Source organism: Mobula birostris, chromosome 30 (assembly GCF_030028105.1).
Source record: "Mobula birostris isolate sMobBir1 chromosome 30, sMobBir1.hap1, whole genome shotgun sequence".
Taxonomy (NCBI): Eukaryota; Metazoa; Chordata; class Chondrichthyes; order Myliobatiformes; family Myliobatidae; genus Mobula; species Mobula birostris.
In genome coordinates, this window is record NC_092399.1 from 18,077,828 (window position 1) to 18,149,916 (window position 72,089).

The window sequence follows — 72,089 nt, forward strand, 5'->3', positions numbered from 1 at the left end:
CCCGCAAAGAAAGAATGTGATTGCAGTGGGGAGGATGCAGAAGAGACTCGCAAGGACATTGCCTTGAATGGAATATTTCATTATGAAGAAAGACCACAAAGGCCAGGTTCAAAGTTTAAAGCATAATTTATGATTAGGATATATACATGTCACCACATACAACCCTAAGATTCTTTTTCCTGCAGGCATACTTTTCAAATCTATAGAGCAGCAGCTATAAACAGGATCAATAAACAACAAACTGTGCAAATGCAAATATAAATAAATAGCAATAAATAACAAAATAATAAGTTAAAGAGACCTAAAAGTAAGACCACTGGTTGTGGGAACACCAGAAATAGGAAGAGTATAGCTATCCCCTTTTGTTCAAGAGCCTGATCAGATCGTTGAAGAGTAGTAACTGTTCTTGAACCTGGTGGTGCAAGTCCTGGCACTTGTACCTCCTACCTTATGGCAGCCACAAGTAAAGAGAATGGCCTGTGTGGTGAGGATCTTTGATGATTGATTCTTTCCTTGGCAACATTTCATGTAGATGTGCTCTATGTTTACTCAGGATGTTCTGGGCCAGATCCACTAACTCCTGTAAGATTTTCTGCTCAAAGGCATTGGTGTTCCCTTACCAGGCCATAATGCAGCTTGTCAGTACACTTTCCACCACACATCTATAGAAGTTTGTCAAGGTTTTCAATGACATGCTTGTAGACTCCCAAGAAAGTTGAGGTACTGTCGTGCTTTCTCTTCAACATTATTTATGTGATGTGTCCAGAACAGGTTGTCTGAGATAGTGACACCCAGGAATTTAAAATTACTGACCATCTCCATCTCTCATCCTCCAATGATTACCAGCTCATGGACCTCTGGTTTCCCTCTCCTGAAGTCTACATTCAGTCTCTTGTTTTTGTTGACATTGAGTGAGAGGTTGTTGCTATTACACCACTCAACCAAATTTTCAATCTCCCTCCTGTATGCTGATTCATCACCACTTTTGATATGACCCACAACAAGCAAATTTGTATATGGTGTTGGAGCTGTGCTTAGCCACACTGTCATAGGTGTAAAGCGAATTTAGCCCAGGCTAAGCACACATCTCTATGGTGCACCTGTGCTGATGGACATTGTGGAGGTGATGTTTTTGCCAATCCGAACTGACTGGGATCTGCAAGTGAGGAAATCCAAGATCCAACTGCACAAGGATGAATTACAGCCCAGGTCTTGGAGTTTACTGATTAGTCTTGAGGGATGATGGTATTAAATGCTGAGCTGTAATCGATAAAGAGCATCCTGATGTATGCATCTTTGCTGTCCAGATGTTTCAGGGTTGTGAAGTGCCCAATGAGATAGCATCTGCTACGGATCTGTTGCTTTGGTAGCAAATTGGAAAGGATCCAAGTTGTCACTTAGATAGGAGTTGATATGTTTCAACACCAGCCTCTCAGAACACTTCATCGCAGTGGAAGTAAATGCCACTGGACAACAGTCATTGAGGTAGATTACCATGCTCTACTTGGGCACCGGCATGACTGAAGTCTGCTCTAAGCAGGTGGGTACCTGTGGAAGAACTTAAAACTCTTTGGATATGTAGGGGTTAACCTAATGGCTTGTGAGTGTTCCTGAAATTTATCTAAAGTCCTTGCAAGGAGGAGGATTGTGGCGCCAGCTGGAACACGACCAACATCATGCAATGTTCTTGTTTGTTGCAATTTAGTTCTAAGTTCAAAGTCAATTTTGGTTGTTCTTGTTTGTTGCATTCTAGTTTAAGTTCAAAGTCACATTGTTTGTCGCGATCTAGTTCTAAGTTCACAGTCAAGCAATGTTATTGTTAAGTGCTTTTAGTTAGTAATGCTGCGTCTATATAATGAAGCGTGTCTGAGAGCTAACAGGGCCCCCAAGCACCGCTTTTGGGTACAGAGGCTGTCCGTGATATCACGTATAAATAAAGTCCTTTAGTCTGAGATAATTCTCTGAGTCGGCCTGATACGTTCCGTCTGCCGCTCCTGGCATTTATCCGCAACAGTACCATGCACTGCTGGAGTGTGATGTTGAAGATATCCACGAACACTCCAGCCAGCTGGTTGGCACAGGTCTTCAGCACTCAGACAGGCACTCCATCCAGACCAGATGCTTTCTTTGAAGTCACTCTCTTGAAAGTGGCCTGCACATCATCCTCAGATACTGAGACCAAAGGATCATTTGGAGACATGGGGGTGGGTGATGGTTCTTCCCTGCTAAGAGCTAGAAGGTATTGAGCTGGAAACGAAACTCTCCTGTCCTTTATGTCTCTAGATTTAACTTTGTGGGAGCTTATGGCACTCAAACCCTGACACAGTGGTCGAGCATCCCTCGTTGATTTCAGTCCAGTCCGGAATTTCCACTTCAGCCGAGAGATGGCTTTCTGGAGATCATACCTGCACCTCTTGTAGCATTCTTGATCTCCAGACTTGAATGCTTCTGATCTGGCCGTCAGCAAATTCCAGACTTCATGGTTCATTGAGGGCTTCTGATGGTGGTAAACCTTGAATGATTTTGTGAGGACACACTCATCTACAGCTGTTTTAATAAGGTTTGTTATGACCCTGCTGTAGTTACTCAGATCCTCAGGTGAGTGCGTAAAACTCCTGTAACCGTTCCTCTGCCTGCCGGGATCAGCTCTTAGTTGTCTTGATTGCCGGAGCCTTGCTTTTCAGGCTCTGTCTGTATGCGGGTAGAACGACAGCTAAGTGGTCCGATTTGCCACAATGCTGACTAGGAAAGGGCCAATAGGCATTCCTTATCATAGTCTAGCAGTGGTCTAGTGTGTTGGGACCTCTGGTGCAACAGTTTACGTGCTGATGACAATTGGGCAGGGTTTTCTTCAAGGAGGCCTGGTCTCTTTGAAATGCATTGGGATAGGCTGTTTCTTGCCTGCGGAAGACTTCAGGCAAGTGCTTGCTTACTATCAGCCACTGGTGGTACATAAACTGTGGTCAGGATCATGGAAAAGAACTCTCAAGGCAAACCATTTATGGTTTAACCATTTAATGCGTTTAACCATTAGGTGTTCTAAGTCAGGGGAACAAGAGGTCCACATAACCCCTACATCTGACCACCAAGGAGAATTGACTAAAAAGTACACGCCACCACAACTGATCAACAGATGACACAATAGCCACTGCTCTGCATACCGTCCTTACGTATCCGGAGAAGAAGGATGCTTATGTGAGAATGCTGTTCTTTGACTACAGTTCAGCATCCAAGACCAGAGCTCCATCCAGGCTCGACAAGAAGCTCAGGGACCTCGGCCTTGACCCTGCCTTGTGCAGCTGGATCCTGGACTGCCTGTCAGATTGCCAGCAGGTGGTAAGAATATGCTCCCTCACCTCCAACCCTCTGACTCTCAACACAGGAGCCCCTCAGGGCTGTGTACTGAGTCCCCTCCTTTACTCCCTGTATACCCATGACTGCGTCGCCACCCACAGCGTTCATCTGTTAATTAAATCTGCCGAGGGCACTACATTGATTGGCCTTATCTCAAACAAGGGAAGAGAAGGGAACAGGAAAACACTGTATCTCTCTGATACAGTGGTGTCAAGAAAACAAACTCTCCCTCAAAGTCACAAAAACAAAGGAGCTGGTTGTGGATTACAGGAGGGATGGAGATGGGCTAACTCCTATTGACATCAATGGATCTGGGGTTCAGAGGGTAAACAGCTTTAAGTTCCTCAGCATCCACACCACCGAGGTCTGTACACACGTGGTCTGTACACACCAGCAGTGTGGTGAAAAAAGCACAACAGCGCCTCTTTCACCTCAGACAGTTGAGAAAGTTTGGTACGGGCCCCCAAGTCATAAGAACTTTCTACAGGGGCACAGCTGAGAGCATCCTGACTGGCTGCATCACTGCCTGGTATGGGAACTGTGCCTCCCTTAGTCACAGTGGTGTGGACCGCCTAGCGCATCTGTAGTTGTGAACTTCCCACGATTCAGGACATTTCCAAAGACAGGTGTGTAAAAAGGGCCCGTAGGATCATTGGGGACCTGAATTACCCCAACCACAATCTATTCCAGCTGCTACCATCTGGAAAACGGTACAGCAGCATAAAAGCCAGGACCAACAGGCTCCGGGACAGCTTCTTCCACCAGGCCATCAGACTGATTAATTCATACTGATTTGAGTGTACTCTATATTACATTGACTGTTCTATTTATTATAAATTGCTATGATTGCACATTGCGCATTTAGACAGAGACGTAACATAAAGATTTTTACTCTTCGTGTATGTGAAGGATGTAAGAAATAAAGTCAATTCAATTCTTTTTCCTTCCCAGAGTTCGTGGTTCGTTCCATTCTGAAAATGGAAAAACCCTTCTGGTTGGATAGCTGCATCTGGCTTGTTCACTGTTAATGAAGTCTTGATGCAACAAACAATTGAGGTCAGCCTCATCTGCCTCTGATTCAGCAGCCTTGCCCTGAGAATTCCAATGTCATTCTCCAGCGACTGCACATTCGCCAACAAGATGCTGGGTAGAGGAGGCCTCATTCCTCAAGTTTTCAGCCTGGTTTGAATTCCACCTCTCCTGCTGCATTTCTGCCCACGGCATTGACCCTTAAAGGTGCTGCCGGAGCTCTTTATTGGAACAGAGGAAGAAACCTTTCACCATTTCAGAAGTATCCAAAAACAGAGATAATAAGTGAGGGGTAAGAGATCTAGAAGGGCTCTGAGGAAGAATAGATGGTGACTGGAATCTGGAACACAACCAGAGTGAATAATGGAGGCAGGCACCACATTTGAGAAGCATCTAGGCAGGCACTTGGATCTCCAAGGCAGAGAAGACAACAGGCCAAATGCTGGTAAAGGGAATTGGTTTATAGAGGTACTTGATAGTCAACTGGGACATGGTGGGTCGTATGTTTTTGTGGTTCTGTAACTCTGAGCACATAAAGACATTGTGCTTTGCACCAGCATTTCTCAACCATTACAGTCTGAGATTCTGCTTTTTGGGCCTGAAAGTTCTCTGTGAATAATATACTCAAAGTGCTGAAGGAGCACAGCTATTCGGGCAGCATCTATAGAGGGACATAAATAGTTGATGTTTCGGTCCGAGAACCTTCATCTGGACGAGAGAGGAAGGAAACAGCAGCCAGAAGTCAGGTGCTCCTCCTTCCCTTCCTTCGGTGGTCTATTACGCTCACCTATCAGATACCTTCTTCTTCAGCCCTTTACCTCTTCCACCTATCACCTCCCAGCTTCTTACTTCATCCCCACTCACCCACCCACCTTCCCCCTCACCTGATTTCACCTATCACCTGCCTGTTTGTACACCATCCTGTCCACCCTTCCCCCCCGCCTTTCTTATACCAGTGTCTTCCCCCGTTTTTTGCCAGTTTACTCCCTCCTTAAATGCTGCCTGACCAGCTGAATTCCTCCAGCATTGTGTGTGTGTTGCTCAAGAAATCCACCATCCGCAGAATCTCTTGTGCTCATGATCTCTGTCAACAATTCTGTCTCAGCAGATTGTTAAAAGTTCAGTTAAAGCTCATGTAACAAATCATGAATTTTTAATGATGCTTCACTGTGAAATAAACTGTAAATGCCTGATTTCTCATCAATTCACTGATCTCTGAAGACTAGGGTGGAAAAGATGGCAAAACAACTCCACCAGGAGGGGAACATCGTGTAACATATGGGTTACATGTAATATTAGCCCTTAGTCAATAATTGCTCCTTTGATGGCATCTTTCAATAGTTTCATGTGACTACTTCCAATGCTTGGAGTCAGGCGGTTCCAGAAGGATCAGTGAAAGATCAACCAGAATGCCGAAGACAACAAACTGTGCAAATGCAAATATAAATATATAGTAAGAACATATTTTGATAATAAATGTACTTTGAACTTTGACCTTTGAAACCCACGCAGTCATAGTGAGAATATACAAAATTCTTACAGACAGCAGTGAAAATCAGTGCATTGCCTTGGCAGTTCGCTCTTCTTTTCTTTTTCAATCTTTTTATTAGTTTCATAAAATAAACATAACATGGTAATGGTACAAAGTTATTGGGAATACATTGTTATAATTAGCATAAGTGATTTTAAAGCCAGTTAACACTAAAATGATAAAACTCCTAATCATATAAGATAAAAAATGAATGGTAGTTCACTCCTCAACAAGCTGTATAATGATGAGATCACTGGTTATTGCTGTTACATTGTATTCTGGAGATATGCAATACAGCAAATATTAATTTCAATAGCAATCAGTCTTCAGATCTGAATACAAATTGTAGATTAAATTCAAAATGCAGCCCAGAACAATAGTCATTCTGAAGCTGCATTTTAGAGTAAACTGCAGATGAGGAAACACCCAATTGACCTGAGGTGTCTGCATAGGCATGAATACAACTCAGAGACCACAGGAATTAACACTCATTTTGGGTGTGTTGGTGGGAAGATCCACACCCTCTCCAAAGTCCAACATCCTTTCTATAATGGGGCACCAGAACTGAATGCAAAACCTACTCCAAACTTTATCTGGTACCCAACAACTCTTTCTTTGCTATATCAGTAACTGCATTGGCACTGCTTCCTGCACACAAACAATACCTAACACTTTTATCACTCTCTAGTTCATTTGGGTCAGATTTAACACTTCTCTCTCTCCACCTCAGGAGACAAACTATTTAACAATATTTATTATAATTCCATTGACTCCCTCAGCAAGCCCCCCCCCCCCACCTTGTCCCCTGTAGGGATGCCATCCCATTTTCACTGTTTCTGTGTCTTTGCCTCATTTGTTGTCAAGATGAGGCCTTCCATTCCAATATTTTTGAAATGCCCTCCATTTACAGGAAGCACTGCTTACCAACACACACAATGCTGGAGGAACTCAGCAGGCCAGACAGGAACTCCAGCCTCTGCATATTTCCTTTAGTTTCCTTCTACCATAATTTATGGAACTCTCACCCCTTTCTTTCATTCCCTGGACATCTCCTTTTACCCCACTTCCCCATAGACAATCAAGGTAGAATTCCCTTGATTTTCACCTTTCACCCCAGCAGCCTCCACATTCAGCATATCATCATTTGCCACTTCCACTAGCTGCAACAGGAATCCAACATCAGTCACATCCTCTGCGCTCTTCCCTCCCCACTTCTGCTCTCTGCAGGGACCACTCTCTCTCTCTCTGTGACTCCTGGCCTGCTCTTCCCTCCCCACCTGCACTTTTTCCTGCTGGAACTGTGACGAGTACAGCGCTTGTCTTTTCACCTCCTCTCTTACCACCAACCAAGGACCGAAACAGCCTTGCAGGTGTGGCAGAGATTCACGTGCACCTCCTTCGCCCTCACCAATTGCATTCATTGCACAGTCTAAACGGAGAGACCAACAGTGGACCAGGCCACTGTCGTGTGCAGTCCCGACACCAGTAGCCATCTTGAGCTTCTGACTGGATGTCATTTCAGCTGCCTTCCCCATTCTCACACTGACCTGCCCGGCCTCATCCTTCTCCATTACTGCAGCGAGGCCAAGCGCACACCAGGTGAGCATCTCCTCATACTCCACGTGGGTAGCCAACAACCCAGTGGCTTGAACATTGAAGGTTCCAATTTCAGGTAACTTGCACCCTTGAGGTCCCCTTCCCACTCCTGTATTTTTTCGGGATTTTCCTTTACTTAGTTTTTCCATCCACCCCCAACCCCCTCCCCACAGGTGATGGGTAGGTGGAACTAAGTGGGGGAAGGGTACCTGGATTGCTAAACCATCCACCTTCTCCCTTGGCCTACCCTTCCTATCTCCCTGTCCCTCATCAGGTTTCATCTGCCAATCATTCCCTTTTCATCAAAATCAAATCAAGTTAATTATCATTCAAACCCTACATGGATACAGCTGAAATAGCCAGCGTTCCTCCGGGGCCAAGGCACAAAATCATATATGTGCACTCAATACAGGAAGGATGTGGAAACCATAGAAAGGGTGCAGAGGAGATTTACAAGGATGTTGCCTGGATTAGGGAGCATGCCTTATGAGAATAGGTTGAGTGATTCAGCCTTTTCTCCTTGGAGTGACGGAGGATGAGAGGTGACCTGATAGAGGTGTACAAGATACTGAGAGCCATTGATCGCGTGGAAAGTCAGAGGCTTATTCCCAGGGCTGAAATGGCTAGCATGAGTGGGCACAGTTTTAAGGTGCTTGGAAGTAGGTACAGATGAGCTGTCAGGGGAAAGCTTTTTTTAACACAGAGAGTGGAGAGTGCATGGAATGGGCTGTCAAAGTAATCCCAAAGAATTCTCACTGAAAACGGAACCAAAAATGAAAGAAAAATATGTGGAGCAACTGCGCCTATCAAGCGGCGGCGTTTTAGTTCTCATCACAAACAGGAGAAAATCTGCAGATGCTGGAAATCCAAGCAACACACAGACAATGGTCGAGGAACAGCATTTATTAGAAAGAGTACAGTCGACGATTCCGGACGAAACGCTGCCTGACCGGCTGTGTTACTGACGCCGACAGGTAACAAGCCTCTCCCACCCATTTCGCTTAAAACGAAACTTAAATTAATGACGTCTTTCAAGTGTTGGGGCGGGGGACGAGCCAGCTCTTAAAAGGCTCCGACTCCCGAGCGTTCTCAGACAGAACACTGAGGTTCGCAGCATACGTTGGGTGAGTGTTATGCTATTTTGTGCCGGAGTCCGATTTTGCGGTGGGTACATTCCAGAAAGAAACATTTATTGAAGAAAATGTTGATGTAGTTATTCTATGCAGAATACTCCTTCTGCAAGTATCATTGGGAAAATGCGAATAGTTTTCGGCTATAGTTTTATCTGAAATTGAGAGCGGGTGCACCATTATATTCATAATATACAATTTTATTGCCACGCTTTATCATTGGTGTTGGGCTAAAACTGACGGCTGGTAGGATTCTCTGCTGCAAAGTTTACCTGGGGAACATATGAAGTAAAAGTTCTATCAGAAATGTATTACCAAGGATACAGAAATTTAACAGTAGTAAGAAAGTAAAATCCATAAAACAGAATTCAGAATTGGGGCACAATTCAACCATTCGGCCTGTCGAGTCTGCTCCTCCATTGTGCAGACATCCCACCCCGCAAAAACTCATTTCAGGGAGATAATACCACCGCCCCCACCCCCCCCCCCACCCCCATCGACCTCCAACGGTGTATGTAATACTTGTGATTTTGTCTAATCTGTAATCCAAGTTGGCATATGCAGAAAATGTGACATTAAAATGTATACTTATATTATCATGGAGCCTTTTTTAATTCTATTACAACCTTAAGCAAGTCTAATGAGTGAGTGGGCCAGTGAAGGAGTGGAGCTTTTGAGACTTTGACTGGAGAGCTCCTGGCAGTTTTGGCAGTTGGACTGTGCAAACAAGTCAATCAAGATTTGAATGGCTCAGCAGAAAGCAGTTGATTAGACAATCAAGATTTGGATAGCTCAGACACAGCAGAAAGCAGCTGATTGGGCAAACGAGGTCAGGTGACCAAGCAGTTTGAAAAGCCCAAACAAATAAATAGAGGGCTACCTCCGTGGAGTGGCCAGAGGAAAGTGGCCAGTGAAGGAGTGGAGCTTTGAGGCTTTGACTCGAGAGGCTTTGACGAGAAGAGGCGGAGGATGAGCTTGCTCCCAGTTAGGCTTTAGAATGCCTCCTGAGATGGTGATGTGCCTCTCGTGAGATGTGGCAGTCTTGGGGGAACTACCCTCTCCCACAGAGTCACGTCTGCCAGAAGTGCATGCGGCTGGGCGATATGGAAAACCTTGTAAGGAATCTGGAGCAGCAGCTGGATGACCTTCGACTCTTAAGGGAGAATGAGGCAGTCATAGATGAGAGCTACAGGGAGGTAGTCACACCTAGGCTGCTGGAAGCAGGTCGTTCGGTGTCAGTGAGAGGGGGAAAGCGAAGGTGAGTAGACAGGTAGTGCAGAACACCCCTGTAGCCATTCCCCTGAATAATAAGTATACCGTCCTGGGTACTTTTGGCGGGGACGACCGACCAGGGGTGAGCCACGGTGGCAGGGCCTCTGGCACTGAGTCTGACCCTGTGGTGCAGAAGGGTGGGATGGAGAAGAGGAGCGCTGTCATCACTGGGGACTCTATAGTCAGGGGAGCAGACGAGATTTTGTGGACGTGATGGGTTGTTGCCTCCTGGGTGCCAGGGTCCAGGATATCTCTGACTGGGTGCACGACATCCTGGTATGAGAGGGAAAGCAACCAGAAGTCATGATACATGTTGGTACCAATAACATAGGCAGGAAAGAGGGATGAGGTCCTGAATTGTGAGTTTCAGGAACTAGGCAGAAGGCTGAAGAACAGGACCTCAAGGGTGGGGTTCTCAGGGTTGCTGCCAGTGCTACGTGACAGTGATGGTAAGAATTGAAGGAGATGGCAGTTGAATGTGTGGCTGAGGAGTTGGGGCAGGGTTTTAGATTCTTGGATCATTGGGATCTCTTCTGGGGAAGGTGGGACCTGTACAGATTGGGTGGGTTGCACCTGAAATTGAGGGGGAGCAACATCCTTGCAGGTAGGTTTGCTAGCATGGTTCAGGGGGGTTTTCAACTAATTATCAAGGGGGATGGGATCCAGAGGATAGAGCAGTGGAAGAAGTGCATGGAGTCAGGCCAGTTCTAACATACAGAGAGGCTTTGAAGAAAGAGAAGCGGAATAAAGGGTGCAAAGGTAGTAAGGTAGAAGGGCTAAAGTGTGTGTACCTCAATGCAAGAAGCATCAGGAACACAGGTGATGAACTGCGAGCTTGGATACATACATGGAATTATGATGTAGTGGCCATTACAGAGACTTGGCTGGCACCAGGGCAGGAATAGATTCTCAATATTCCTGGATTTCAGTGCTTTAAAAGGGATAGGTGGGGAGGGGAGGAGGTGTGGCATTACTGGTCAGGGATACTATTACAGCTACAGAAAGGGTGGGTAATGTAGCAAGATCCTCTTTTGAGTCGGTATGGGTGGAAGTCAGGAACAGGAAGGGAGCAGTTACTCTATTGGGAGTATTCTATAGGCCCCCTGCTCGTAGCAGAGATGCAGAGGAGCAGATTGGGAGGCAGATTTTGGAAAGGTGCAAAAATAACAGTGTTGTTATCATGGGTGACTTTAACTTCCCTAATATTGATTGGCACCTGATTAGTTCCAAGGGTTTAGATGGGGCAGAGTTTGTTAAGTGTGTCCAGGACGGATTCCTGTCACAGTATGTTGACAGGCCGACTAAAAGGAATGTCATACTAGATCTAGTACTAGGTAATGAACCAGGTCAGGACACAGATCTCTCAGTGGATGAGCATCTGGGGGACAGTGACCACCGCTCTCTGGCCTTTAGCATTATCATGGAAAAGGATGGAATCAGAGAGAACAGGAAAATTTTTAGTTGGGGAAGAGCAAATTATGAGGCTATAAGGCTAGAACTTGCGGGTGTGAATTGGGATGATGTTGGTGAGAAAGATAAAGAATGGTAGGGTGAAGGAACCATGGGTGACAAGTGAGGTGGAAAATCTAGTCAGGTGGAAGAAGGCAGCATACATGAGGTTTAGGAAGCAAGAATCAAATGGGTCTATTGAGGAATATGGGGTAGCAAGAAAGTAGCTTAAGGGGTTGAGGAGAGCAAGAAGGGGGCATGAGAAGGCCTTGGCGAGTAGGGTAAAGGAAAACCCCAAGGCATTTTTCAATTATGTGAAGAACAAAAGGATGACAGGAGTGAAGGTAGAACCAATTAGAGATAAAGGTGGGAAGATGTGCCGTGGTGTTGGGAGTACATTCAGATTGGAAGGTTGTGACCAGTGGTATCCCACAAGGATCGGTTCTGGGATCTCTACTTTTCGTGATTTTTATTAACGACCTCGATGTGGGGGTAGAAGGGTGGGTTGGCAAGTTTGCAGATGTCACAAAGATTGGTGGTGGTGTAGATAGTACAGAGGATTGTCGAAGATTGCCGAGAGGCATTGGATGCAGAAGTGGGCTGGGAAGTGGCAGATGGAGTTCAACCCGGAGAAGTGTGAGGTGGTACACTTTGGAAGGACAAACTCCAAGGCAGAGTATAAAGTAAATGGCAGGATACTTGGTAGTGTGAAGGAGCAGAAGGATCTGGGGGTACATGTCCACAGATGCCTGAAAGTTGCCTCACAGGTAGATAGGGTAGTTAAGAAAGCTTATGGGGTGTTAACTTTCATAAATTGAGGGATAGAGTTTAAGAGTCACGAGGTAATGATGCAGCTCTATAAAACTCTGGTTAGGCCACACTTGGAGTACTGTGTCCAGTTCTGGTCGCCTCACTATAGGAAGGATGTGGAAGCATTGGAAAGGGTACAGAGGAGGTTTACCAGGATGCTGCCTGGTTTAGAGAGTATGGATTATGATCAGAGATTAAGGGAGCTAGGGCTTTACTCTTTGGAGAGAAGGAGGATGAGAGAAGACATGATAGAGGTGTACAAGATAATAAGAGGAATAGAGTGGATAGCCAGCGCCTCTTCCCCAGGGCACCACTGCTCAATACAAGAGGACATGGCTTTAAAGTAAGGGGTGGGAAGTTCAAGGGGCATACTACAGGAAGGATTTTTACTCAGTGGTTGGTGTGTGGAATGCACTGCCGGAGTCAGTGGTGGAGGCAGATACACTAGTGAAATTTAAGAGACTACTAGACGGCTGTATGGAGGAATTTAAGGTGGGGGTTTCCATGGGAGGTTGGGTTTGAGGATCGGCACAACATTGTGGGCTGAAGGGGCCTGTACTGTGCTGTACTCTTCTATGTTCTACATACAGGGAGTTTGGCCTCATCACGTAGGACATCAATAGAGTAGCTCCTTAGCAGCTAGCCAGCTAGTTTAAATAATGTTAGCTATACTAATGACATCTGTTAAACTCACCTCAACATGTCTTTTACATTTTAACTCACCATGGGCAACAGAAAAGTCACTGTTGCAATAGTGCACCAAGCAACACTCTCATTATTTTTGAGGTTGACTGTAAAGCCCGCCCACAGAGAAAACTGATAGGTCTACTTAGCATGAAGAGAGACCAATCAGGTTGCTCGCTCTCACTCTGCCTCTGCCTCTGCCTCTCAAAAAAAAAAAAAAAAAAAAAAAAAAAAAAAAAAAAAAAAAAATTGATTTCCGGAATATTTTATATAATCTCCCTGCATCAGGAAGCCGCTATCAATATGAGGGAGACTCCCGGAGCTTCTGGGAGAGGTGGGATGCCTGCATTGTGTCATGGCTAATTATTATCCCTCTCAGCTCCATTGTTCTCTCGGCCTTCTCCTCGTGACCTTTGATGCCTTGACTAATCAAGATCCTATCAATATCGGTTTCAAGTATACGCAACAGCTTGGCCTCCAGAACCATCATTTCCTTAAATGAGTGCAGCTATCCCCATTTGTTCAAGAGCCAGATGGTTGAGGGGTAGTTACTGCTCTTGACCCTGGTGGTGTGAGTCCTGAGGCTCCTGTACCTTCTACCTGAGAAGAGAGGTTGGCCTGGGGGGGGAGGCGGGTGAGGATCTTTGAGGGCTGCTGCTTTTCTACAGCAACCTTTCATGTAGATGTGTTCAATGGATGGGAGGGGTTTTACCCATGATGTACTGGGCAGAATCCACTATCTTTTGTACGATTTTCCACACCGAAACATCGGTGTTCCCATCCCTGGCCGTAATGCAGCCAGTCAGCACACTTTGCACCACACATCCAAGGAAGTTTGTCAAGGTTATTGATGGCATGTCAAACCTCTGCAGACTCCTGAGGAGGCAGAGGAGTTGTTGTGCTTTCTTCCCAATAATTTTTTTATATGATGGGTTGAGGATAGGTCCTCTGAGATAGTGACACCCAGGAATTTAAAATTACTGACCCTGTCCACCCTTGATCCACCAAGGATTACTGGCTGATGGACCTCTGGTTTCCATCTCCTGAAGCCTACAATGGGTCACTGAGTGAGGTTGCTATTACACCACTCAGGCAAGTTTTCAATCTCCCTCCTGTGTGTTGTTTCATCACCCCCTTTGATACATCCCACAACAGTGGTGTCATCAGCAAATTTGTATGTGGTGTCAGAGCTGTACTTGGCCACACAATCATAGGTGTAAAGTGAGTAGAGCAGGGGGCTAAGCACACATCCCTGCGGTGCTACTGTGCTGATGGAGATTGCAGAGGAGATGTGTTTGCCGAACTGAACTAATGGGTGTCTACAAGTGAGGAAATCCAGGATCCAATTGCAAAAGTGGGTATTGAGGTCCAGGTCTTCGAGTTTGCTGATTAGTTTTGAGGAGATGATGGTGTGAAGCAACACCAATTTATGACAGCTCTCACCAGTGTAGAGGAGGCGGTATCAGGAGCTCTGGACACAGTAGACAACCCCAGTTGACTTGTAGGTGAAGTGTTGCCTGACTCGGAAGGACTGTTAGGGGCCCTGAATGGAGGTGAAGTTGAGATGAATTGGCACATTTACGTGTGTGGGGTGGGGGGGAAGAATTAGTGGGGAGGGGTGAGTGGATAAGGGAATCATGGTGGTAGCGAGCACGATGGAAAGCGGTGGGGAGGGCAGGTAAAGATATGTTTATTGGTAGGATCCCTTTGAAGTTCAATGAATTTTATTATCAAAGTACATATATGCCGTTATCTACAACCCTGAGATTCATTTTCCTGTGTGCAGAACTCAGCAAAGCTATAGAATAATAACTATAACAGAATCAATGAATGATTAACCAGAGTGCAGACGACAACAAACTGCGCAAATGCAAATATAAATAAATAGCAATAAATAACAAGAACATGAGATAAAGAGTCCTTGAAAGTGAGATCATTAGTTGTAGGAACATTTCAATGATGGGGTAAGGTAGTGTCGTTATCCCCTTCTTTTCAAGAGCCTGATAGCTTGAGCGGTAGTAACTATTCTTGAATCCACTGGCACAAGTCCTGAGGCCATTGTACCTTCTAACTGATGGCAGCAGCGAGAAAATAGTGTGACCAGGAGGTACTCAGCAGGTCAGGTATTTCTATGTTAAAATAACTGTGCCACAGTAAAAGTGTAAATGCATGTTGCAAAGTATAATTTTCATACGTACCCGATGAGGGAGATTTTTGGGGTCCTGAGGTTATGACTGGGAGGTGTTAGTCAAAGCTGAGACAGTAAGTTATAGATTTTTATCCCGCTCCAGCTCCCGTCCGAGAACCCGGTGCAGTATTAGAGATTCACTACTGATCCACTGCTGGACACATCGCCTTTCAAATTTGAAATTGAACGTGAGTTCTCTCAACTTTTGAATTCTCTCATTGCTTTCTATCAAAGAGAATGTCAGTACAGGATGACACAAAATGCTGGAGGAACTGAGTAGTTCTTGTTGGAGGGGGAGGGATGGAGCCAAGAGCTGGAAAGTTGATTGGCAAAAGGGATACAAGGCTGGAGAAGGGAGAGGATCATGGGATGGGAAGCGTAGGGAGAAAGAAAGGGGAAGGGGAGCCCAGAGGATGGCAAGCAGGCAAGGAATTGTAGTGAGAGGGATAGAGGGAGAAAAAGGTGGGGGGGGGGGGGGGAGAGAGGAATAATAAATAAATAAGGGATGGGGTACGAAGGGGAGGAGGGGCATTAACAGACGTTAGAGAAGTCAATATTCATGCCATCAGGTTGGAGGTTACCCAGACGGAATATAAGGTGTTGTTCCTCCAACCTGAGTGTGGCTTCATCTTGACAGTAGAGGCGGCCGTGGATAGACATGTCAGAATGGGAATGGGACGTGGAATTAAAATGTGTAGCCTCTGGGAGATCCTGCTTTCTCTGGTGGACAGAGCGTAGGTGTTCAGCAAAACGGTCTCCCAGCCTGCGTTGGTGTCATCGCAGAACAATGTGTGGTTAAGTGCCTTGCTCAAGGACACAACACGCTGCCTCAGCTGAGGCTCAAACTAGCGACCTTCAGATCACTAGACCAATGCCTTATCCACTTGGCCTCACCCCAACACGTGGTGGACTTTAAGGTTGGAGGTTACCCAGACAGAACATGAGGTGTTGCTCCCCCAACGCGAGAATGGCCTCATTGTGGCAGTAGAGGAGTCCATGGGCCGACATGTTGGAAAGGAAGTGAGGATTGGAATTAAAAGGGTTGGCCACCAGGAAATGCTGCTGGTTACAGATGGAGTGAAGCTGCTCGTCAAAGATGACCCCCAAGCCAAAGGGTTCACAGGTGAAGTGTTGCCTCACCTAGATGGACTGTGGGTGGCAGAGGAGAGGAATGGGGTGAATGGACATGTATAGCACTTACACTGCTTGCGGGGATAACTGTAAGGGGAGAGTTAGTGGGGAGGAACGAATGGACAAAGAGAATCAGAGAGAGAGAGAGAGCGATTCCTGAGGAAAGCAAAAAGTTGGGGTGGGGTATTGAAGAAATGTGCTCAGTGGTCGGATCCTGTGAAGATGGCGGGAGTTGTGGAGAATGATGTGCTGGATGCAGGGGCTCATGGGGTGGTAGGTACGTGTATGTGTGCCTTTACAGGGCCTGTGTCTCAGTGTCATGCTGAACGTACACACTCCTTATCTAATGGTGTTATAAATCTTGTTTTGGTGAGCACATCGCTGTTTGTGGTAGGCCCATGTGTGTCATAACATGGTAATGCCACAACACTTCAATGTATGTATCGTGTTATTTGTAGAAACTCTCTGTAAATGCAACTCAAAACAAAATATTTGTTGTAAAACATGTCATATTTCTATTTACAGAATGGGCTTCCTGCTACTGTTGGGGGCAGGAACTGGAGCCGGTGAGTGAAATCAGTGTGCTAATAGTGTGGGAGTGGTCATTGTTGAGTTGGATCAGCTAAATTGCACTGAGCAGTGACACAGGACAGCATGGAGACTCTCTTATTTCTAGTTGGAGCTTGAGTAGATGGGCAGAGTCCTTCATAATTACTGAACCACGGCTGTTCCTTCACTGGTTGCTCGGAGTTGAAACTCCTTAACCAATGTTGGCAGATGCAGCTTCTCACAGCAGTCAAGTCAAATTTATTGACGTTTGACTGCACCACCAAATGAGACAATCTTTCTCCGGACCAGGGTTTAAAGCACAGTAGTGCACCTTACAATAACTAAGGAAAGTAAGAACTAAATCTACAAATGAATTGCGCACAGATAAACCAAGTAAAGTGCATAATTTAAGCAACACACATAAAGGTTGCTGGTGAACACAGCAGGCCAGGCAGCATCTCTAGGAAGAAGTATAATCGACGTTTTGGGCCGAGACCCTTTGTCCTGACTTTTATGTGTGTGGCTTGAAATTCCAGCATCTGCAGATTTCCTCGTGTTTGCATGCATAATTTAAGTACTGTAGAGTAGAGTACAAAACCAAGATCAGGCACAATTTCTGGGGCTCCTGGATCTCCAAGTGACAAGAGGCTACTGGCTGAGTGAGGGCCCAGGAAGTTACAATTTCTCAGTCTCATTTTGGGACTGTGGCTAGGAGAGAGCATGAGGAGTTTCGGACGCCACAACGGGTTATAGTTGGGCAATAATGAAAGGTGTTGAGGGATGTTCTGTTGGTCATGATAAAAAAGAAATGTGGAAGAGATAACAAAACTCAACCTAACCTGCATGAAAAATTCTTTTAGAAGAGTTGGCATATTAATCAAGTATTGTTTGTCACATAAACATCGAAACATACAGAGAAATGTGCCATTCTGTGTCAAATAAAATCAGTGAGAATCGTGCTGGGCAGCCTGTAAGATTTGCCACGCTTCCAAAGCCAACATGCTATGCCCACAAATTAGTAACTGTAACTGTACAATTCTGGAATGTGGGCAGAAACTGGAGAACACAGAATAAACCTACACGGTCATGGGGTGAACGCACAAACACCTGACTTACAGTAGCAGGAATCGAGCCCCCATCTTACAGGTGGCAATGTAAAGCAATTGGGGTAACCACCACCCGACTATGCCACCCTCAAAATAGTTAGCAAGAGCAGTCTAAAAGTTTGGGCACCACAGTGAGTGGAGATGCTGCCTCACAGCTGCAGCAATGTGGGGTTCAAGTCCTGAACTCCGAACTGCGGTTTGCATGTTGTCCTTCTGTTGGCGTGGATTTCCTCTGGATGCAACTGTAGCTTCCAAAATCACCGAGGTCACAGAAGTTGGTTGATTAATTGGTTGCTATCGATTTCCCCTAGTGTGTGGGTGAGTGGTAAAATCTAGGAGGAGACTAGGGTCATGTGACAAAAATAAAAAGGGATTAATGTTAAGTGGGTGCGTGATGGTCAGCATGGACTCATTGGGACAAAGAGGTTGTGTATGACTCTGTGACACTAATTTGATTTTGTTTCCCCAGCTGTTGCTCGGGGAGTGTGTCAGTGTCTCCTCAGTATCTCCACACTACACAGTCTCTCAGTACTTATCTGAACACATCCCATTGAGGGGAGTACAGAGTCCAGGGAGAGAGTCCTTCAAGTAGTGAGCTGAGGTATTGGATGCTCTTTGTAGTGTACCCCTCAGCTTTATGCCATCCACATTGTGGATCTAACCACATTCAAATAACACCCAGGTGAATAATGAAGTGCTGTCTGATCCAGTGTTAAATTGCCTGTCTATACCTTTCATAGAAATAATGTTGTACAGGTGCCTGTATGTTTTTTGTTTAGTGTATTAAAGTTCCTGTTTGGATGCACTCTGTTCAAATGGAGCTGTTTCCTCTTTTAGTGGCTGCAGTTGCTGCACTTCCTGTGGTTCTGGGGGCAGTGGGCTTCACAAGTACTGGAATAGCGGCTGGTACCATGGCAGCAAAAATGATGAGTACAGCAGCTGTGGCCAATGGAGGAGGTGTTGCAGCTGGAAGTACCGTGGCTGTCCTTCAATCCATTGGTAATGTTGACTGATAAACCAATGAGAATTTCTCAAACTTCCTTAAATCTTTCATATTGACATTTTGCCTCGAGGGGCATAGAATACTACACAAAAACATGCTCTTCAACCCATCTAGTCCATGTGAAACTGGTTTTCTGCTAATCCAATCAAACCACACCAAGACCACAGGCCTCCATACCCTTCTCATCTATGTACCTATCCAAACTTCTCTTAAATGTTAGAATTGAACTAGCATCTACCATTTTACCGACAGCTTGTTCCACACGTACATCATCCTCAGAGTGAAGAAGTTCCTCCTCCGATTACCCTTTTAAATAGTTCACCTTTTACCCTGTCACGTCTAGTTCTAGTCTCACAGAACCAGCAGGGAAAAGTCATGCAAACATTCTCCCTATCTATACCCTCATAATTTTGTATACGGCTATAAGTCTCCCCTTGCTCTCCTGTGTTCTACATTGGGTCGGATCAGGTGATTCGCACAGATCAGCGACAGATATAACTGAACGTAGATGATCTTTTATTGGTTGGAGCTTGAGAAGATAAGCTGAATCGTTTGTGTCTATGGAACAACTGCTACTCCTTCATTGGTTGGAAACTGGAATTCCTCAAGCAATGTTGGCAGATGCCCTCTTGTTCTTCTAGTGATCCAGGATAAAGCCAGAAATTTGAGGACATCTGGATCAGTGAGTGATGAGGCCACTGGCTAAGTGAGAGCCCTGCAGGGAACAGATCTCAGTCTCAATTTGGGACTGTGGATGGGACAGAGAATGAGGGGTTTAGGACAGCACAAGGGGGTGAATTTGAGAGATAGTGAAAAGCTATGTGTTAGGGGCAGTGACGCTGTCATCATAAAAAGATGTGGAAGAAATAACACAACTCAATCCGACCAGAATGTAAAGCCATACACCTGTTCGTAAATGCAAATATGTAATCAGCCAATCCTGTGGCCGCAACTCTATGCATTGGAGCACGTAGACATGTCCAAGAGAATCAGTGGATGTTCAGACCAAACATCAGAATGGAGAAGAAATGTTATCTAATTAACTTTGACTGTGGAATGATTGTTGGTGCCAGACAGGGTGGTTTGAGTGTTTCAGAAACTGCTGATTTTTTAGGACTTTCACGCACCTGTGTTTACAGAGAATGGTCCAGGAAAGAACAAATAGATCCAGCAAGCAGCTGTTCTGTAGGTGAAAACACCTTATTTGTGTAAAAGTTCACACTAGACTGGTTCAAGCTGACAGGAAATTGACAGTAACTCAAATAACCAGACATTACAACTATGATGTGCAGAGAGCATGTCTGAATGCACAACATGTCAAACATTGACGCGGATGGGCTGCAGCAGCAGAAGACCATGAACATACACTGTAGCCACTTAGGCACAGGAGGTATCTAATAAAGTGGCCACTTAGTGTATGTACAGGATCCTGCTAAAGACAGATCAGTATTTGTCCTTTTCATGGGAAATGAAACTAGGCAGATGATGGACATGTTAACGGGGAAACACTTTGGGAACATGACTATAACTCTAAGTCTCAAGGTCTCTATGGGAGGGATTAAAGTTGGGTTTTGATTTTGAATTGGGAGAAGAATGTTTATTCCCCATCTCCACTAATCCCATTTGCCCACATTATTGAGCATTATCCTGAGGGACAATGAGCAGTGAAGCATCCATTACATCCTTGTTTTCCATCACTGGTTCATTGAGTTGTAATTCATAACCTTTTAACATCTGGTTGGAATTTTCTTTACCTGTCCATCTGAATGTCTCTTAACATAGTGATTGATTCTTACTGCAACACCTCTTCTAGCAGTAAGTTGTAGATATCAAACACTCTCAAACTTTACCTGCAAATCCACTTTAAAAACTCCACCCTCTCTTCCTAAAGCTACGCCTTATTTTTGATAGCCCTACCATGTTCCATGAATTGTACCTAAGCAGCTCGGAATAAGGTGTTGATTGTTAATAATTTCAGAGTGTCTCAGTTTGTTTATCATTTATTAATAATTGTGTTTTTTTTTTTCCTTTATAGGAGCAGCAGGACTGTCTACTGCTGCTAATGCAGCCTTGGGAACTGCAGGTGCTGTGGTTGGTGCAATCTTAGGGCGCTGAAGAAAAAAATAACCTTGAAAAAATTTAAAACAAATGACAATCCTTCCTAGATTTTGAACCTGTGGAAAAAACTGTAATTGAAAATTCATTAAACTTGTATTATCAGTAATTGGTTATTATTGTCCTATGTACTGTAATATAGTAAGAACCTTTCTGTAGAACATGGTGGACTTTAGGGTTATAGGAAAAAGTTGGGAAGGTGGATTCCACTGATTTCAGTGATGATGACACATGATTTGGGGAACCACGTGGCCTTTACCAACTCTCATTGCTTCTACTTTTTATCATACAGGAGGTTAGCCCCAGCAATAGGATAATATTTTCCCTGCAATCTATCACAATGAGCTGACTGTAAAGCATTCAGTGCTATTCTCCTGGCTAAGTATCTTGGTACAGAGGAGATTTACTAAAATGTTGCCTGGGTTTCATGCCCTAAGTTACAGAGAAATGTTGAACAAGTTAGGTCTTTATTCTTTGGATTGTAGAAGGTTGAAGGGGGGGACTTGATAGAGGTATTCAAAATTATGAGGGGGATAGATAGAGTTGATGTGGATTGGCTTTTTCCATTGAGAGTGGGGGAGATTCAAACAAGAGGACATAAGTTGAGAGTTAAAGGGCAAAAGTTTAGGGGTAACATGAGGAACTTCTTTACTCAGCGAGTGGTAGCTGTGTGGAACGAGCTTCCAGCAGAAGTGGTTGAGGCAGGTTTGATGTTGTCATTTAAAGTTAAATTGGATAGATATATGGACAGGAAAGGAATGGAGGGTTATGGGCTGAATGCAGGTCGGTGGGACCAGGAGAGAGTAAGAGTTCGGCACAGACTAGAAGGGCCGAGATGACCTGTTTCCATGCTGTAATTGTTATATGATTATTATTTTAAATAAAATTTTAGATATTATTGGTCATATTTCTTTGAATGCCTTAGAAACATATGGAAAAAAACTTTAGATTTGTAGCTTTTGTATAAAGCTGTATTACCATTGCTTGAACTAAAGATTTGAGAACAATCAGAAATATTTTTTAAAAGACATTTAATTTTCTTTATCAGAGATTAGATCCTAAATGCCCAGACTTTGGGATTTAAGGCACCCCTTTGCCTTAAATATCCAGTCATCTGCATTATACCTGTGCTGGTTTCTTTCCAGTCATTTGCTCTCCTTAGTCAATCTCAGCAGAATGCTGGTATACATTTTATTCCAAAAATATATTTTATGCATTAAATGTCCACTAATACAATTGGGACATGTTATTATCTACATTTACTTTACCAACTTATTCCCCAACTCAAGCCCTTCAACCTTATGGGCGTAGGCCGCCAACAGCAGCTCACCAGAGTCCTCTATCCTGAACCAAACTTTCAAAATCTTTCCAGGTGTAGCCCAGCTTCAAACATCCTTCCTCTGCCAAGGATGGGGTTTTTGGAGATTATGTTGCCATTTTAGTAGATCTGGGTTTTCACAGAATGGGGTTGCTAGCCCCATACTCGATTCTCATCCTTTCACAACCAGGCCTGGGACCATCCATGGCAGAGTTCACTTTATCAAGCAATTCTATATTTCTGCCATCTCTGGGCCAAATCACAAAACTTTTCGTCATCAAGTATCGTTGAAGCTTTTGAGAGACTGTTAACCATGATCCAGCCTATCAGAAATCAGTGGAGACAGGACACTAGACTTAATCGTAACAAAGACCACTGTATCCCTTCCTAGATAAACACAGTCTTTAAGAAGGTGGACAATTACCTCGTCCACACCGGTCAGCTCTAGGGCAGCTTGCAGTGCGACTGACACTCCAGCTGAGTATGAGGGATCTGCTATGGAGTGTCCTCACCACCAGCAAAGCAAGTTTTCAGTGCTTGTATGTGAGTTCTTGTACACTTCATATTCTGCGAAATGTCTCTTGGAAACAAATCATTTTATTAACTTGTGATCAAATGTGTTTACCTGCAGAGACTTTCCTATGGGGGGCAGATGGTGTGGCAAAATACAACTGGATTGGACATTCTGCTGCACCATCAGTCAATCTTTACAACATCAGGGCAACAACATTTTTAAAATAGATGATTTATGTTTCAAAAATCTACATTATTCATTAAAAATTAATACAATCAGGACATGACTTTATGTTCATTCTGTGAAAAATCAAACTGCACACACTGCATGAGCAAGTGAGGTTTTACTTGCCCCACGTTGCAAACAATGGGCCTGAACCTAGTTTCTTATTATACTGCCTGTTCTCCTTAAACAATGCATCAGTAACATTCTTGAGAGAATGTAACACAGAGTCCAACCCCTCAATGGCCAATGGAGGTAGAATGCTGTTGGGTGGTCTTTCCCCAGAGTCACGGCTGCACCAAGTTTCAGTGTGTCCCCTTGCATTCCCTCATGTACATCTCCTTACACAGGGCAAACAACAAGTCTCGGCATGACTGAAGGCCATCATTCACCCAAGCGATTGACCTGCAGGAGCAGTCGATGTTTAGGAGCAGCAGGTAACCCATTCCAGGTATCAACCATTTTCTGTATAAAGAAACTTGCTTCACCCCATATTCTCTTAAAACCTCCCCCATTTTACCTTGAAAGCATAACCTCAAATATTTGAACTTGACTTCCTATCCATTTACTCTAGAGTCTCCAATGCAATATTTGAAAACTATGTAGCATCTTATAAGAAAATCCTCTGCCATTTCCTCCACTTTTGAACACACCATCTTATTCCACTCATTTTTCCCCTTATTTAAAATCATCTCTATCAGATGTCTTCATTGCTTTTTCCTTCAGGTTCTTCATGAAATCACAAAATGGAACAACAAAGAAATGGGTAATGTAGGTCATCAGGCACCAATTTACATTAATCCTACACTAATCTCATTTATTCTGTTCATATTCTCTCAGCTCCCCTCCCCTTAGATTTTACTGCCCAGGGTCTATTTACAGTAGCCAGTTAGAGTAAAGAACCCACACAGCTTTTGGATTTGACATGTCTCGGGCCAGACTTGATGGAACTCTGAAGGATGATGGGGGAGGGAGGTGGAGGATCTCATTGAAACCTATCAGAGACTGAAGGGACTAGACAGGATGCGGAGAGGTTGTTTCCATTCGTAGAAGAGCTTACAATCCATGCACACGACCTCAGAATGAAGGAATATCCTTTTAAATCTCAGATGAAAAGGTATTTTTTCAGCAAGAGGGTGAGGAATCTGTGGAATTTGTTGCCGCAGAGGTTGGTGGAGCTAAGCCATTGGGCATATTTAAGGGAGAGACTGACAGGTTCTTGATTGGTATGGGTGGTAAGAATTTTGGGAAGAATGGGTTTCAAATGAAAATCAGCCATGATTAAATGGCAGACAGACCAAATGACTTAATCTGTACCTATATCTTATGGGATATGTGAGTAAACCAGAGCACCTGAAGGAAGCCCATGCAGTCGTAGGCAGGAGGGCAGTGTCAGAACTAATTTATTGCAGTTTTGAGGTAGTTGCTCTACCAGTTACTGCACCCTGACAATTCATCTGTCCCTTCAACAACTGTGCATCTTCCTCTTTGAGTTCATTGACTTCCAACCTTGATATTTTTCTTCATGTAAGTAAATAAAATCACCAGACTGAATTGTGCAAAAGGGAGGATAGGCAGGTGATAGAGAAGAGATGCACTCAGACCGATGGTTTGAGATGTGTTTATTTTAATGCGAGGAGTATTATGAATAAAGTGGATGAGCTTAGAGCGTGGATCAGGACTTGGAGCTATGATTTTGTGGCCATTACAGAGACTTGGATGGTGCAGGGGTAGGAATGGCCTCTTCAAGTACCAGGCTTTAGATGCTTCAGAAAGGACAGGGAGGGAGGCAAAAGAGATGGGGGCGTAGCACTGTTGATCAGACATAGTGTCACGGCTGCAGAAAAGGAGGAAGTCATGAAGGGTTGTCTACAGAGTCTCTGTGGGTGGAAGTTAGGAATAGGAAGGGGTCAATATCCACAGTATAAGTATACTGCCATTAAGCTTCCATCTCCCCTGCCTGTGAACTGTTGGATCCTCCATTCAGCGTTTCTTTGACTTCTTCCCACCTAATCCCTTTAATACCAAGATACTTTTCTGCAGATTTGAGGATTATTTTAATTTTCTCAGTTCTTTTGCTTATTTGCGCTGAACAATTAATTGCATCCACCATAAAAAGCACAAAATCCTTTCTACTCATTAATAGTGTATCCTTATTTTTCATATTATAGCTCTCACAATTCACCAGTTTATTATTCCCTGTATTTGTTTGCTTGACAGCCTTTTTTCCATCAACTTCTTTCACTGCCTCTGCATAACTGATTCCTTGAGTTACTTTTACGTATTGTATCTGAGCTGCCTTCTTGCTATAAATGCACCCTCGATAAGCTGCGCTGTGTTCCTTGCCACAATTGCAGCATTTCAGCCTAGCGCCCGTTCCTCATTTCCCATATTCATGTATTCCAGCGTATCGCTCACATCTTTGTTTTCCTCTGCAGACCGCCGCAATGTGCCCGAATTTTTGACATTTATAGCATCTTAACGGCAGTGGTATATATATTTTAACCGTATAACACCTATACCCCAAGTAAGTGTTAGTCGGCAATCTCTCTTCATCAAAGTTAATCATTACCGATAAACTATCACACTTTTTCCCCTTTCTTGTAACTTTCAAACGTTTGGCCTCAATAATTTTTGCTCCTTTTATGTTCTGTTTAATCTCATCCATAGTAACTTTTGTTGATATCCCCGAAATAACTCCTCTCGTCCACTTTCTATTGTTGGGTATTGAGCATTGTACTTCTTTGCTGTCTATTTTACATAATCTTATCACTTTACCTTGCTGAGAACTATCCTGACAAATCACTAATAGTGATCCATTTCGTAAAATCTTTGCTCCTTTAATCTCGCCTAGAATTTTCTTGAGCATCTTCGTCAAACGAATCGGGTTCCAATCACCAAAAGACACCCCATCTTCACTTAGTTTTATAATTGCTTTAATTTCATCTTCTTTCCATTGTTTTGCTGTCCTGCTTTGATCATCCGCAGATTCCTCAGAGTTTAATATCCCGTACCTCTGCTTTCTTTTCTTCCTCTTTCCATTCCGTTCCTCTTTCCCGCCGACCTCCATCTCTAGTTCACTTCCACTCTCACCAAAAAATTCCTTCAACAGCTTGGCTCTTTTCTTGATGTTCTCTCTCTCCGCCATTTTCCAGTCACAACTCAACTCAACCACCGTTCACCACTCACCACCAGACTCAGCACAGCCCCCAATATCCACAGAAAGCAGTTGATTAGACAATCAAGATTTGGATAGCTTAGACTCAGCAGAAAGCAGATGATTGGGCAAACGAGGTCAGGTGACCAAGCAGTTTGAAAAGCCCAAACAAATAAATAGAGGGCTACCTCCGTGGAGTGGCCAGAGAAAAGCGGCCAGTGAAGGAGTGGAGTTTTGAGGCTTTGACTCGAGAGGCTTTGACGAGAAGAGGTGGAGGATGAGCTTGCTCCCAGTTAGGCTTTACAATGCCTCCTGAGATGGTGATGTGCCTCTCATGAGATGTGGCAGTCTTGGGGGAACTACCCTCTCCCGCAGAGTCACATCTACCAGAAGTGCATGCGGCTGGGCGATATGGAAGACCGTGTAAGGAATCTGGAGCAGCAGCTGGATGACCTTCGACTCATAAGGGAGAATGAGGCAGTCATAGATGAGAGCTACAGGGAGGTAGTCACACCTAGGCTGCTGGAAGCAGGTCGTTCGGTGTCAGTGAGAGGGGGAAAGCGAAGGTGAGTAGACAGGTAGTGCAAAACACCCCTGTAGCCATTCCCCTGAATAATAAGTATACCATCCTGGGTACTTTTGGCGGGGACGACCGACCAGGGGTGAGCCACGGTGGCAGGGCCTCTGGCACTGAGTCTGACCCTGTGGTGCAGAAGGGTGGGATGGAGAAGAGGAGCGCTGTCATCACTGGGGACTCTATAGTCAGGGGAGCAGACGAGATTTTGTGGACGTGATGGGTTGTTGCCTCCCGGGTGCCAGGGTCCAGGATGTCTCTGACTGGGTGCACGACATCCTGGTATGAGAGGGAAAGCAACCAGAAGTCATGATACATGTTGGTACCAATAACATAGGCAGGAAAGAGGGATGAGGTCCTGAATTGTGAGTTTCAGGAACTAGGCAGAAGGCTGAAGAACAGGACCTCAAGGGTGGGGTTCTCAGGGTTGCTGCCAGTGCTACGTGACAGTGATGGTAAGAATTGAAGGAGATGGCAGTTGAATGTGTGGCTGAGGAGTTGGGGCAGGGTTTTAGATTCTTGATCATTGGGATCTCTTCTGGGGAAGGTGGGACCTGTACAGATTGGATAGGTTGCACCTGAAATTGAGGGGGAGCAATATCCTTGCAGGTAGGTTTGCTAGCATGGTTCAGGGGGGTTTTCAACTAATTATCAAGGGGGATGGGACCCAGAGGATAGAGCAGTGGAAGAAGTGCATGGAGTCAGGCCAGTTCTAACGTACAGAGAGGCTTTGAAGAAAGAGAAGCGGAATAAAGGGTGCAAAGGTAGTAAGGTAGAAGGGCTAAAGTGTGTGTACCTCAATGCAAGAAGCATCAGGAACAAAGGTGATGAACTGCGAGCTTGGATACATACATGGAATTATGATGTAGTGGCCATTACAGAGACTTGGCTGGCACCAGGGCAGGAATAGATTCTCAATATTCCTGGATTTCAGTGCTTTAAAAGGGATAGGTGGGGAGGGGAGGAGGTGTGGCATTACTGGTCAGGGATACTATTACAGCTACAGAAAGGGTGGGTAATGTAGCAAGATCCTCTTTTGAGTCGGTATGGGTGGAAGTCAGGAACAGGAAGGGAGCAGTTAATCTATTGGGAGTATTCTATAGGCCTCCTGCTAGTAGCAGAGATACCGAGGAGTAGATTGGCAGGCAGATTTTGGAAGGATGCAAAAATAACAGGGTTGTTATCATAGGTGACTTTAACTTCCCTAATATTGATTGGCACCTGATTGGATCCAAGGGTTTAGATGGGGCAGAGTTTATTAAGTGTGTCCAGGATGGATTCCTGTCACAGTATGTTGACAGGCCGACAAGGGAGAACGCCATTCTAGATCTAGTATTAGGTAACGAACCGGGTCAGGTCACAGATCTTTCAGTGGGTGTGCATCTGGGGGACAGGGACCACTGCTCCCTGGCCTTCAGCGTTATTAGGAAAAAGGATAGAATCAGAGAGGACAGGAAAATTTTTAATTGGGGAAGGGCAAATTATGAGGCTATAAAGCTAGAACTTGTGTGTGTGAATTGGGATGATGTTGGTGAGGAAGATAAAGAATGGTAGGGTGAAGGACCATGGGTGACAAGTGAGGTGGAAAATCTAGTCAGGTGGAAGAAGGCAGCATACATGATGTTTAGGAAGCAAGAATCAAATGTGTCTATTAAGGAATAAAGGGTAGCAAGAAAGTAGCTTAAGAAGGGGCTGAGGAGAGCAAGAAGGGGGCATGAGAAGGCCTTGGCGAGTAGGGTAAAGGAAAACCCCAAGGCATTTTTCAATTATGTGAAGAACAAAAGGATGACGGGAGTGAAGGTAGAACCGATTAGAGATAAAGGTGGGAAGATGTGCCATGGTGTTGGGAGTACATTCGGATTGGAGGGTTGTGACTAGTGGTGTCCCACAAGGATCGTTTCTGGGACCTCTACGTTTCATGATTTTTATTAACGATCTCGATGTGGGGGTAGAAGGGTGGGTTGGCAAGTTTGCAGATAACACAAAGGTTGGTGGTGTAGATAGTACAGAGGATTGTCGAAGATTGCAGAGAGACATTGGATGCAGAAGTGGGCTCAGAAGTGGCAGATGGAGTTCAACCTGGAGAAGTGTGAGGTGGTATACTTTGGAAGGACAAACTCCAAGGCAGAGTACAAAGTAAATGGCAGGATACTTGGTAGTGTGGAGGAGCAGAGGGATCTGGGGGTACATGTCCACGGATCCCTGAAAGTTGCCTCACAGGTAGATAGGGTAGTTAAGAAAGCTTATGGGGTGTTAGCTTTCATAAGTCGAGGGATAGAGTTTAAGAGTTGTGATGTAATGATGCAGCTCTATAAGACTCTGGTTAGGCCACACTTGGAGTACTGTGTCCAGTTCTGGTCGCCTCACTATAGGAAGGATGTGGAAGCATTGGAAAGGGTACAGAGGAGATTTACCAGGATGCTGCCTGGTTTAGAGTATGGATTATGATCAGAGATTAAGGGAGCTAGGGTTTTACTCTTTGGAGAGAAGGAGGATGAGAGGAGACATGATAGAGGTATACAAGAGATTAAGAAGAATAAATAGAGTGGACAGCCAGCACCTCTTCCCCAGGGCACCACTGCTCAATACAAGAGGACATGGCTTTAAGGTAAGGGGTGGGAAGTTCAAGGGGCATATTAGAGGAAGGATTTTTACTCAGAGTGGAATGCACTGCCTGAGTCAGTGGTGGAGGCAGATACACTAGTGAAATTTAAGAGACTGCTAGACAGCTATATGGAGGAATTTAAGGTGGGGGTTTATATGGGAGGTAGGGTTTGAGGGTCGGCACAACATTGTGGGCCGAAGGACCTGTACTGTGCTGTACTATTGTATGTTCTACATACAGGGAGTTTGGCCTCATCACGTAGGACATCAATAGAGTAGCTCTAGCAGCTAGCCAGCAAGTTTAAATAATGTTAGCTATGCTAATGACACCTGTTAAACTCACCTCAACATGTCTTTTACATTTTAACCCACCATGGGCAACAGAAAAGTCACTGTTGCAATAGTGCACTGAGCAACACTATCATTATTTTTGAGGTCAACTGTAAAGCCCGCCCACAGAGAAAACTGATAGGTCTACTTAGCATGAAGAGAGACCAATCAGGATGCTCGCTCTCACTCTGCCTCTCCCTCTCAAAAAAAATCTATTTCCGGGATATTGTATATAATCTCTCTGCATCAGGGAGCTGCTATCAATCTGCGGGAGACTGCCGGAACTTCTGGGAGAGGTGGGATGTCTGCATTGTGTCATGGCTAATTATTATCCCTCTCAGCTCCATTGTTCTCTCGGCCTTCTCCCCGTGACCTTTGACGCCCTGACTAGTCAAGAACCTATCAATATCGGTTTCAAGTATATGCAACAGCTTGGCCTCCAGAACCATCATTTCCTTAAATGAGTGCAACTATCCCCATTTGTTCAAGAGCCAGATGGTTGAGGGGTAGTTACTGTTCTTGACCCTGGTGGTGTGAGTCCTGAGGCTCCTGTACCTTCTACCTGAGAAGAGAGGTTGGCCTGGGGGGGGAGGCGGGTGAGGATCTTTGATGAGGGCTGCTGCTTTTCTACAGCAACCTTTCATGTAGATGTGTTCAATGGATGGGAGGGGTTTTACTCGTGATGTACTGGGCAGAATCCACTATCTTTTGTACGATTTTCCACACCGAGACATCGGTGTTCCCATCCCTGGCCGTAATGCAGCCAGTCAGCACACTTTGCACCACACATCCAAGGAAGTTTGTCAAGGTTATTGATGGCATGTCAAACCTCTGCAGACTCCTGAGGAGGCAGAGGAGTTGTTGTGCTTTCTTCCCAATAATTTTTTATATGATGGGTTGAGGATAGGTCCTCTGAGATAGTGACACCCAGGAATTTAAAATTACTGACCCTGTCCATGTCTGATCCACCAAGGATTACTGGCTCATGGACCTCTGGTTTCCCTCTCCTGAAGCCTACAATGGGTCACTGAGTGAGAGGTTGCTATTACACCACTCAGGCAAGTTTTCAATCTTCCTCCTGTGTGTTGTTTCATCACCCACTTTGATACAGCCCACAACAGTGGTGTCATCAGCAAACTTGTATATGGTGTCAGAGCTGTACTTGGCCACACAATCACAGGTGTAAAGTGAGTACAGCAGGGTGCTAAGCACACATCCCTGCGGTGCTACTGTGCTGATGGAGATTGCAGAGGAGATGTGTTTGCCAAACTGAACTAATGGGTGTCTACAAGTGAGGAAATCCAGGATCCAATTGCAAAGGTGGGTATTGAGGTCCAGGTCTTCAAGTTTGCTGATTAGTTTTGAGGAGATGATGGTGTGAAGCAACACCAATTTATGACAGCTCTCAACGATGTAGAGGAGGCGGTATCAGGAGCTCTGGACATAGTAGACAACCCCAGTTGACTTGTAGGTGAAGTGTTGCCTGACTCGGAAGGACTGTTAGGGGCCCTGAATGGAGGTGAAGGTTGAGATGAATTGACAGGTATATGTGTGTGGAGGGGGTAAGGAATTAGTGGGGAGGGTGAATGGATAAGGGAATCATGGTGGTAGCGAGCACGATGGAAAGCGGTGGGGAGGGCAGGTAAAGATATGTTTATTGGTAGGATCCCTTCAAAGCATGCAGGCACGTGGCCAAGTGGTTAAGGCATTGGACTAGCTACCTGAAGGTTGTGAGTTCAAGCCCCAGCCGAGGGAACATGTTGTGTCCTTGAGCAAAGCACTTAATCACACATTGCTCTGCGACGACACTGGGTCCTAATGCCCTTCCCTTGGACAACATTGGTGTTGTGGAGAGGGGAGACTTGCAGCATGGGCAACTGCTGGTCTTCCATACAACCTTGCCCAGACCTGCGCCCTGGAGAGTGAAGACTTTCCAAGCACAGATCCATGGTCTCGCAAGACTAACAGATGCCCTTTAAAGTTCAAGGATTTTATTATCAAAGTATATATATGCCATCATCTACAACCCTGTGATTCATTTTCCTGTGTGCGGAACTCAGCAAAACTATAGAATAGTAACTATAACAGGATAAATGAATGATCAACCAGAATGCAGAAGATAACAAACTGCACAAATGCAAATATAAATAAATAGCAATAAATAACAAGAACATGAGATAAAGAGTCCTTGAAAGTGAGATCATTGGTTGTAGGAACATTTCAATGATGGGTAAAGTAGTGTCGTTATCCTCTTCTTTTCAAGAGCCTGATAGCTTGAGCGGTAGTAACTATTCTTGAATCTGCTGGCACGAGTCCGGAGGCTTTTCTACCTTCTACCTGATGGCAGCAGCGAGAAGAGAACGTGACCAGGAGGAACTCAGCAGGTCAGGTATTTCTATGTTAAAATAATCGTGCCACAGTAAAAGTGTAAATGCATGTTGCAAAGTATAATTTTCATACGTACCCGATGAGGGAGAGTCTTGGGGTCCTGAGGTTATGACTGGGAGGGGTTAGTCAAGGCCGAGACAGTAAGTTATAGATCCTTATCCCACTCCACCGGGTTCTCGGACGGGAGCTGCAGTATTAGAGATTCACTACTGATCCACTGCTGGATATGCCTTTCAAATTTGAAATTGAACGTGAGTTTTCTCAACTTTTCAATTATCTCATTGCTTTCTATCAAAGAGAATGTCAGTACAGGATGACACAAAATGCTGGAGGAACTGAGTAGTTCCTGTTGGAGGGGGAGGGATGGAGTCAAGAGCTGGAAAGTTGATTGGCAAAAGGGATACAAGGCTGGAGAAGGGAGAGGATCATGGGATGGGAAGCGTAGGGAGAAAGAAAGGGGGAGGGTAGCCCAAAGGATGGAGGGCAGGCAAGGAACTATAGTGAGAGGGACAGGGGGAGAAAAAAAGAGAAAGAAAAAGGGGGGGGGGGAATAAATAATAAATAAATAAGGGATGGGGTATGAAGGGGAGGAGGGGCATTAACGAAAGTTAGAGAAGTCAATATTCATGCCATCAGGTTGGAGGCTACCCAGACGGGAATATAAGATGTTGTTCCTCCAACCTGAGTGCAGCTTCATCTTGACAGTAGAGGTGGCCGTGGATAGATATATCAGAATGGGAATGGGACGTGGAATTAAAATGTGTGGCCACTGGGAGATCCTGCTTTCTCTGGCGGACAGAGCGTAGGTGTTCAGCGAAACGGTCTCCCAGCCTGCGTCGGTGTCGTCGCAGAACAATGTGTAGTTAAGTGCCTTGCTCAAGGACACAACACGCTGCCTCAGCTGAGGCTCAAACTAGCGACCTTCAGATCACTAGGCTGATGCCTTAACCACTTGGCCATGCTCCAACACATGGTGGACTTCAGGGTTCTAGGAAAAAGGTGGAGTCAAGGTCTTGTGGTCTTTCCCCAGAGTCACAGGCTGCACCAAGTTTCAGTGTGTCCCTTTGCATTCCCTCAGGTACATCCCCTTACACAGGGCAAACAGCTGGTTTCAGGACTGAAATCCATCATTCACCCATGTGATTTACCTGCAGGAGCGGTCAAGTTTTGGGATCAGCCTGGGCCAGCAGCATCTATGGAAGGGAATAAATAGTCAATGTCTTAGGCCAAGACCCTTCGTCAGGACTGGAAAGGAAGGGGGATGAGCCAGAATAAGAAGCTGGGGGGAGTGGAAGGAGTACAAGCTAGATGGCGGGAGTGTTATGAAGTAAGAATGGGGAGAAGGGAAGGAGGAAGGGCAGGAAGGTAAGGAGAAGAGTTAAGAGGGAAACCAGAGTGGGAATGGAAGGGGGGGGGATGGAAGAAAAAAACCAGAAATCAATGTTCATGCCAAAAGGTTGGAGGCTACCCAGACAGAACATGAGGTGTTGCTCCCCCAACCCGAGAGTGGCCTCATTGTGGCAGCAGAGGAGGCCATGGGCCGACATGTTGGAAAGGAAGTGAGGATTGGAATTGAAAGGGTTGGCCACCAGGAAATGCTGCTGGTTGCAGATGGAGTGAAGCTGCTCGTCAAAGATGACCCCCAAGCCAAAGGGTTCACAGGTGAAGTGTTGCCTCACCTAGATGGACTATGGGTGGCAGAGGTGAGGAAGGGGGTGAATGGACATGTATAGCACTTACACTGCTTGTGGGGATAAGTGTAAGGGGAGAGTTAGTGGGGAGGAATGAATGGACAAAGAGAATCAGAGAGAGAGCGATTCCTGAGGAAAGCAAAAAGTTGGGTGGGGGATTGAAAAAATGTGCTCGGTGGTCGGATCCTGTGAAGATGGCGGGAGTTGTGGAGAATGATGTGCTGGATGCAGGGGCTCATGGGGTGGTAGGTACGTGTATGTGTGCCTTTACAGGGCCTGTGTCCCAGTGTCGTGCTGAACGTACACACTCCTTATTTTTGTGAGCACATCGCTGTTTGTGGTAGGCCCATATTGTGAGTCATAATATGACAATGCCACAACACTTCAATGTATTTATCTCATGCAACTTCAAAGCAAAATATTTATTGTAAAACACGTTATATTTCTACTTGCAGAATGAGTTTCCGGCTGCTGTTGGGGGCAGGGGTTGGAGCCGGTGAGTGAAATTAGTGTGTCAGTGTGCTAATAGTGTGGGAGTGGTCATTGTTGAGTTGGATCAGTTAAATTGCACTGAGCAGTGACACAGGACAGCATGGAGACTCTCTTATTTCTAGTTGGAGCTTGAGTAGATGGGCAGAGTCCTTCATAATTACTGAATCACGGCTGCTCCTTCACTGGTTGCTCGGAGTTGAAACTCCTTAACCAATGTTGGCAGCTGCAGCTTCTCACAGCAGTCAAGTCAAATTTATTGACGTTTGACTGCACCACCAAATGAGACAATCTTTCTCCGGACCAGGGTTTAAAGCACAGTAGTGCACCTTACACACAATAACTTAGGAAAGTAAGAATTAAATCTACAAATGAATTGCACACTGATAAACCAAGTAAAGTGCATAATTTAAGCAACACACATAAAGGTTGCTGGTGAACGCAGCAGGCCAGGCAGCATCTCTAGGAAGAGGTACAGTCGACGTTCCGGCCCGAGACCCTTCGTCAGGACTTCTATGTGTGTGGCTTGAAATTCCAGCATCTGCAGATTTCCTCGTGTTTGCGTGCATAATTTAAGTATTGCACAGTAGAATACAAAACCAAGATCAGGCACAATTTCTGGGGCTCCTGGATCTCCAAGTGACAAGAGGCTACTGGCTGAGTGAGGGCCCAGGAAGTTACAATTTCCCAGTCTCATTTTGGGACTGTGGCTAGGAGAGAGCATGAGGAGTTTAGGACACCACAACGGGTTATAGTTGGGCAATAATGAAAGGTGTTGAGGGATGTTCTGTTGGTGATGATTAAAAAAAAAATGTGGAAGAGATGACAAAACTCAACCTAACCTGCATGAAAAATTCTTTTAGAAGAGCTGGCATAACCAAGATTAACATTAGTATTGTTTGTCAGACAACCATCGAAACATACAGAGAAATGTGCCATTCTGTGTCAAATAAAATCAGAGAATCGTGCTGGGCAGCCAATAAGATTTGCCACGCTTCCAAAGCCAACATGCTATGCCCACAACTTAGTAACTGTAACTGTACAATTTTGGAATGTGGGCGGAAACTGGAGAACACAGAATAAACCTACACGGTCATGGAGTGAACGCACAAACGCCTGATTTACAGTAGCAGGAATCGAGCCCCCATCTTACAGGTGGCAATGTAAAGCAATTGGGGTAACCACCACCCGACTATGCCACCCTCAAAATAGTTAGCAAGAGCAGTTCTAAAAGTTTGGGCACAATGTGGGGTTCAAGTCCTGAACTCCTAACTGGGGTTTGCATGTTGTCCCTCTGTTGGCGTGGATTTTCTCTGGATGCAACTGTAGCTTCCAAAATCACAGAAGTTGGTCGATTAATTGGCTGCTGTAGATTGCCCCTAGTGTGTGGGTGAGTGGTAAAATCTAGGAGGAGTCTAGGGTCATGTGACAAAAATAAAAAGGGATTAATGTTAAGTGGGTGCGTGATGGTCAGCATGGACTCATTGGGACAAAGAGGTTGTGTATGACTCTGTGACACTAATTTGATTTTGTTTCCCCAGCTGTTGCTCGGGGAGTGTGTCAGTGTCTCCTCAGTATCTCCACACTACACAGTCTCTCAGTACTTATCTGAACACATCCCATTGAGGGGAGTACAGAGTCCAGGGAGAGAGTCCTTCAAGTAGTGAGCTGAGGTATTGGATGCTCTTTGTAGTGTACCCCTCAGCTTTATGCCATCCACATTGTGGATCTAACCACATTCAAATAACACCCAGGTGAATAATGAAGTGCTGTCTGATCCAGTGTTAAATTGCCTGTCTATACCTTTCATAGAAATAATGTTGTACAGGTGCCTGTATGTTTTTTGTTTAGTGTATTAAAGTTCCTGTTTGGATGCACTCTGTTCAAATGGAGCTGTTTCCTCTTTTAGTGGCTGCAGTTGCTGCACTTCCTGTGGTTCTGGGGGCAGTGGGCTTCACAAGTACTGGAATAGCGGCTGGTACCATTGCAGCAAAAATGATGAGCGTGGCAGCTGTGGCCAATGGAGGAGGTGTTGCAGCTGGAAGTACCGTGGCTGTCCTTCAATCCATTGGTAATGTTGACTGATAAACCAATGAGAATTTCACAAACTTTCTTAAATCTTTCATACTGACATTTTGCCTTGATAGGCATAGAATACCACAGCACAGGAACGTGCTCTTCAACCCATCTAGTCCATGTGAAACTGGTTTACTGCTAATCCAATCAAATCGCACCAAGACCACAGGCCTCCATACCCTTCTCATCTATGTACCTATCCAAACTTCTCTTAAATGTTAGAATTGAACTAGCATCTACCATTTTCCTGGCAGTTTGTTCCACACGTACATCATCCTCAGAGTGAAGAAGTTCCTCCTCCGATTACCCTTTTAAATAGTTCACCTTTCACCCTGTCACATCTAGTTCTAGTCTCACAGAACCAGCAGGGAAAAATCATGCAAGCATTCTCCCTATCTATACCCTCATAATTTTGTATACGGCTATAAGTCTCCCCTTGCTCTCCTGTGCTCTACATTGGGTCGGATCAGGTGATTCGCACAGATCAGTGACAGATATAACTGAACGTAGATGATCTTTTATTGGTTGAGAAGATAAGCTGAATCCTTTGTGACTACAGAGCCACTGCTGCTGCAAAAGTGGTCCAGTGAGCAGCAGTTCTGTGGGTGAAAATACCTCATTAATTCAGAGGACAATGGCCAGACTGGTTCAAGCTGACAGGAAAGTGACAGTAGCTCAAATAACCACACATGAATGCACAACACGTCAAACCTTGACGCGGATGGGCTGCAGCAGCAGAAGACCATGAACTTACATTCTGTAGCCACTCTGTTAGGTACAGGAGGTATCTAATAAAGTGGCCACTTAGTGTATGTACAGAGCCCTGCTAAGGACAGATCAGTATTTGTCGTTTTCATGGGAAATGAAACTAGGCACATGATGAACATGTTAATGGGAAACATTTTGGGAACATGACTATAACTCAGTCTCTAAGGGAGGGATTAAGGTTGGGTTTTGATTTTGAATTGGGAGAAGAATGTTGGTTCCCCATCTCCAGTAACCCCATTTGCCCACATTATTGAGCATTTTCTTGAGGGGCAATAAGCAGTGAGGCATCCACTACGTCCTTGTTTTCCATCACTGGTTCATTGAGTTGTAATTCATAACCTTTTAACATCTGGATGAAATTATCTTTACCTGTCCGTCTGAATGTCTCTTAACATAGTGATTGATTCTTACTCCAACACCTCTTCTAGCAGTAGGTTGTAGATATCAAACATTCTCAAACTTTCTTTGTAAGCTCACTTTAAAAACTTCACCCTCTCTTCCGAAACCTATCCCTTATTTTTGATAGCTCTATCATGGGGAAAATTTGTTCTGTGAATTGCAGCTAAGGAGCTTAGAATAACGTGTTGATTTTTAATAACTTCAGAATGTTTCAGATTGTTTATAATTTATTAATAATTGTGTTTTTTCCTTTATAGGAGCAGCAGGACTGTCTACTGCTGCTAAAGCAGCCTTGGTGACTGCAGGTGCTATGGTTGGTGCAATGTTAGGGCACTGAAGAGAAGAATTGCCTTGAGAAAGCTTAAAACAAATGACAATCTTTCCTAAATTCTGAACATGCAAAAAATCTGTAATTGAAAGTTAGTTAAACTTGCATTATCAGTAATTGGTGGTTATTAAACCAGCAAGTCATTTCTTATGTCTCCCCTCTCACAGTGAAACAGAGACACCTCTTTCTCCTTTATTAGGGGGGGAGAGAGAGAGAGAGAGCACCGGTGGTATGTCGAATACCAGATGAACGAGTAGTCTTTGGGATACTGCAAATCTGTGTCTTTGCTGTTGCTTTGCTGCATGCTTGAGTGCTCGGTTTTGGGTGCCGATGCTTTCTTTTTTGGTTGGGGGAGGGAGATTGTTGCTGCCACGTGCACACAGGAGGGAGGGGAGATAGGGGGGACCTTGGTGTTCTAACGTTTTAACTGTCATTCATTCTTTGGGGGCACTCCTCTGTTATCATTGCTGGTTGCAAAGAAAAAGCATTTCAGGAGGTATGTTCAAGCAACACACACAAAAAATGCTGGTGAATGCAGCAGACCAGGCAGCATCTATAGGAAGAGGTACAGACTACGTTTTGGGCCGAGACCCTTTGTCAGGACTAACTGAAAGAAAAGATAGTTAGAGATTTGAAAGGTGGGGGGAGATCGGAAATGATAGGAGAAGACAGGAAGGGGAGGGATGGAGCCAAGAGCTGGAAAGTTGATTGGCAAAAGGGATACAAGGGAGAGGATTATGGGATGGGAAGCTGAGGGAGAAAGAAAGGGGGAGGGGAGCTCAGAGGATGGAGGGCAGGTGAGTTATAGTGAGAGGGACAGAAAAAAGGGGGAAAAAATAATAAGGGATGGGGTACGAAGGGGAGGAGGGGCATTAATGGAAGTTAGGGAAGTCAATGTTCATACCATTAGCTTGGATGCTACCCAGACGGAATATAAGATGATGTTCCTCCAGCCTGAGTGTGGCTTCCTCCTGACAGTAGAGGCGGCCATGGATAGACATATCGGAATGGGACATGGAATTAAAATGTGTAGCCTCTGGGAGATTCTGCTTTCTCTGGCGGACAGAGTGTAGGTGTTCAGTGAAACATTCTCTCAGCCTGCGTCGGTGTCATCGCAGAGCAATCTGTGGATATGTGTCTTGCTCAAGGACACAACACGCTGCCTCAGCTGAGGCTCGAACTAGCAACCTTCAGATCACTAGACTGACGCCTTAACCACTTGGCCACGTGCCAACACATGGTGGACTTTAGGGTTATAGGAAAAAGGTGGAGTCAAGGTTGTGTGGTCTTTCCACAGAGTCACAGGCTGCACCAAGTTTCAGTGTGTCCCTTTGCATTCCCTCAGGTACATCCCCTTACACAGGGCAAGCAGCTGGTTTCAGGACTGAAATCCATCATTCACCCATGTGATTGACCTGCAGGAGCGGTCAATTTTTGGGATCAGCCTGTGCAGATTGGTCCTGCACTGCACAGCTGTGTGAGATGTACCTTGACAAAGACAGCTGTAACTACATCCATACCTTCTTCGCAAACAGTCCCTGGCCATCTCAGCCACACCAAGGGTAACATCTGATGGGATTGAAGTTCCAATTGTGCATGGACGATTTGATGGGTGGGAAGGTGCTTACTGCAAGACGAACAAGTCTTGGCCTGTTTTGGTGAGTTCTGGCAATTCTGCCAAATGTATTTGACAGTCTGCTTGGGAAAGCATTCCAAGGGTTCCAACATCACCTTTACCAGCAGGGCATTCAGGATTTTAAGTACCTGTTTGTGCAATCAGGGGCACAACTCACTTGGGGTTCAAAAGCCAGTGCCTCCAATTCAATTTAGTTCAAGTTTAATTGTCATTTGACTATGCATGAATACCCATAAATACAGCCAAATGAGACAGTGTTGCTCCAGGGCCAAGGTGCAAAACTTAATTTCAACAGTCTCACAGCACAAAGCACATATAGCGTGTACAAGATAGAAAGCACATAAAGCTATTAGTAAGATGCAACCATGCAATAAGTAAGTCCAGACCCCAGCCATGAATGCCACAGACATCTGCAGTCGACCAGAATACTGTCTGTCTTCTGCTGTGCGAACGCTGGGGAGCAGCACTGAATCCAGCCTGGATGCAGTACCACTCCCCCACTGGTGGAACTCACTGGTTCCAATGCCTCTCTCCTGGTGGCTGAAAACAGACGACACCATGGCTTGAGGCTTACTCCTCCCTTCAACTGAGGCCACGTGGCTACCCCGCCCTCTGCCATTAAATCAGCCAATTGAGCCTGTGGCATTTGACATTAACAACATCCAAAAGGGTCTTACAATCACAAGAAAAGTGACCAAGACACTCACTCACTATTAGGTTGTACAATATGCATCTCCTTCATTTCCAACTCTCTGATGGTGTACACCTGCAGTTCTTTCAATGTATAGAAGAACTCTGCTGCAATAATACAAAGACATTTTAAAAGGACAATAGCACCTTTTATTGATGCTTCAGAAGCAGCTGCAATCAACCATGTGCCACCATTTTACCAGAGGCTACAGAAAGCAGCGTCCGACAATACGGACACTCACCATTCAGGATGTGCTTTATTCTCCTTCCTACCATCAGGGAGGAGGTAGAGGAGTCCAAAGGCACACACTTAATGTTTTAGGGACAGCTTCATCTAATCCACTATCAGATTTCTAAATGATTCAGGAATCCATGAGCACTACATTGCTGTTCCTCTTCGCACCATTTATCTATCAAACTATCTATTTATTATAACTGAACAGTATTTATTTATTTCTTACATTGTGGAACAAAGGGAGCTGAGATTACAGATCCCCATTATTCCTTGAAAGAGGTGTTACAGTTAGACAGGGTCATAAAAAGAACTTTTTATTGGCCTTTGTAAAATCAAAATTTTGAATACAAGGGTTGGGGCGTTGAAGTTGTATAAGCCATTGGTAATTCCTAATTTGGAGTATTGTGTGCAATTCTTGTCTCCTACCTAAATGGGTAAAGCTTGAATAGATTTGGACTTTATTCCCTGGAGCAAAGGAGAAGCAGGGGAGATTTGATAAAAGTATACAAAATTATAATGTGTACAGATAGTGTAATTTCAAGTAGACATTTTCTAATGAGGTTGTGTGAGACTAGAATGTTAGTTCATAGATTAAGGGTGAGAGCTGAAATATTTATGGGGAATCTGAGGGGAAATTTCTTCACTCAGATGGTGGTGAGAATCAGGTTGCTAGTGGAAGAGATGGTTGTAGAAATTTGGGTAAGTACATAGATGGGAGAGATATGGAGGGCTGTGGTCCATGTGCAGGTCAAAGTGATTAGGCAGAATAACAGTTTTACACAGACTAGATGGGCTAAAGAGCCTGTTACTGTGATGTAGTGCTCTATGCCTTTATGTTAGTGATAAGATTCAAGAAGTTTATTGTCATCCTTTAATCTTTCGTTATGTGCTGTGTTGCATGATGTGGGGGATCATGGTCTTTCCATGACCATTATTGTTGGCAAGTTTTTCTACAGAAGTGCTTTGCCATTGCTTTCTTCTGGGCAGCGTCTTTACAAGACCGGTGACCCCAGCCATTATCAATGCTCTTTGGAGATTGTCTGCCTGGCATCAAGTCGTCACATAACTGGGACTTGTGGTATGCACCAGCTGCTGATATGACCATCCATCGCCTGATCCCATGGCTTCATGTCACCCTGATCAGGGGGCTAAGCAGGTGCTACACCTTGCCCAAGGGTGACCTGCAGGATGGCAGAGGGAAGGAATGCCTTACGCCTTGTGCGCAAGGACACAAAAGTTTGGTATCCACTTTGCTCATCCCTGTATACCTGCATCCCTGACTGATTGACTAAGTGAGTCAAACCCATTTACAAGGAGGTCAGGACCTGGCCAAAAGGTGCCACATCATCACTGCCTTGAAAGCACGCACTGGAGCGTAGTCAGAGAGACGGCTACCCACGATCAATACATCAACATTGATAAATGTGACGGATCAGAGACTGACTACATAGGGAAATATATTGAGGACATCACAGTGATTAAATTCTCCAACGCCAGGGCAAATCAGAAACCACAACTGACTGCAGAGATTCGTGCACTGTTTAAAGATCTTGCTGCTTTCAAATCGGAGTATAGGACGGCTCTAATATCAGCAACAGCCATGCTCTCCTGTGCCTTCAGGAAGGCAAAGCAAGAGAAAACTCACAGATACCTTTGTGACACCAAAGACACGTGGCACCTGTGTAAGGTAAGGTATAGAAACCATAACAGATTACAAGTCCACCCTGTGGCTCAATAACAGTGACACCTCCCTTACTGACTCTTAATCAAATACAGGTGCGTTATTGCCTTCTTTACAGTCACATCGATATGTTGAGACCAGCTTACATCCTCAGAGATTTTGACACCTAGGAACTTGAAGTTGCTCACTCTCTCCACTTCTGATCTCTCTATGAGGATTGGTCTGTGTTTCCTCACCTTACCCTGTCTGAAGTCCACAATCAGCTCTTTTGTCTTACTGATGTTGAGTGCAAAGTTCTTGCTGTGTCACCACTCAATTAACTGGTATATCTCACTCTCATATGCATTCTTATCTCTATCTGAGATTCTACCAACAATGGTTGTGTCACTAGCAAATTTACAGATGGCATTTGAGTTATACCTAGCCACACAATCATGGGCATAGAGGGAGCGGAACAGTGCACTAAGACACACCCCTAAGGTGTGCCAGTGTTGATCGTCAGCAAGAAGGAGATATTATTACCAATCTGCACAGATTATGACCTTCCAGTTAGGAAGTCGAGAATCCAGTTGGAGAGGGAGGTACAGAGGCCCAGGCTCTGTAGCTTATTGATCAGGACTGTGGCAGTGATGGTGTTAAACACTGAGCTATAGTCAACTTTATTGACTGTGGAGAATGTGTTTTGGGACCATGAGAGGTTGTGCAAGATGTGCTCTTCCAGGAGTTTGAAGCTGCTCGCTGTTTCCACTGCTGTGCCATTGATGTAAAGAAGGGTATGAGAGGTACGAGTTCTCCTAAAGTCCATAACTATCTTCTTCATCTTGTTGACATTAAGAAAGAGGTTATTTGCCTAGTATCAGGCCCTGAGCTCTTCCACCATCTCTCCGTAGGCTGCCTCACCATTGTTGGTGATGAACCCTATCAGTGTTATGTCATCGGTGCATTTGACAATGTGATTGCTGGAGTGTTTTGATGTACATTCATGGGTGAGCAGAGTGCACAGCAATGGGCTCAGCACACAATGCTGGAGGGCGCCTGTGCTTAGGATAGTGAGGAAGGAGGAGCAATTGTGCATCCTGATTGAGGTATGTAGGTTAGGACCAAGTTGCACAGTGGTATAATTAGACCGAGGAGTAGGAATTTGTTCAACAGTGTCTGTGGGACAATCTTGTTGAATGCTGAAATAAATTCTGGAAACAGCATTATGACCAAAAATGTCCTTGTTTTCTGGATTGGTCAGGGCCAGGGGCAAGTCAGACAGCATGGCGCCTGTTATAGAGTGGTTCTGTCGGTAAATATATTGTTAAGAGTCCAATGAGACAGGAATGGAGTTTTTAATGTGTGCCATTATCAGTCGTTCAAAGCATTTCATGATGACTGGCATCAACGCCACTGGGTGATAGTCATTTACTTCTGAAACTGCAGAATTCTTTGGCTCAGGGATAACAGTGGCTAATTTGAAGCATGCAGGAACAGTAGCCCCAGTGAGTGAAATGTCAAACATATCGGCAAAGATGTCAGTGAGTTGGGGTGCATGCTTCTCAAGTGCAGGGCCCAGTTTGTTGTCTGGGATAGCAGCCTTATTGGGATTGGCTGCAGATTTCTCCTTGGGCCTGCTGCTGTTACAGCCAATTCTTCCCATTATGTCCAGGGAGGGAGGTGATAGGCAGGAGAAGGAAATTGCTCCGCGGTCACCTTACATTCCGTCTGGGTAGCCTCCAACCCGGTGGCATGAACATCTATTTATCCAACTTCCGGTAATGCCACCCTTAAGCATTCCCCATTCCCATTCTCACCTTATCTCCTTACCTGCCCATCACCTCCCTCTGAATTGATAATCTGCGCCATAAGTTTATCCTCTCATATGGCTTCACTATTCCCATGGACTGAGTCACCATAGAGTCATCTCAGATCCTTACTTGTATCCTTCCAGTGTTGGACTTTCCATCCAACCCCCCTCTAATCCTTTACTGTATCTACTTCTGTCTCTCCTCCCGGACAAAGCTCTCTCTCTGCTTCAGTTACACTACACTTCCAACATCTAAACCATCCGCATTAATTTGTGTCTCAGTTCAACAGGCAGGACGTGGGCTTAAATCCAGTGTGACTCTTGTAACAATTTTCAGTGAAAACGGAGCAAAAAAAAAAAAAATCTGCTGGAACAACTCCACCTATCAAGTTGTGTCTGTATCAGGAGAGAAACGACCGACCTTTTAGGGGTGGGTGCTTTGAACCCCTGACCGGGTTGCGTTACTCCAGTGAGTTGTTTTTCTTCTGACGCAGACTCCGGGTTAAGCAATCTCTCAGCCCTCTCGCTGAAAACAGCCGCAGTTCGCTAGGAAATGAAACTAAACTAATGACGTCGTATCAAATGTTGCCTCTGGAAATTTGCTAGTTGTTAAAAGGGGCTCCGACTGTAGCCCGCTCTGTGCGCTCGGAATTACACACTTTGGGCGTTGAGCATCAGCGGCGTGCTTCGAGTTCTGGTGAGTGTTACACTCTTTCGTGTCGAAGTACAGTCTCCCAGCAGGTACACTACAGAAAGAGAAGCAATTATTGAGGAAAATGTTGATGCAGAATACTCCTTCAGCAGGTATCATTGGAACAATAGAAATAGTTTTCCAGTTTTATTTAAAATTGAGTGCATACACACCATTACATTAATAAAGTACAAAATTCGTGTGTCATTTTATTCTTGATATTTTATCGTTGGTGTTGGGCTCAATCTGACATCCGGTAGGATTTTCTGCTGCAAACTTTACCTGGGGATCGTGGCGAGTAAAGGTTCTGCCGTAAATAAACAACCCACGGATAAAGACATTAATAGTGGTGACAAAGTCCATAAGACATAGGGACAGAATAAAGCCATTTGGTCCTTCGAGTCTGCTCTGACTTTCTATCATAACTAATTATTATCCTTCCCCACTCCATTCTTCTGCCCTGTTACCTTTGCTGCCCTTACTAATCAAGAACCTCTCAACCTCTGCTTTAAATATACTCAATGGCTTGGCTTCCACAGCCGTCAATTCCATCATCCAAATCATTGATATATCATGTGAAAAGAAGCGGTCCTAACACTGACCCTTCAGAACACTACTAGCCACTGGCTGCCGACCAGAAAATCCCCCAACTTTTTCCCCACTCTTTGCCTCCTGCCAGTCAGCCAATCTTCTATCCCTACTAGTAACTTTCCTGTAAGATCGTGAGCTCTTGTTAAGCAGCCCCAAGTGTGGCGCGTTGTCAAAGACTTTATGAAAATCCAAGTAAGCAATATTCACTGACTCTATTTTGTCTGTCTAGCCCATTATTTCCTCAAACAATTCCCACAGATTTGTCAGGCAAGATTTTCCCTTAGGGAAACCATGTTAAATTTGCCCTGTATTAACGTGAGCCTCCAAATACCCTGAAACCTCAACCTTAATAGTGGACAGTAACTTCTTCCTAACTACTGAAGTCTTGATAACACTGGTCTATAATTTTCCTTCTTCTGCCTCTCTCCCTTCTTGAAGAGTAGAGTGATACTTGCAATTTTCCAATCCTCGGAAACCATTGCAGAATCTAGTAGCTTTTGAAAGATCACTACTATTACCTCCCTAATCTCTTCAGCGACTTCCTCTAGAATCCTGGGGTGAAGTCTATCTGGTCCAGGTGACATATCTACCTTCAGACCTTGCAGCTTCCCAAGCACCTTCTCCATGGTAATAGCAACTTCACTCACTCCTGCCCCCTAACACTTGAATAACTGGCATACTGCTAGTGTCACCCACAGTGAAGACTGGCACAATGCATTTAAGTTTGTCTGCCATGTCTTTGCCCCCCATTACTACCTCTCCAGCATCATTTTCCAGCCATCCAATATCCTTTCGCTTTCCTCTTATACTTCATGTATTGGAAAAAAAATTTCTTGTATCCTCTTTGATATTACAGGCTAGCTTACCTTCATACTTCATCTTCATACCACCCCCCCCCCCCATGGCTTTTTAGCTGCCTTCTGTTGGTTTTTAAGTTTACCAGTTCCCTAACCTCACACTAATTTTCGCTTTATTATATATACCCTTTCTTTTGCTTTTGTGTCAGCTTGACATCCCTTCTCAGCCACAGTTGTGTCATCATGCCTTCAGAATACTGCTTCTTTGGGACGTACCTATTCTGTGCCTTCTGAATTGCTCCCAGAAACTCCAGCCATTGCTGCCTTGCTGTCATCCCTGCTAGTGTTAATGCAAATATCTAATTTGCAAATATTATTTAGATATTTGTTAATGCAAATATCAAAATGTAAAAGAAAGGCAAGAGTGTTTATATGACTGCTGGAGAGGTAGTAATGGGAACAAGGAAATGGAGGACAAACTGAATAAATATTTTGCATTAGCCTTCACTGTGGAAGACACTGGCAGTATGGTGGAAGTTCCAGATATCAGGGATCATGAAGTGTGTGAAGTTACCATTACTAGGGAGAAGGTTTTTGGGAAACTGAAAGATTGGTAGGTAGGTAAGTCACCTGAATCAGACGCTGTACACCTGAGGGTTTGGAGAGAGATAGCTGAAGAGTTTGTGGAGGTATTAGTAATGATCCTTCAAGAATCACTAGTTTTCATCTTTTCTCTATGGCTATCTAGTTGCCTTCTGTTAGTTTTTAAAATCTTCCCAATCCTCTAAGTTACAACTAACTTTTGTTATATGTCCTTGCTTTTGCTTTTATGCCCTCTTTGACTTCCCTTGTCAGTCATGGTTGCCTTATCCTTCCTTTAAAATACTTAGTTATCTTTGGATGTATCTATCCTGCGCCTTCCAAATTGCCCCCAGAAACTCCAGCCATTGATATTCTGTCTTCATCCCTGCTGGTGTCCCTTTCTAATTATCTTTGTCCATCTCCTCTTCCGTGTCTCTGTACTTCCCTTTACTCCCTGTAATTCCGATATGTCAGACTTTATTTTCTCCCTCTCAAACTACAGGGTGAGTTCTATCATATTACGATCATATGGGTTCCCTTACCGTAAGTATCCTGATCAAATCTGGTTCATTACACAACACCCAATCCAAAATTTACAGTCCCCTCATGTACTCAACCACAAACTGCTCTTGGGATCCAGCACCAACCTGATTTTCCCAATCTACAAGCATATTGAAACCCTTTTTCTATCTCCTGTAGTAACTTATCCTAACTAATGTTCAGAGGCCTGTACATACTGTAACTCCCATAAGTGTCTTTTTACCCTTGCAGCTTTTTCACCTACCCACAGGGATTCTACTTCATCTCTTTCTAAAGATTTGATTTCAGCTTTTACCAAAAGAACCAACTCATCCCTTCTACCTACCTGCCTGTCCTTTTGATGCAGTGTGTATCCTTGGATGTTAAGCTCCCAACTATAATCAGCCACAATTCAGTAATGCCCACCAAGTCATACCTGCCAATCTCTACCTGTGTTACAAGATCATCTACTTTATTCCATATACTGCAGGCATTCATATCTAACACTTGCAATCCTGTAGTCATCAGCATTTTCAATTTGGTCCCCATATTATAATTCAGCATATCCCTCTGACTGCAAATTTTCAGTATCATCTGCCTGTCCTTCCTCATAGTCTCACTACACAATGCATCAACTTTTCTGTCAATAGCTCTATCCTCATTCCTATCACTCTGGTTCCCATCCCCCTGCCAAATTAGTACAAACTCTCCCCAACTATTGCCCACAAGGATATTGGCTCCTGTTGTTTTCAGATATAACCTGATCATTTTGTACTGGTCATGCCACCCTAGAGAAGATCCCAATAATCCAGATACCTGAAACCCTGCCCCCTGCAACATTTTCTGTACTATTATCCTATTGCTGCCTTGACTAGCACATGATACTGGGAGTAATCCACAGATTACTACTCTTGGTAGCCTCTTCCCTACCTTCCTGTACTCAATGCACAGGACCTCTTCCTCCTTTCAATTTATGTCAACGGTGCCTCTGGCTGCTCACCCTCCCTCTTGAGAATCATTGGCAGCTGCTCTGAGGCGTTTCGGACCCTAGCACCTGGGAGGTTTTTAGCCTCCCAGATGGTACCGAGTACATCTAGTTCCTGGATCTTGTCAGTGACGAGCTGAAATTTGGTGCACCTCCTGCAGATGTAGTAATTAGGGAAACCATTTGGTATCTTGTAGTCCCTCATCTTTCAGGAGGAGCATTCCACCACCTTAACTACCATCCTATCTCTATCTTCTCAAACTTATGTTCTAGCCTGTGCCTGTTCTCACCTAAGCCTGTTGAGCGAAAGCCTGACCACTCTAACACTGCCCACTCCAACAGTGGCCGCACCACTTACACCCTGCTTCTGTTTATTTATCCTGGCTGAGTACATAATAAATTGTCAAAATTTTCAAAAGGACCCAAGTTCTTTTTAAACCTTGCACTGCCTCACCAACAAACGATTTCTTGTGCTAATTGCAACCCACCAAAAAATAAGTCAAACATATGATATTGTGGAGATGAGAAGATTGAGAAGTTTTGGACACCAGCAAAAGATGACTTAAAAGGATGGAGTCATAAAATTATTTGGACGAGGGAAGAAGAAAGAATTTCTACAAATATAAAGGAGGAAACTAATAGAAACGGACTGGAAATTAGTGAACCAATTAACTTAGTCACATATACAATGAAACATACAGTGAAAAGCACAGTATGCATCAAATCAAATCAGTGAGGCTTGTGCTGGGCAGCCCACAAGTGTCACCAGGCTTCCAGTGCCAATATAGCATGCCCATAATACGCTAACCCCTAATCTGTATGTTTTAGGAATGTAAGACCAAAAGACGGAGGAGCAGAATTAGACCATTTGGCCCATCGAGTATGCCCTACCATGCCATCATGGCTGATTTATTATCTTTCTCAACCCCAGTCTCCCGCCTTCTCCCTATAACTTTGTTGCCTGATTAATCAAGAACCTATTAAACTCTTGCCTTAAATATACCGAATGACTTGGCCTCCTCAGCTGTTTTTTGCAAAGAATTTCACAGATTCATCACCCTCTAGCTAAATCAATTTTTCCTCATCTCTGTTGTAAATGGACATACCTCAGTTCTGAGGCTATGCCCTCTGGTCCTAGAATCGTCCGCTATAGGAAACATCCTCTCTACATTCACCCTTTCTAGGCCTTTCAATAATTGATAGGGTTCAATGAGACCCCTCTTATTTTTCTAAACTCCAACGAACACAATCCTAGCGTCATCAAACGCCACTCATATGTTAACTTTTTATTGCTGAGATCATCTTCATGCACTTCCTCTGGACCCTCTCCAAAGCTAACAAATCTTTTCTATGATAAGGGGCCAAAAACGGCTCTCAATACTCCAACTGTGGTCTGACCAATGCCTCAGCGTTACAATAATGCTTCTGCATTCTACTCCTTTCGAAATGAATGCTAACATTACATTTGCCTTCCTTACCAATTATTCAGTTTGCAAGTTAACAATTAGGGAATCGTGCATGAGGACTCCCAAGTTTTGAATTTTCTCCCCATTTAGAGAATAGTCCATAGCTACATTCCTTTTGCCAAACATCTCCCTACACTGTATTCCATCTGCTATTTCTTTGTCCATTCCCCCAATCTCTTCTACCCCTTCTGAGAAGAGCTTGTTTCCCTAACAACTACCGCCACCTCCACCTACCTTCATATTGTCACTGTTTATGAACAGAACCGCTCCACCCCCTCTGCCTACCTGCCTGTACTTTCAATGTAATGTATGATCAATCTATGATCTTTTAATAGCCATGACTCACGAGAATCCCACCCCATCATACCTGCCAGTCTCTCACTGCATCATGATCACCTACCTTATTCCGTACACCGCATGCATTCAATTACAACACTTTCAGTCCTGTATTCATCCCCTTTTTTCTTTCCAATATTTTTATTAATTTATATATAAGAATACAGCTGTGTACATACATCTATTGATGCTTCCTGACACATCTTCAGTGATGTTCCTGGAATCATCGGGTGTTTCGGGTCTTTCAACATCATACAACCTCCTCCAGGTGACCCAGCCGGGGCTGATCAGACCCCAGCTTGTGTGCAGATGGCTAGCTACTTATGACTCCATGGCTCCCCTCTTTTGAGCCACAGCCATCTTGGGGCCCTCTCTGCCGCATCGGTGGTACTGCGGATGGCTCTCCTCTTCCTCTCTCCCTCGATGCCCAAAATGCTGAAGGCTCTAACTAAAGAACGGGCTACGAATCCCTTACAACCAACCTCCACTGGGAGACAACCCGCTCTCCATCCAGCCTGCTGACAGTTGCTGACCAGTCCTGTGTACTTGGAGAGCTTCCTTTCAAAGGCCTCTTCCAGGCAATCTTCCCATGGGACTGTCAGCTCCAGCAGCACCACTTGCTTAGTAGACTCAGACACTAGGACAATGTCTGGTCTCAGGGTGGTGGCTGCGATATGGTTGGGGAACTTCAGCTGCCCTTCGAGGTCCACCAACAGCTGCCAGTCCTTTGCAGAGGTCAGAATGCCTGCCGATATTCTTTTGGCAGAGTACAGGAAAAAAAAAATATGTCAATACATTAAGCTAAATTGCATATAAAGACTCCTTACCCTATATTCGTACAAGTCGATTAGTTCGTAACAATGAAAAATAACAATTTTATTATATAAAAAAAATCTTACCCACTACCAAGACTGAAGCTGATTAGTAGAAAAAAAGATTGCTAGTCATCATCTGTGCTTTACCCTTTTTGTTGAATACACCGTTACACTTTAACTCATCCCACTGAACTGCAACTTTGCCATATAATCTGCCTGGCCTTCCTCACAGTCTTACTACACACCATATCTAATTGTATACTAACTGCCTCATCCTCTAGTTTCCTTCCCCTTGCCAAATTATTTTAAACCCTCCCCAGCAGAATATTGGGGGGGGAGAGCAACTGGAGCAGCTGGATGATGCCCATGCAGTCACAGGGAGAATGTACACACTCCTTACAGAGAGTGGCGGAATTGAACCCTGACCTTACAGAGTGGCGGAATTGAACCCTGACCTTACAGAGTGGCGGAATTGAACCCTGACCTTACAGACCAGCGGAATTGAACCCTGAGCTTAAGGCTGGCACTGTAAAGCATTGTGCTTACTGCTTCGCTACTGTACTGCCCATAACAGAGACTTTGAACAAACGTTTTGTATTTGTTTTTATTATGGGATGCTTTAAGTGCATCCCAATAATAAGGGAACATCCCGTGGGTAGGGTGGAAGGCGAAAACTTCTGAGAATTATTATCACTGGAGAGGAAAGACATAAGTCAAATTGATGTAAATGAAACCTGGTAAGTCACGTGGCCCTGCATCCTCCATCACAACTGCTTCAGGAAAAATCCTGCCTGATGAACCTGTTGAAATCTGTTGAAACCTGTAGGGAACTAGGGCTTTACTCTTTGGAGAGAAGGAGGATGAGAGGAGACATGATAGAGGTGTACAAGGTAATAAGAGAAACAGATAGAGTAGACAGCCAGCACCTCTTCCCCAGGGCACCACTGCTCAATACAAGAGGACGTGGCTTTAAGGTAAGTGGTGGGACATTCAAGGGGGATATTAGAGGAAGGTTTTTCACTCAGAGAGTGGTTGGTGCGTGGAATGCACTGCCTGAGTCAGTGGTGGAGGCAGATACACTCGTGAAGTTTAAGAGACTACTAGACAGGTATATGGATGAATTTAAGGTGGGGGGGGGTTATATGGGAGGCAGGGTTTGAGGGTCGGCACAACATTGTGGGCCGAAAGGCCTGTAATATACTGTACTATTCTATATATATATATACAAAAGGAGTGACTATAGAATTATTGAATACAGTTGGTTGGACTCTTCCGAAGTATCATGGATTCTCAGAAGGTCCCAGCAAAAATGAAATAATAAGCAGAAAACTACAATTAGACTACCATCTGTCATTAGGAAACTGCTTGAATGTTTTTGAGCAATTAGGTACAGCTTAGATATAACAAGTGAACGTGTTAGTTATATTTTCACTGGCTTCAGGCAAATTTGAAACCGTGTTTGAGAGAGGGAGTTCATATAGAAACAGGCCCATTCGTACTGACTATCAATCACCCATTTACACCAATCTTACATTAAACCCACTTATTAACTGCCCACCCACTCCCCCCAGATTCCATCACTCACCCTATGTAGAACTGGTAGTTTTCAATTAACCTGTCACGTGGGAGGAAGCCCACACAGAAAAGGGTTAACTTGCAAACTTCTTGCAGACAGCACTGGAGGTCAGGATCGTACCTGATGCAATAAAAGTTTGAAACAACTTTACTGGCATTTTTATTTTAATCTTCTTCTGAGTGAAGTACTCGGATAAAATCCTTACTTATGATCTTTTAAATTCAAATCACTTCATCACAGGGAGATTATAGTGCATTGAATCTTGCACTTCTGATCCTTGAAGATATTGTGGAAAAAAAAATGCTGCACCTGGTGTATATCGTGTTGCTCTTATCCGCTGCTTTCCACACAGGTGAGAGGATATTTGTGTAGTAATCCCGAATTATTGTAAATAACTGAAGTTTACCGTTACTCTTACTATAACTAATAAATATCTATGCTCCCCCTTACTGAACAGTTTCTCTTAAAATTATTTTATTGAGAATCAAGTGAGCAGTAAAGTCTATATTGAGAATTTAAAAGTTATGTAGTTTTTACAGCATTGATATAAAATAATGCCTTTATATTGAATTTCTCAGGTTATTCCCAGAAATAGATGTGAGATAAATCGGAAAACGTTCTTCTGAGAAAATGAGTAATGAAAGTTGAGTTGCTCTCTATGTTTGTGTATGTGATTGAAATGATCTCCTTCTGCTATTAATCTGCTCTTTTACAGGCTCAAGCTTTTCTATATGTGATATAGGTAAGTCCCATTCTCTTCTCCTTAACCTACTTCTCAGTCACCTCTCTCCCAGATTCATGCTGACTGTTAACATTGGTGTTGTAAGGAACAGTTAACTTTTTTTTAATATAATTTACCTTTTTCGTTATTTATAAGGCAGGACTGATTTTTTTTAAGTTGGAGAGTGTCACTTGGTAATTGTTTTGCCTAATGTTACAGCGTGTCTGATCACTGGCTTCAATTCCTGTTTGTCTCATAGCCCTGGATCCCCCATTTTCTTTAATTCCTGATAAAGTCCAAAGATCCACCTCAACCGTTCATATGAATGTTGACTCAATGTACTTGGCTATCTGGAATAGAATGAAGTTATTTTTCATCACACTTTCAAATAGGTATCCCTAAGACTCTTCACTATAACTCTAGATTGCCTTTTGAGGACCAAAAAAAACATTTTTACAATATTCACCAAATTAAGGAACTTGAAATCCTGAATATTTCAATTCTTTATTTAAGCACTAAAGAGCAGAGAATCAATCTACCTAACCTTTCCTCATAAGCCCCGTTCATTGGAGGTATCAGTCTTGTGAATCTTAATACATGAAATTGGATATTTCTTAACACAACCCTCTATCAACTAGCACAAATTTCCATTTTTTTGTACATCATCCATTTTGCATACTGAATACCAAAAATGATTAGCGGTGGGAGGAATCTTTTTGGTAGCAACTAACTGAATATCTTTAGGTAATCCAGATAACTACATCAAAGGGTTCTCCTTTATTGGTCCTGCTATGTAGATCTTCATAGAATGATAGCATGTTTGTCAAATCCTTTTACAAAACCATATAACCTTGGAGCATTTTCCAAGCGCCCTCTTACCATTTCCTTAATAAAGGTTCCAGATTTTTGTCCAATAGCAGTTGATAGGCTAGTCCTGCTCGTTTGTCCCTCCCAATGTGGGTAGCTGTATGAAATTAGTTATCCAGACTACTGGAGTTCTGCAGAATTCGGAAAATGCTGGAAGATCACTCTCCTTCTGCTATCTCTACAGCTGAGAGAGTAAAAGTTCATCTTCAGAAGTAACCCACAAAAATGCACCTAAGTTTGGCATGGTTGTCTTGTTGATAAGTTCAACAATTAAGCTACATGAGAATCTAGTTCCGGTCTTCTTGCATACTTTGGTGTGACACGGTAGTGTAATGGTTAGCGCGAAGATATTACAAACCGGGCATTCCAGAGCTCGGAGTTAAATTCCAGTGTCATCTTTACGGACGTTTTACATTCTCTCCATAACCACATGGGTTTTCTCTGGGTGATCTGCTCTCCTACCACTGTCCAAACACATATTGGTTATTAAGTTAATCAGTCATTGTAAATTGTCCTGTGATTAGGCAAGTGTTAAATAAGTGGGTTGCTGAGAAGTGTAGCTCATTGCACCAAAAGGACCCGTTCCACGTTCAATCTGTAAATAACAAATCAATAATATCTGCATCTTTGTTTTTACAGATTGGTCGACTGCTGCCTGGGTTGCTGGTGGAGCAGGTATGTCAAGGCAGCTTGCATTGAGGCATTTTTATAACATGTTATTGAGTTCTCTCATAGTGTTTACAAGTAAGTTGTAAAATGTGAGCAGAATTCAGCCATTCGGCTGAGTAAGTGCTTTGCCGTTTGATCACGGCTGATTAATTCTCCCTCTCAACCCCATTCTCGTGCCTTCTCCCCACAATCCTTGATGCCGCTACTAATCAAGAACCTATCAACCTACACTTTAAATATGCTTTCAAATGTTGAAAGGCATGGACAGAGTGGAAGTGGCAAAGTTGTTTCCCATGATAGGGGAGTCTAGTACGAGAGGACATGACTTAAGGATTGAAGGGCGCCCATTCAGAACAGAAATGCGAAGAGATTTTTTTAGCCAGAGGGTGGTGAATCTATGGAATTTGTTGCCACGGGCAGCAGTGGAGGCCAAGTCATTGGGTGTATTTAAGGCAGAGATTGATAGGTATCTGAGTAGCCAGGACATCAAAGGTTATGGTGAGAAGGCGGGGGAGTGGGACTAAATGGGAGAATGGATCAGCTCATGATAAAATGGCGGAGCAGACTCGATGGGCCAAATGGCCGATTACTGCTCCTTTGTCTTATGGTCTTATATACCCAGTGACTCGGCCTCCACATCCGTCCGTGGCAATGAATTCCACAGATTTACTGCCCTCTGGCTAAAGACGTTCCTTCTTAATTCTGTTCAAAAATGGATGTCCTCACGTTCTAACTTCGCAGGTGCGACGATCCCAGTCAACGGACTAAATGAAATGTCATGTTCCCACATGGATAGTTTGATTTCACATTCTTTCATCGTGTTACCCTGCTTTGCAGCTGTTGCAGTGGTCGGGGCCCCTGTTGTCGTTGGCTTTGCTGGGTTCACCGGTGCTGGAATAGCAGCTGGGTCCATAGGAGCTCAAATGATGTCTGCGGCTGCGATTGCCAATGGAGGAGGGGTAGTGGCTGGCAGTGCTGTGGCAGTTCTCCAGTCTATTGGTATGATTCCATGTTTCACTATAAAGAAAGTCGGGAAGACAAACGATTATAAATATTGATTTTAATTTAATCAATAGTCCAATTAAACAGGCCATATCTCCAGATATAGAGTAGTTGTGTAAATATGCTTGAGGCTTCAGGGGGTGTAAAGCTACTCAGATTCTAATCAATTATTGCATCTAATTCAATAGGTTCAATAGGTACATTTAATGTCAGAGAAATGTATACCATATACATCCTGAAATTCTTTTTCTTCGCAAACATCCATGAAAACAGAGGCGTGAACCGAAGAATGAATGACAGTTAAACGATATAACCCCAAAGCCCCACCCCACCCACCAGCTCCCCCCTCCCATACACACACGCAGAAGCAAGACAATGACCCCACCAGCAAAAAAGCATCAGCACCCTCCACCGGGCACTCAAGCATGCCGCAGAGCATCAATAAAGACACAGAATTGCAGTACCCCAAAGACTAGTCATTCAGCCGGTAATTCAACGTGCCACAGGCTCTCTCTCTCTCCCCCTAATAAGGGAAAAAGAGGTGTCCCTGTTTCACAGCGAGAGGGGAGACATAACAAACAACTCGCTGATTTATGGTGTTAGGAGTCTGTTGTGTCGCTTTTTCCGAGCTCTGCACCCAGGGAATCAGCCCCGGAAAGGCTCAGGTCTCTGGATATAGAACCAGCAGCTAACCCACTGCTCCCGATGTTCCGTGTTCTCCCGCGACACCTCAGTCAGGGGCGACAGCCTTGGATTAGCCCGTCTCCAGAGCCATGAAAATCCGGCACCCTGAAGGCGCTCCAGTCTTCCAGGCCGTGTCCTTGGGATATCAAAAAGCAGCCGGTTGTGAGACCCTGAGAGTGGGACACATTCCCGCAAAGAACTGAAGTCAGAGTGTAACTCCAGGTCAGGGTCTTCAAAAGAACCTTGAAAAGGAAGCAAAGAAATATCAAAGATATAAATGAAACACACACAAAATGCCGGTGGAACGCAGCAGGCCAGGCAGTATCTATAGAAGAAGTACAGTTGACGTTTCAGGCCGAGACCCTTCGTCAGGACTAACTGAAAGAAAAGATAGTAAGAGATTTGAAAGTGGGAGGGGGAGGGGGAGATCCAAAATGATAGAAGAAGACAGGAGGGGGAGGGATGGAGCTAAGAGCTGGACAGTTGATCAGCGAGAGGGATACAAGGCTGGAGAAGGGAGAGGATCATGGGACGGGATGCCTAGGGAGAAAGAAAGGGGAAGGAGAGAGGCAGAGGAAAATAGAGAGCAGGTAAGGAGTTATTGTGAGAGGGACAGAGAGAGGGAAAAAAGGGGGGGAAATAATAAATAAATAAATAAGGGATGGGGTAAGAATGGGAGGAGGGGCATTAACAAAGAGGTTAGAAAAGTCAATGTTTATGCCATCAGGTTGGAGGCTACCCAAAGGGAATATAAGGTGTGGCTCCTCCAACTTGACTGTGGCTTCATTTTGACAATAGAGGAGGCCATGGATTGACATATCAGAATGGGAATGGGACGTGGAATTAAAATGTGTGGCCACTGGGAGATCCTGCCTCCTCTAGCAGACAGAGCGCAGGTGTTCAGCGAGACGGTCTACCGGTCTGCGTCGGGTCTCACCAATATATAGGCCATACGGCACCACCATTCAGGGCCCCAGACGGTCCTTCCAGGTGAAACGACACTTCACCTGTGAGTCGGCCGGTGTGATATACTGCGTCTGATGCTTCCGGGGCGGCATCTGTAGATTTCCTCATGTTTGCGTTTTTAAAGATATAAATGGAGCTGTTTCTGAAGCTGCAAGTAAAGGAGTCGCCGTTTAGCACCATTTTGACTTTGCTTCGCCCTCCTTAGTCGACAACATGGTTAATATAAATGATTGTCTAAACCTAATAAGATTTAATCTCTGAAATTTTTAATTCAAATTTTGATGGTAAAATACCAAGGAAAAGCAAAACCAGTTGATGAAAATATCAGCATTCCTTAACTCTGTTCTTTCTAACTGGGAGAAACATAGAAGGATAAACGGGCAGATCTTTTCGTGAGTCCAGTAGTGAACGTACATACCAGAGACTGGGAATATTCACTCTGACACAGTCAGAGCCCTAGCCTGAAAGTGTATTTTGCAGACAGGAAACCATTTATCTTCTTGAAGAGAACTCTTCGTAAAATACATGGATCACCCATTTCATTGTACTCAGGATGGTCAGTGAAGGCGACTGTGTCTGTTCACACTGTGAAGGGTATCTAAGCATAGGTTTCCTGCAGTTGTTAACAGCTTAGTGTAGAAATGGCATAAGATTTGGTTTAGGTTTGTCTGTCAATCTTGAGTTTCAAAACGCAAGAAGTTGCGGCATATAATTTTAGTCATACATTGGTTAGTCCGTGTTTCAGTGTTTTTGAGTTATTAAACAATCTTCTTATTTAGAAATTTGTTAGATATTCTATTTCATTCTGGAAACGAAGTTTTAAAAAAACCTGGATGTCCACAGCAGCTCCTTATCATGAATGTGATCCAGAATTAGAGAATGGGCAAATAATGTTATATGTTTAATTATGGGATGGCACAATGTGTTCCCATTCCGTGCAGCTGCTTGGATCTGACTTCAACTGCTGTCTATGTGGAGTTTGCACATTCTCTCTGTGATTATAAGAGTTCGCCTGAGTACTCCTATTCCCCTACAATGCAAATATGTGCTGGTAGGTTAACTGCCCATTGTAATTTGCCCCTACTTTTGGTGGTGGTGATGAATTATGGTGGAGTTAATGGTGGGTGTGGACAGTGTGGGGATAGGTTGAGGGGAATGCGCTGAGAATTGAACTAAATGGGATGAATGTCCTGCTTTTAAGTCAAAGGAAAATCTGAGAAATACATTGTTCTTTCATTCTTCAAGGAGCCGCTGGATTATCTGCTGCTGGTACTGCTGCTGTTGGAACCGTCGGAGCTGCTGTTGGCTACATATCCAAAACCGTTTATGAGAGTTCTTCAGATAAGTCCTAAATCTAACAGGCTGCTTGCAAGTAGACACACAGAAGAAGACAGCCATGATCACAGCAAAATAGGCTTCCTCTCTTTGGAATGAAAGATTATTTACAAAACCGTTTGTAAGATGTTACAGCATATAATTTTAGATTAGTCTTGCTTAGTCTGTATTTCAATATCTTCTGATTTATGAAACAATCTTCATTGAGGAGTGGGTTAAATATTCTAAACACATGTCTAGAAATGAAATGGAAAATACTGTAAATGTGGAGTGGATGACTGTCATGAACTGTCAAGTCATTGTTTCACACCACATTTGCAGCCAGAGCTGGATATTTTCAGCTCTGTTTAAGTTTCAGATTTCTAGCTTGTTCAATATTTTTCGCTCGAAATGCACTACTGCAAAGTCTGAAAGCATGCCATTCTAAACCTGGCTACGGGGTAAACGGAAGCTCTGTCATAGCATTCCATAGAACATTTTACAGGGTTGGTTAAGTGAATCAGTAAATAAATGGTCAACATGTTTTTGCATGGTCTGTCATCTGTTCATATAGAGCTTGACTATTTCAAATGATTATCAAGGGATTGTCCCATGGTAAACAATGTCAACCTTGAAATGTAAAGATACTGTAAATACTACTTTATTTTAAAATGACTGAAAGAACTAGATTATGAGAACACTCAGTTCTCTTTTATTGTCATTTAGAAATGATACAATGTTTCTCCAGAGTGATATCACAGAAAACAGGACAATCCAAAGACTAACACTGACAGAACCACATAATTATAACATATAGTTACAACAGTGCAAAGCAATACCATAATTTGATGAAGAGCAGACCATGGGCAGGGTAAAAAAAAGTCTCAAAGTCTCAATCGACTCCCGAGTCCCCGATAGCAGGCGGCAAAAGGGAGAAACTCCCTGCCATAAACCTCCAGGCACCGTCAACTTGCCGATGCATTGGAAGCAGCCGACCACAGCCGACACTGAGTCCATCTGTGCGAAATCTTTCGAGCCTCCGACCAGCCTCTCCGATACAGCCTCCCGAGCGCCTTCGACCTCTCCCCGGCTGCTGAGACACGCAAAGCCGAGGATTTCGGGGCCTTCTGCTCCGGAGATTCCGGTTACCACACAGTAGCAGCGGCAGCAAAGCGGGCATTTCAGAAGTTTTCCAGATGTTCCTCCGTACTCTCACGTCTGTCTCCATCAAATCAGAATTGTGCACGGTCCCCTACTTGACAGATAACAGACATCACCACCGAAGTGGCCGCACGCACTGCCGTCGCGCCGCCATCTCCTCCTTCCCTCCCAACTATGGACTTCTTGCCTCCCAACTATGGACTTCTTGGGGATTACATGATGGTTTAAGTAATTATCTCCAATGATTATGCACATTTGGTAAACAAATATCTATATTATATATATAAATAAATAAATTACATATATGTGCGTGTGTGTGTGTGTGTGTGTATATATATATATATATATATATATATGTATATCTATATACAGTGCCAATGAAAAGTATCACCCCAGAAGTTTTCATGTTTTACTGTTTTACAACATTGAATCACAATGGATTCAATTTGGCTTTTCTGACACTGATCATCAGGAAAAAGTCTCATGTGAAAGTGAAAACAGATCTCTACAAGGTGATTTAAATTACAGTAATTACAAATTAATTATTAAGTATATTTTCATGGTTTCCTGCTGCTGTAGCCCATCAAGATTCAACATGTGTACTTAGTGAACCTCTTCTGCACATGACTGTTGTAGCTCATGTCTATTTGAGTGTCTGTTATCTTACTGATACGGGGCTTAAACCAGCCTGGCCATTTTCCTCCGGCTTCTCTCATTAATAAGGCATTTTTGCCCACAGGACTGCCACTCACTGGGTTTTTTTTTTGGTTATCACACCACTCTCTGTTAAATCCAAAGATTGTTATGCATGGAAACCCCAGGTCAGTGTTCCTGAGATGTTCAAACTACTTCATCTGGCACCGATAATTATTCCACTGTCAAGGTCATTTAGAGAACCTTTTTTCCTTATTTGTTGTTGGTCTCAACAACGAATGAATCTCTTGACCGTTCTGCAAGCTTTTATGCAGTGAGTTGCTGCCACATGATTGGCTGACTAAACCATAAGACCATGATATAAGAACGGAATCAGGCCATTTGGCCCATTCTCCAAGTGTCACCACTGCACTATTTGAAAACCATGCAGTATTCACTCTCCCAGTCCTGTTCTTAATTGGTTCCTAGGTTATCTTTCATTGTGAGATGTCTACATTAGCAGAACATTTCCCCTTTAAGAGGTGGATGCTTTTGATATGTATTGTAGGCTGCCTTTTCTTTTCCTCTTTCCATACCATCTCTCCTCGCTTCATTTCATCACCCTTCACTGGGGAGGGGGGAGGGGGAGGGAACATCGACTCAGACCATGAGAGGCCTGCATTGGGCATTTTCATGCCTTACAAGGTGCATATTGGAAGTCTATGTGGGGCGCCACTCCTCGCACAGACTAGAGCAATGTGTGGTTAAGTGCCTTGCTCAAGGGCACAAACACGCTGCCACAGCTGAGGCTCGAACTAGCGACCTTGAGGTAACTAGACGAACGCCTTAACCACTTGGCCATGTGCACTTCACTACTCTCTCCAAAACATACTGAATTCCCTGTTCTCTTGAAAATGTCACAGGGTTAATGCCCTCTTAAGTAGTAGGTTTAGCTTGACTCTGTATCCACCAAAGTACTCAAGGTACTTGTCCCTTTATCCCAGCTGCCTCATATTATCACCGTGTCTCTCCATATCTTTCTCCAAAATTCACATTCACTCTTACGAGGCTTCTCTTCAGCAACGTTATTATGGAAGCCATGCAGACACCTTGGCTGATATAGAAAATGCCATCTCGTGCGATGGCGCCACATCCAAATTGAAGTCTCGCTGTTTGACTGAGAGACAACATGACTTACATCACCAAACCACAGCCCCTGACGCAGAGTCAGACAAGAGTACAGTACTGGACAGGCCATTTAACCCACAATTTTGTGCTAGTGTTGACACCAATTTACACTGAAAGTCCTTTTCCTGTGTATATCCATATCCCGCCATTCCCTTCATTTTCATGTGTCCATTTAAAAGGCTCTGAAACTCCACCAAATGGCCTGCTTCCATAGCCTCCACTAGAAACCCATTCCAGGCATCTACCATTCTTTGTTTAAAGAAGCTTACCTCACCCCATGTCCTCTTAAAACTTCCCCCAGTTTGCCTTGAAAGCATGTCCTCAAATGTTTGACCTTGACCTCCTCTCCATTTCCTCTAGAGTCTCCAGTGCAATACTTGAAAACCAAGTAGCATCTTATAAGCAAATCCTCTGGCATTTCCTCCACTTTTGAACACCTCATTTTATTCCACTCATTTTGCCTCTTATTTAAAATCATCTCTATCAGATGTCTTCATTGCTTTTTCCTTCAGGTTCTTCATGAAATCACAAAATGGAACAGCAAAGAAATGGGCAATGCAGATCATCAGGTGCCACTTTACATTAATCCTACACTAATCACATTTATTCTGTCCATATTCTCTCAACTCCCCTCCCCTTAGATCTTACTGCCCAGGGTCTATTTACAGTAGCCAGTTAGAGTAAAAACCCACACAGCTTCTGGATTTGTTGTCTCTGGGGCCAGACTCGATCGAACTCTGAAGGACGATGGGGGGGGCGGGGAATTGGAGGATCTTATTGAAACCTATTGGAGAGTGAAGGGACTAGAGAGGATGCAGCGGTTGTTCCCACTAGTAGAAAAATTTATGATCCACGCACACAACCTCAGAATAAAGGGATATCCTTTTTAAAACTGAGGGGAGAAGATTTTTTTTTCAGCAGAGGGTGATGAATCTGTTGAATTTGTTGCCACGGAGGTTGGTGGAGCTAAGCTATTGGGTGTATTTAAGGAAGAGACTGATAGGTTCTTGATTGATAAAGATGTTAAGAATTTGGGAAGAATGGGTTTCAGATGAAAATCTGCCATAATTAAATGGTGGACAGACTGAATGGCTTAATCTGCACCTATATCTTATGGGGTATGTGATAAAACCAGAGCACCTGGAGGAAACATAGGCAGAAGGTCAGTATTAGAACCAATTTATTGCAGTTTTGAAGTAGTTGCACCCTGACAATTCCTCTGTCCTTTCAACAATCATGCCTCTTCCTCTTTGAGTTCATTGACTTCCAATTCTTAATATTTTTCCTCATATAAATAAATAAGATCACCCAGACTGAACTGATGATCTGCACCATTAGTTTATCCTCTCATGCCATGGCTAAGTCAGCATAAGGTCATCTCAGATCCTTACTTGTATCCTTCCAGTCTTGAACTCTCCATCCAATCGCCCTCGAATCCTTTACTGTATCTACGTCTGTCCCTCCTCCTGGACAAAGCTGTCTCTCTGCTTCAGTTACACTACACTTCCAACATCTAAACCACCTGCATTAATTTGTGTCTCAGTTCAACTCCAGGTTGGAGGATGGTTTGATTCCAGTGTGACTGTTGTAAAAGTAATCCCACTTCTATTTATGACTGAAAACGGAGGCAAAAAAAAAATGACAGAGCAACTCAGCCTCTGAAGCAGTATCTGTATCCGGAAAGAACCAGGAGATCTTTTCGGACTGAATGCATGGAAATCCTGACCGGTTGCGTTATTCCAGTGGGTCGTTCAGTCCTGACGCAGACTCCGGGATAAACACTCCGCCAGCCCTCTCTCTGAAGACAGCAACATTTCGCTGGAAAACGAAACTTAACGTAATGACGTCGCTTCAATTGCCTCCTCAGGAGATTCTCCAGTTATTAAGAGGCAGCCCGCTCATTCTGTACCCGGAATTACACTGATTGTAGATGTTGAGCATTGGCGGCGTACTGCAGGTTTCGGTGAGTGTTAACGTTCTTTCGTGCTACTTCCGCAGTGGGTACATTCCAGAAAGGGAAAAAAATAATTGAAGAAAATGTTGATGTAGTTACTCTATGCAGAATACTCCTTCAGCAGTTATCATTAGGACAATACTAATACTTTTCTACAATAGTTTTATTTAAAATTGAAAGCCAATACACTATTTTATACACACACACACACACACACACACACACACACATCGGCAGGACGGGTGATAAAAAGGTGGGGGTGGGGAAGAAGAAACACGAGGTGATAGGTGAAATTGGATGGGATGAAGTAAAGATCTGGGAAGTTGATTTGTGAAAGAGATAGGGGGCTGGGAAGAAAGAAAGGGGGGGGGGAGGAGCACCAGAGGGAGATGATGGGCAGGCAGGGAGTTAAGGTGAGAGAACGAAAGGAGGATGGGGAACAGAGAAGTGGAGGGGTGGGCCGTCACCAGAAGGTCGAGAAATCAATGTTCCTGCCATCAAGTTGGAATATAAGGTCCCTGGCTAACAACCTGCAATTTTTTGAGGAAATTACAGGCTGGGTAGACAAAGATGCAGTAGATGTGGTGTACTTGGATTTTCAGAAGGCCTTTGACAAGATGCCACACATGAGGCTGCTTAGCCTGAATACAGCCCATGGAATTATAGGGGAGTTACTAGCATGGGTGGAGCATTGGCTGATCGGCAGAAAACAGACAGTGGGAATAAAGAGATCCTATTCTGGCTGACTGCTGGTTACCAGATGATTTCCAAGGGGGTCGGTGTTGGGACCGCTGCTTTTTATGATGTATGTCAATGATTTGGACTATGGGGTTAATAGATTTGTGGCTAAATTTGCCGATGATACAAAGATAGGTGGAGGAGCGGGTAGTGTTGAGGAAACAGAGACTTAGATAGTTTTGGGGAATGGGCAAAGAAGTGGCAAATGAAATACAATGTTGGAAAGTGTATGGTCATGCACTTTGGAAGAAATAAACAGACGGACTGTTATTTAGATGGGGAGAGAATTCAAAATTCAGAGATGCAAAGGGACTTGGGAGTCCTTGTGCAGGGTGTCCTAAAGGTTAACCTCCAGGTTGAGTAGGTGGCGAAGAAGGCAAATGCAATGTTGGAATTCATTTCTAGAGATACAGAATATAAGAGCAGGGATGTAATGTTGAGGTTCTATAACACATTCGTGAGACCACACGGAGTATCGTGTGCAGTTTTGGGCTCCTTAGTTTAGAAAGGATATGCTGAGATTGGAGAGGGTTCAGAGAGGATTCACGAGAATGATTCCAGGAATGCAAGGGTTACTGTATGAGGAATGTCTGGCAGCACTTGGGCTGTATTCCCTGGAATTCAGGAGAATGAGGGTGGGGGGGGGGGGGGATTCTCACAGAAACATTCAGAATGTTAAAAGGCCAGAACAGATTAGATATGGCAAAGTTATTTCCCATGGTGGGGAAGTCTAGGACAAGAGGGCACGACTTCAGGATTGAAGGACGTCCGTTTAGAACAGAAATGTAGAGAAATTATTTTAGTGAGAGAGTGGTAGGTTTGTGGAACTTGTTGCCACGCATTGCTGTGGAGGCCAAGTCATTGGGTGCATTTAAGGCAAAGATAGATAAGTTCTTGAAGGGTATGGGGAGAAGGCAGGGGAGAAGTGATGACTGGAAGAATTGGATCAGCCATGATTGAATGGTGGAGTAGACTCGATGGGTCGAATGGCCTACTGCTACTGTATCTTATGCTCTTATGTTGCTCCTCCAGTCTAGTGTGGCCTAATTGCAACAGTAGAAGAGACTGTATAAATGTTGGAATGGAAAGTGGAATTAAAATTGGTTGTCACTGGGAGATCCTGCTTTTTCTGGTGGATGGAGCTTATGTGCTCGGTGAAATGGACTCTCAATCTACGTCGGGTTTCATCGATATACAGGGGAATAAGTGCTACACCCCTACCCCTATACTTTCTCCCTCATTAGTATTCAGGGCCCAAACAGTCCTTCCAGGTAAGGCGACAATTCACCTTTGAGGCTGTTGGGGTTATCTGTTGTATCCGGTGCTCCCGGTGTGGCCTCTTGTATATTGGTGAGACCCAACGTAGAGTGGGAGACCACTTTGCAGAGCACCTAAGCTTTGTCTGCAGGGCAAAGCGGGATCACCCAGTTGCCACCTATTTTAATTCCACTTCCCATTCCAACATGTTCACCCATGGCCACCTTTACTATCGTGATGAGGCCACACTCAGGTTGGAGGAGCCACACCTTATATTCCAGCTGACACCGTGAAGCATTGGGCTAACTGCTTCGCTACTCGACTGCCCATAACAGAGATTTTGAACAAACATTTTGTATTTGTTTTTATGATAGAATGCTTTAAGTGCATCCCAGTAATAGGGGAACATCCTGTGGGTAGGGTGGAAGGAGAAAACTTCTGAGAATTATTATCACCAGAAAGAAAAAAGCATCAGGTAAATTGCCGCCTTTATAAGTGCATTGATATGTTGCGACCAGGTTAGGTCCTCAGAGGTCTTGACACCCAGGAACTTGAAGCTGCTCACTCTCTCCACTTCTGAATCCTCTATGAGGATTGGTATGTGTTCCTTCATCTTACCCTTCCTGAAGTCCGCAATCAGCTCTTTTGTCTTACTGACGTTGCGTACCAGGTTGTTGCTGTGACACCACTCCAATAGTTGGCATATCTCACTCCTGTACGCCCTCTCACCACCATCTGAGATGCTACCAACAATGGTTGTATCATCAGCAAATTTATACATGGTATTTTTGAGCTATGCCTAACTACACAGAGAGAGTAGATCAGTGGGCTAAGCACACACCCCTGAGGTGCACTAGTGTGGATCATTGGCGAGGAGGAGGTGTTATCACCCATCCACACAGATTGTGCTCTTCCAGTTAGGAAGCCGAGGATCCAATTGCAGAGGGAGGTACAGAGGCCCAAGTTCTGCAACTTCTCAGTCAGGATTGTGGGAGTGATGGTATTAAATGCTGAATTGTCCAGGTGATTTAAAGCTGTGTGAAGAGCCATTGAGATTGCATCTGCGGTTGACCTATTGTGGCAATAGAAAAATTGAAGTGGGTCCAGGTCCTTGCTGAGGCAGGAGTTCATTCTAGTCATGAACAACCTCTCAAAGCATTTCATCACTGTAGATATGAGTGCTACTGGGTGATAGTCATTACGGCAGCTCACATTATTCTTCTCAGGCACTGGTATAATTGTTGCCTTTTTGAAGCAAGTGAGAACTTCTGCCCGTAGCAGTGAGAGGTTGAAAATATCCTTGAATACTCCCGCCAGTAGGTTGGCCCAGGTTTCAGAGCCTTACCAGGTACTCCATCGGGATCTTCTGCCTTGCAAGAGTTCACCCTCTTTAAAGACAGCCTAACATTGGCCTTTGAGACAGAGATCACAGGGTCATCAGGTGCAGCAGGGATCTTCACAACTGTAGTTATATTTTCCCTTTCAATGCAGGCATAGAAGGCATTGAGTTCATCGGGTAGTGATGCGTCACTGCCATTCATGCCATTGGGTTTGGCTTTGTAGGAAATAATGTCTTGTAAACCCTGCCAGAGTTGTACATCCGATGTCACCTCCAACCTCATTCAAAATTGTCTCTTCATCCTTGAAATAGCCCCCTGCAAGTCATACCTGATTTTCTGGAACAGACCTGAATGCCACAGATCTGACATTCAGCAGACAAAGTACCTCCTGGTTTATCCACGGCTTTTGTTTTGGGAATGTACCATAAGTCTTTGTAGACACACATACTCATCCACACAGGTTTTAATGAAGTCGGTAACAACTGCAGCATACTCATCCAGATTTGAAGATGAATCTCTGAATACAGTCCAGTCCACCGAATCAAAGCAGTCCTGGGAGTGCCCCTGTGCTTCCCTTGTCCATACCTTCTTGCTCCTCGCTACTGGTGCTGCAGTCTTCAGTCTCTGCCTCTTCTCAGGGAGTAGAAGTACAGTTAGGTGATCAGATTTCCCGAAGTGAAGGTGCGGAATAGCATGGTAGGCATTCTTGATGGTGGTGTAACAATGTTCCAGGGTGTTGTTTCCTCTAGTATTGCAAGTGATCTGTTGATGGTAATCGTTTAGCGATTTTTTAAGACTGGCCTGGTTAAAATCTCCCAAAATGTTGGTGAAGGCATTAGGATGCGCTGTTCCGTGCATGTTGATCCCATTGCCTGATTGACATTGGCCTGAGGTGGAATATATACCACTACCAAAATGATCCCGGAAATCTCCTGCGGTGAGTAAAGAGGTAGCTGCTGTATTTTTCTATGTCTCTATGTCTACTCCTCCACCTCTGCTTTTGAGAGAGACTATGAATCTATCCTGATGGTGTATAGTAAACCTGTCGATCTGAATCGCTGCATCCGGTGCGGAAGGGGTTTACCAGGATTCCGTGAAACAAAGGACACACACGGTCCTAATGACCCTCTGATTCAGCACCCTGGTGCTGAGATCACCAATTTTATCCACTAGGGACTGCACGTTTGCCAGCAAGTTGGCATTGGGAGTTTAAAATGCCATTTCCTTATCGCTGACCTGCAGCCACGTTTCCTGCATGAAACCCTACGAGGACGAATCTGTCCGTAATCGGCGTTGTTTCCGTCAGTTTTAAACAGCGATAGTGCGTTTAAGTGCATTAAGACAATTTTGTTGACTGTATTCCCAAGTAGTGAAGTCAGGCTAACTGACGGATCATTTCCTTTCTTTTGCCTCCCTCCCTTTTTAACTTGCAATAACAAATTACAAAATTTAAACTCTAGAGGCAAGTAGTCAGACAAGCGTTGGTTCCCTTTGTATTCCATGGAATGTAGAAATAGACGATCATATCTCACCGGTAGACAAAGTGCAGACCGGTATTAGTGAAGCCAAGCAATACATTTTGATTTTACTCCCAGTCTAAATGATGTCCCAGTTAACAAAGAGAGCAAATTCCTCCTCCTGCTGAAATAAAGAAACAAAAAGTATACATTGGGCAAGGATTTATACTGTAGGGCATTAAAATTCTCGCAAATAAAATTATATTGAGAGCAAAACATTTCCTTTTGATTATCATTTATGAATAATTATATTCTAGTCAGTACAACTATTATGTTTGGAACTAAACTTTTTCATTGTACACTTGTTTTTGTGGTTTCGTGGATCAGATTGATTATAAAATCTTATAATGAATGAAGGTGCACAACAAGAATGTTCTTGTCCTTTTTAACATATTAGAGTGTGGTTGGTATATTGCTCAGAATTTTCAATTATATATGGAGTGGTTGAGAGAAACAGATAAAACTCCATCCTCATTGTTAAAATAAAGAAAATACAATGATTATGAGCAGACTCAAAAAATCCAGTATAGGTTGAGCACCTCTTATCTGAAATGCTTGGGATTGGAGGTGTTCTGGATTTTGGAATAGTTGCATCTATATAATGGAAGGTCACACAAAAAGTAATGTATACAGCCCAGTCCATCACAGGTAAAGCCCTACCAACCACTGAGCACATCTACTTGAAATGTGTCACAAGAAAGCAGCATCTATCATCAGGGACCCCCACCACCCAGGACATGCTCTCTTCTCGCTGCTGCCATCAGGAAGAGGATGCAGGAGCCACAAGATTCACGCCACCAGGTTCAGAAACTGTCATTACAACCATCAGGCACTTCAACCAAAGAGGATAACTTCACTTGCCCCATCGTTGAAATGCTCCCACAACCAATGGATTCACTTTCAGAGACTCTTCATCTCATGTTCTAGATATTTATCGCTTATTTCTTTATTATTATTATTTCTTCTTTTTGTATTTGCATAGTTTGTTCTCTTTTGCACTCTGGTTGAACGCCCTAGTTGGAAGGTCTTTCATTGATTCTGTTATGTATATATACTTTATTAACAAAATTTACTTTGAGCTTTGAGATAGCTTTGGGATGGGACCCAAGTCTAAATATAAACTCCACTTATAATACATGTGCAGCTTATACATATACCCTGAAGGTAGCTTTAGAGAATAATTTTGTGCATGAAACAATAATGTGTGCATTGAACCATCAGAAAGGTAAGCTATCACTACCTCGGCCACTTGGGTGGACAGTCAGTGGCTGTTTGGCATCACCATCATTCTAGACTCTGACTTTATGTGCTAGCAGTAAACAGTCTTTGTCTTACACTTGTTCATCACACATATGTACTTAACAGTAAAAAATAGTACATACCATTATCATAATGAAAATATAGTGGATTTTCTCCCCGTTTGGAAAATATTCTACACATTTATTTCTTCTACAAAAGGGCATGACCATGCAGTTTCCAACACTGTATTTCATTTGCCACTTTCTTGCCCATTCTTCTAATCTGTCTATGTCCTTCTGCAATCTACCTGATTCTTCAACACTACCTGCTCCTCCACCAATCTTTGTACCATCTGCAAACTTGGCAACAAAGCCATCTATTCCATCATCTAAATCATATATGTGCAGCATAAAAAGAAGTGGTCCCAACACCAACCCCTGCAAAACACCACTAGACACTGGCAGTCAATCAGAAAAGGATCCTTTTGTTCCCACTCGCTGCCTCCTACGGATCAGCCAATGCTCTAACCATTTTACTAACTTTCCTGTAATACCATGGGCTCGTGTGGCACCATGTCAAAAGCCTTCTGAAAGTCCAAATATACAACATGCACTGCAGCCCCTTTATATATCCTACTTGTAATCTCTTCAAAGAATTCCAACAGGTTCGTCAGGCAGGATTTTCCATGCTGACTTTGTACTATCTTGTCCTGTGTCACCAAGTACTCCATCACCTCATCCTTAACAACTGACTCTTAACATCTTCCCAACCACTGAGTTCATGTTAACTGGTCTATAATTTGCTTTCTGCTGCCTTCCGCTTTTCTTAAAGAGTGGAGTGACATCTGCAATTTTCCAGTTCCCTGGCACCATGCCAGAGTTCAATGTTTTTTCAAAGATCATTTCTAGTTCCACCACATCCTCTAATGCTACCTCTTTCAGAACCCTAGGGTGCAGTTCATCAGTCCAGATGACTTATGTACCTTTAGGTCTTTCAGCTTTTTGAGCACCATCTCTCTTGTAACAGTAACTGCACCCGCTTTTCTTCCTACACACACTACAACACTTGGCATACTGCTAGTGACCTCCACAGTGAAGACTGATGCAAAATACTCATTTAGTTCATCAGCCAACTCCTTGTGCCCCATTAATATTTCTCCTGCCTCAATTTCTAGCAGTCCTTTATCCAAACTCATTTCTTTTTTATTTTTAAACTACTTGAAAATACTTTTACTATTCACTTTGATATTATTTGCTGGCTTGTTTTCATATTTCATCTCCCGTCTAATGATGTTTTTAGGTGCTCTCTGTAGGATTTTTAAAACGTTCCCAATCCTCTATCTTCCCACTAATTTTTGCTTTGCTACATGCTCTTTCTTTTGCCATTACAATAGCTTTGACTTGCCTTGTCAGCCATGGTTGTACTATTTTACCATTTGAGTATTTCTTCATTTTTGGAATACATATGTCCTGCACCTTCTTCATTTTTCCCAGAAATACACAGCATTGCTGCTTCACTTGCATCCCTTTCTCCGTATCGAATTTCAAGTTGAATTCAATCATATTTTGATCACTGGTTCCTCAGGGTTCTTTTAGCTTAAGCTCCCTAATCACCTCCGGTTCATTCCATAACACCCAATCCAGTATAGCTGATCTCCTATTAGGCTCAATGAAAAACTGCTCTAAAAAGCTATCTCTTAGGCATTCAACAAAGTCACTGTCTTGAGATCCATTACCAATCTAATTTTCCCAATCGACCTGCATGTTAAAATCTCCCACAACTACCAGCTCCACCGCCTCAAAGTACACTGATCCATGGGAAAATTAGCTCATTAATTTTGCTGATACTGAGTCAGAGGTGGTTGTGGCAACACCACTCAAACAGGTGTTTCCTCAATCTTCACCAGTAGGGTCTTCGTGATGATGGCAAATGCTCTTAATGTCCAATCCACACACGGTTGTTGCATTGTCATCCGCAGGGAAGCTAAGCGATGGCCTGTATCGGAGGGGCTGGTTGGAGGCTCTAAGTTTTCAGATGGATGGACTCAGTGTCAGCTGTTTTTAGGTGCTTCCAAGGCATTGGTAAGTTGACAGTGCCTGGAGGTTTACAGCAGGGAGTTTCTCCCTCTTGCCGCCTGCTATCGGGGACTCGGGAGTCGATCGACTCGGGGACTTTTGAGACTTTTTTTTACCGTGCCCATGGTTTGTTCTTCATCAAATTATGGTATTGCTTTGCACTGCTGTAACTATATGTTATAATTATGTGGTTCTGTCAGTGTTAGTCTTTGGTTTGTCCTGTTTTCTGTGATATCACTCTGGAGAAACATTGTATCATTTCTTAATGCATGTATGCATGTCTAAATGGCAATAAAAGAGGACTGAGTGTTCTCATAATCTAGTTCTTTCAGTCATCTTAAAATAAAATAGTATTTACAGTATCTTTTCATTTCAAGGTTGACATTGTTTACCATGGGACAATCCCTTGATAATCAGCAAAGACTGGTGCTACCTGCAGTCGGCTAGCAGCGCAGTGCTGAACTGAACCAAACTGAAAGAACACACACAAAATGCTGGAGGAACTCAACAGGCCATGAATCATCTATAGAAAAGAAAAAAGGTCGACATTTCGGGCTGAGACCCTTCATC

At 44.0% G+C, this 72,089-nt stretch overlaps 2 protein-coding genes across 12 annotated transcripts in view; both read left to right on the forward strand.

The window, feature by feature from the left end:
• The first annotated feature begins 8,560 nt into the window (after window positions 1-8,560).
• Window positions 8,561-21,804, forward strand: LOC140190438 (interferon alpha-inducible protein 27-like protein 2A). The gene is made up of 4 exons (XM_072247015.1): window positions 8,561-8,634; window positions 16,700-16,740; window positions 18,667-18,828; window positions 20,868-21,804. Exons 2-4 carry the CDS (start codon window positions 16,701-16,703, stop codon window positions 20,945-20,947), a joined length of 282 nt encoding a protein of 93 aa, XP_072103116.1. The 5' UTR covers window positions 8,561-8,634; window position 16,700; the 3' UTR covers window positions 20,948-21,804.
• A 41,374-nt stretch (window positions 21,805-63,178) lies between these two features.
• LOC140190408 (interferon alpha-inducible protein 27, mitochondrial-like) overlaps window positions 63,179-72,089 on the forward strand; it is a 51,779-nt gene continuing 42,868 nt past the window's right edge. The window contains exons 1-2 of one of the 11 annotated variants that reach the window (XR_011883597.1): window positions 63,191-63,362; window positions 71,423-71,525. Coding sequence is in view for 3 of the 11 variants with exons in the window: in XM_072246964.1 (XP_072103065.1) it covers window positions 63,330-63,362 (33 nt within the window). In the remaining 8 variants the exon portion in view is untranslated. Of the gene's footprint in view, window positions 63,363-71,422; window positions 71,526-72,089 lie in introns of all 11 variants that reach the window. The other 10 variants (XR_011883599.1, XR_011883602.1, XR_011883603.1 and 7 more) reach the window with 10 other exon arrangements.

What these genes read in the sequence shown, in the direction of transcription:
- LOC140190438 (XM_072247015.1), top strand. Translation starts at nt 16,701, where the DNA reads ATGGGCTTCCTGCTACTGTTGGGGGCAGGAACTGGAGCCG. An exon ending in GGGGGCAGGAACTGGAGCCG is followed by an intron (nt 16,741 to 18,666) that starts GTGAGTGAAATC and finishes TTCCTCTTTTAG; the next exon opens with TGGCTGCAGTTGCTGCACTT. An exon ending in GGCTGTCCTTCAATCCATTG is followed by an intron (nt 18,829 to 20,867) that starts GTAATGTTGACT and finishes TTTCCTTTATAG; the next exon opens with GAGCAGCAGGACTGTCTACT.